Source organism: Equus caballus, chromosome 29 (genome assembly GCF_041296265.1).
Source record: "Equus caballus isolate H_3958 breed thoroughbred chromosome 29, TB-T2T, whole genome shotgun sequence".
In the NCBI taxonomy this organism is placed as follows: Eukaryota; Metazoa; Chordata; class Mammalia; order Perissodactyla; family Equidae; genus Equus; species Equus caballus.
Genome location: NC_091712.1, coordinates 11,266,536 through 11,338,624, shown reverse-complemented (window position 1 = coordinate 11,338,624; position 72,089 = coordinate 11,266,536). Strand labels below are relative to the sequence as shown.

General features: G+C 41.5%; 1 protein-coding gene and 3 pseudogenes across 1 annotated transcript; 1 reads left to right on the top strand and 3 right to left on the bottom strand.

Moving 5' to 3' along the window:
* On the bottom strand, positions 6,017-6,927 carry OR7A223P (olfactory receptor family 7 subfamily A member 223, pseudogene; annotated as a pseudogene).
* OR7A191P (olfactory receptor family 7 subfamily A member 191, pseudogene) lies at positions 19,775-20,818 on the bottom strand (annotated as a pseudogene).
* Positions 38,016-38,905, bottom strand: OR7A227P (olfactory receptor family 7 subfamily A member 227, pseudogene; annotated as a pseudogene).
* LOC138921440 (ral guanine nucleotide dissociation stimulator-like) lies at positions 44,867-52,538 on the top strand. The gene is made up of 12 exons (XM_070255300.1): positions 44,867-45,033; positions 45,634-45,741; positions 46,743-47,119; positions 47,883-48,098; positions 48,444-48,547; positions 49,065-49,134; positions 50,079-50,122; positions 50,415-50,495; positions 51,082-51,114; positions 51,230-51,610; positions 51,816-51,907; positions 52,242-52,538. The coding sequence occupies exons 3-9, from the start codon at positions 47,111-47,113 to the stop codon at positions 51,092-51,094; spliced, it is 537 nt and encodes a 178-aa protein (XP_070111401.1). The 5' UTR covers positions 44,867-45,033; positions 45,634-45,741; positions 46,743-47,110; the 3' UTR covers positions 51,095-51,114; positions 51,230-51,610; positions 51,816-51,907; positions 52,242-52,538.
* Positions 52,539-72,089: the final 19,551 nt, after the last annotated feature.

The window sequence follows — 72,089 nt, the reverse complement described above, 5'->3', positions numbered from 1 at the left end:
TAAAATCATATACCAAGGGCTCTTCACATGTCTGGGGGAAGTAATATCTGTTATAAATTCATCCTATATAAAGATACATGGATTCAAACATTTTGTGGAGATATATGTTATCTTAGACATAGGGTAAAAAAGTCTTCCTAATGATGAATGCCTTCCAAACGCCTAAATAAATGTGAGTTTCAGAAATAGATCTAATCCCAAAATGCCAAAAGGAACAAGAAGGAATAACAGAAATGTGAAAGCAAGTTGGAAATATGTAAAAGAATAATTTATTATCTCTAAGGAGGTAGAAGAACTTTCACGGTCCTTTTCCTTTAAGGCAAAGATTCACAAGTGAAGAATATTGAAATGATAGCTCAAGTATTTCAGTAAGAAAATAAACAAATAATAACAAATGGAACACAAAGAATCTGACTGACAGAATTGACCAAACAAAATTTATGAACTCACATATTCTCCACAAATACACCTACACACACATAGGCTAACTAAATGACACCGCCAGTTGGGGACAAAAACAATTTTTTGTTTGAAAGAATGCAATCAAAATGATGAGTAAAAACACTCTGACCCCACATTAGAAAAGCAAAAAACTCACACAGATAATTTGCAATAGAGAAAGTAACTGGCTAACTAACCCACATTATATATGACCTCACAGGTAATGAAACAATGGTAAAGTAATGCTCATCAGCATACTCCTTTTACCTATTAATTTTTTTATGTGAATACCCAGACTGAGAGAAGATACTGCGAAATGCACGTCTCACTACCACTGCAAGGACATGTCTGCAAGCATTCCATGGTCTGGGTCTTCCTCATCAATTTGGAAACACAGTCAAAGATGCCCCATCTTAAAAATAAAAGATAAGCACTCATTTCACTGTATATCTGCACACAGCTAATACTCTACTTCCCTGCTCCCCTTAATTAAAAAGACCCTTGGACTTATGTTCTACTCTCATTTAAGTGTCAAAAATGACACTTGCTTTGCCAGTTTCAATGTTCACTTCTCTTTTGAGCATCACAAATAAATACCTTAATTTAGTAATCAAGCCAGCAAACACCAAGCAAGCTCTGATTCTCTCTGGCGCTTTCCTGAAATGCATACTGGGCTCTCAGACTCACCGGGAGTCCCTGAGAGGCAGGTCTGTGTGTGGAAGTCTGAATTCCTCCCTGGATGGTTGATGATGGAGACTGAAGCTCTGTCCCCTGACAAGACAGCAGGAAGGAGTCAAGCTTTCTGTGCCCAAGGCAGACCTAGGACTCCAAAAGAAACACTGTCATCCTGTCCAGCCCAAGGTTGCACGCCCTGGGGCACTGCAGCATAGGAGATATTTGTAGCTCCCTATGTCTGTTCATTAGGCACATTTTCCTCCTGTTACTCCCAGCCTCTAAGTACGTGATTTCCCTATGGGACACTGGTCTGGACAGAATGGAAATTTTTCTTGCTGAATCTTTTATCCTAGGAGACTGCGCTACAGGCCAGGTGAATTCAGTTTTTATTACTTATACTCCACAAACTCTGCTGCTCCAGATCTAAACCTCCCAGCACCTCATCACGACTCTGAGTTTTAGTTTTCTCAACAGTATAATACTGAGGAATTTGTCTGCTAGCACTATGGATCTTCAAAGGGTTGACTTCTGATGGGGACACAACCCCTGATATCTATACAAAATTATAATTCTTCTCTTAAGAGGAGCAATGACTTTATTCCTTTAATATAAAAACATAGGCACTAAGCTCTTTCTTTTCATGACAATATTGCCAAAACAATCAGGAACTTCATACTTACGTCACAAATTCACAGATGTCATTAACTCCTCATCATAAAATGCTTATCAATTATAACAGATACATTTAGATTTTATGCACCATAACTTAGCACACTGAAGTGATGACATGACTTGATTTTTATAATAGTTCAGTCTAAGAGGTGGTACTGTTATGACCCCATTCTCCATTATAGAGATGGGGCTCAGAAAGATTTAATGTTCTGCTCAAAGGTATAAACAAAATATGGGGTGGAGTCTTGATGGAAATACTGTCAGGATGCTCCCAGTTCTCAAACTCTGGCGCAGTAGTTCTCAGCCAGAGGTAATTTTGCCCCTGGGGGTATTTGGCATGATCTAAACAGATGCTGCTCATCTCCTGTAACCCACAGGACAGCTCCCGACACAAACAATTATCTAGCCCCAAATATCAACAGTGAGAAGGCTAAATGACATATTTTAGACCAAGATTTCTCCAACTTCATTGTGCCTAACCATGTCTTGTAGTTGAAATGCAAATTCTAATTAATCACGTCCACGGTGGGCCCAGGGACTGTTCCTGTGTTGAGTCATGTGTATGTAGTTTTAGGTCTTATAAATCATCTAAGAATCATCTCTACATATAATTTTGAAAGGAAATTTTTCACTCAGTCTAGAGGCTGTAATAAATTCTGTCTTTGATTCTGTTAAATATAATGGCTCTTGAGTGAATTCAGATAATATATAATTGAGTCACAATATGTAGTAGGCAGAATAAGGGTCTCCAAAAATGTCCACATCCCAACCCAAAGAACTTTGGAAGATGTTAGCTTACAGAGCAACGGATTGATGTACTAGTGGAATAAAGTTACTCTTCACTTACCTTAAGATAAGAAGATTAGTTTGCATTATCAAGGTTGGGCTAATGTAATGACAATGGACCTCTAAATGTGGAAGAGAGAGGATGAAGAATTGAAATCAGTGGGATATTTGAAAATGCACACTGCTGGCTTTGAAGATGGAGGAAGGACCCTGCGCCAGTGATCACAGTTGTCGTCTAGAAACTGAAATAGGAAAAGAAATGCATCCTTCCCTGCAGCTGACAGAAGGAACTCAGCCCTGCATTCATCTTGCTTTTATCCAATAAGATCGTTTCAGGCTTCTGAGTTCCAGAACCTTAAGATACAAAGTTGTTTGTTTTAAGCCACTAGTGTAATTTGTCACAGCAGCAACTGGGATCTAATACAGAAATTTGCCAAATAAAAGTCTGTTCAAGGGAACTGAGTTTAAGCCCCTAACTTCATTCAGTTAGCTTCCCTTAGGTAAAACCATTTTGTGTTGAAATCCCATCTTAAATCCTTAAACAGAAAAAGAAAATTAAAGTCAATTTGGAGATATGGCTCCATCAGCTGGTACAGTGAATTTTCCATTGCCTAAACACAAATATGGTACTGACTTTGAGGCTTTTGGGGCATTAAGATAGAAAAACTAATTCGTTATTAAAATGAGGGTCACCCATTCTACTCTAAATATTTATGTCAAAATTTCTCTTCTTTCAATTTTTCTTAATTCAAATATTCATTCTTTTTCTTTCTATCCTCTCCAGCTTTCAAGTTTCCTTTCAACATGAAACATGAAATTATTAATGAGCCTCTGTTTACATATATGTGTGAATGTGTTTATTTGAAAGAAAATTGTATATGGACACACACACATACATATCCACACACATAGTCCTCAACTGTGAAGGAGTTTTCAAAATCAAGTATTTCCACACATTTCATTTGTTCCTCATAGCATCCATCCGATTCAGGTTTGTTATCCCAGCTTGCCATCAGAAATAAGGAAAATAAGGTTCAAGGAGATTCAGTTTTTTATGATTACATTACAAAGCAATTAAATGTTTATGTACTTTCTTGAATTATATGTAAATGGACCCATGAAGTATTTATACTTAATTTTTGGATGGTTCCTTAAATTCAGCAAATTTTGCATTTTATTTATTTATTTTTTTGGCATTTGTAAAAGTTTAATTGGATAGAAGAAGTCTTATTTAATGTTGATCCTGTAGGTAAAAATTACTTGACTGTATTTATTCCAAATCTATTGTGGGTAAATCATCCCATGTTCCAGGGTCATCCAAGACACTGCTCTACCTTGAGAAGCTGCCAGCTTTTTATTCTTCAATTAATTAATTAGTTATTTTTTGCTGAGGAAGATTCACCCTGAGCTAACATCTGTTGCTGATCTTCCTCTACTTTACATGTGGGTCACCATCACAACATGGTCACTAATGAGAGGTGTAGGTCCATGCCTGGGAGCTGAACCTGGGCCACTGAAGCAGAGTGCACTGAACTTAACCACTAAGCCATGGGGCCAACTTCTAATTTATTTTTTAAAATTTATTTTGCTGAGATCATATTGGCTTATAACATTGTATAAACTTCAGGTATATACAAATTTTACACTTTAATATATGCAGTTTATTGCATGTCATCATACTCCAATAAATTAGTTTGAAAGAAAAAATCTAATGATTCAAGACTCAAGTTAGGATCTAGAGCACAGGGAGCTGAGTCAGTTTAACGGGGGTGGGAGATGCATCTTCTAATTGGACAGAAAGCAACATGTCATATGCGGAATATAAAAACAACAGAGTTAAGGCAGTTCAGATTTGATAAATTCTTTGTTTTGGAAACTATAAGATTAACCTACATAGATAAATAAACTGACATAAATTGGTACAAAACAGAGATGCTGCAGTCTCACAACATCATGGTTGAACTACAGACACACAATGTAGAGACTCACAGCTGATTACAGACTCCTGAGCATCTGAGAAGACCTCAAAATAACTCCCCACCATATTATCCAGTTCAATAATAAAGGCGTTATGCTAATCCACTTGATTTAGGATGGCTAGGCATGCAGCAATAGCTAACTGACACGATAATCAAACAGTAACAAGCGTGATTGTAATAATTTGCTACTTCTGCTTTTCACATATGGTCTGATATTGAAAACTGCATTCATGATTATTCTGGTATTGAAGGCTATTTCAGATAATTGCACTAACAAGTGGCTTTATTGAGGTTGTATTCCACAGAACTTGGAAGAATATGCACATTTGGGCAGAGAAACTGCTGACCCTGAATTGCATCACAGGGCAGGAATTCAAGCTCTCTTGTGAGTCATCCTTTGATCATGATGATTGAAGAGATTCCTGAGCATGAAGGAGATACTAAATGAATGGCCTTGGTGTTGTCCATTCACTGTCCTTTTAGTAGTTATGACTAAATTTAGAAAAGAGGAGATATTTCATAGAGCAATAGGAAGAGGCATATTTGTAGACTGAACTAGAGGTTTTCAGGTAGAAACAGGAAGATATTTAATAACAGAACATGAAATACTCCAACCAGTTCTTCACTTCAGCGAACAACCCCTCGCTGGTGGCCAGCCATCTTCTTACTTCAATGCGTGGATGTAGAGCACACAAAAAAATTAGTGTGGGAATAAAACATGTGGTTTATAATTTTGCTTCCTCATTTTTAATGTCTTTTCTGATACTAAGACCATATTACATCAATCTATGTATGCAAATTTGCCTTTCCATGTAGACTCCACTGGAAGACATACATTGGATAGTCAGTTTTTGCCAGGGACCATCATGGGCATTGTGGACACTGAGCTGAATAAGACAAAAGCCAGGAGGCCAATTATAAAACTGTAGCATGTTAAAGTCTATGTTACCAGTAAGAGCTAAGAAGGGAGTGAAATTCAAAAAAAACATGGACCCAAAGTGAAAACTGCAGTTTCATATTTTGCTGAAATGAATTATATAAATGCCCTTAGCTGTCATGTGTAGTGTTTTTTTTTTTGTATGATTAATACAATTAATGACTATCCATTCAGGAAAACTAAAGAAAAGTTACTTGAGATGATAGGTGACTTGAGAAGAAATTATTATTAAGCAACCCACATTTTCCCAAGAGATAAATGAGAATTTCCAAATATTACTGACCTAAGGTAGGATAGTTTGTGAAAGTAAGAAAATGGTCAAGGGGGAGAACTGCCTATACATCAGAGAGAGCAGAAAGCTTCCAAAAGTGAGTTATACAAATTCTATAAAGGCGGAAACCAAAGAAATGGATATTCCATGAAATAATTAGAATCTGATCAAGGAATAGTAATTTCTGGTTCTGAGGCTTCAAGATCTGCAATCACGGACAATTCTTCATCCCCCAAACAATTTGCTTTTGTATACCTACCATCCGATTGACTCTTTCCAGAGCCCCCGTGTGTCTTTGTTCCTCAGAGTGTAGATGAAGGGGTTCAGCATGGGTGTGACCATCGTGTACATCACCGAGGCTGTTGCACTTGAGTGTGACCTGTGAGCAGAAGCAGAGATAAGGTACACTCCTAGGCTTGAACAATAATATTAGGAGATGATTGAGAGGGGCTAGACAGGTGGAAAATGCTTTATCCTTCCCCTGAGCTGATAAGATTCCACATATGGAAGAAACTATCAGAGTAGCACTAATGGATACCAGTGAAGGGACCACCATCCAGCAGCACTGCTGTAAAATAGAAAATAAAAATGCTTAATTAAGAAAATTGTCAGACCAGGCAAGTCGGGCCACCTGTTTGATTTCCCAAAGATATGGAGGATTTCCACATTGGTGCAGAAGGACAGCCACAAGGCCATTAAGCTTTCTAACAATGAATGCAGGGAACTTATGAACCAGGACACCAGAACCAGCAGCTGAAAGAGCTGGGGGCTCATGATGACCATGAAGTCCAGGTGGTGGCAGATGGGCAAGAAGTGATCACAGGCCATCACCATCACATGAAAATTCTCCAACACTGCAAACAGAATGTAAATATACATCTGGTCGAAGCAGCCTTTATGAGTTACAACTTTGCTCTGTGTCTATATATTCACTAGCCTCTTTGGCATGGGGACGGATGTGAAACAGACGTCTACAAAGGGCACTTTGGAGAGGAAGAAGTACGTGTGTGTGGAGCTGGGAGTCTGAGATGGTGGCCAGGATGATGAGCAGGTTTCCAAACACGGTGATCCAGTATGGAGAGGAAAAGTGAAAATATGAGTGGTACCATTTCTGGTTCTTTTCATAATTCTGAAAGAAAACATTTTGAATTTTGAGTATCATTGCCTGGGACTATGTGATAAAGGTTATGACCAGGAATGAAAAAACAGCATGATTAATTTTCACACAAATGGACATTAGTAATAGTGAAAAATGCTAGTTATATATTACAGTCAAGAAATCAATACATGTTCTTTGTATGGACCTCATACCATTTAAGGGATCTCCCCTGACATGTCTGACTATAAATTCCTGTCCCACTCAGATTTTTCCCCAAGAGGTCAAGTATTACACAATTTTCAGCACGTATTGTTTCATGCCTTGAGGAATACACATTGAGTACTGGCTGTCTTGTAGGCAAAATATAGGATGCTGAGAAACAAAAACCCAAAAACATGATGATTGTGACAGAATATAAGCAAATAAACATCATATGTCATGTCACATGGTTACAGATGCTATGAAGAAAAAACGTAGGTATTAAAAAGAGTCAATTGAGGTGTTTGTTACTGGGAATTTAGGAAAATCTGCATACGAGGAAGACAAATCGGGGAGAAAGTTGTCTGGGGAAGTGTGTGCCCTGCAGCGGATAGAGCCAGAGGAGAGACCCTAAGGAAGATGCTTCTCTCAGATCTTCAAGACTCAGATGAAGCCAGAATGGTGAGGGGAAGGAACAGGAGGATGGGCGATGGGGGATGGTGTCAGAGGATGCTGGGAAATGAGGCAGTCCCCCAGCACAGCTGGAACAGCAAGATGCAAGAAATGACTTATTCACATTGTTCCCTGCACTTCTTAATTTTGTTCCTGAGGAATTCTCTGAGTGGAAATTATCCCCTCATTTTGCTCTGTCAGCTGAGAATCTTGCGTCTGTATTTTCAGGGTCACACTTTGGAATACATGGGCTAGGTGCCACTCCACTGAGAACTGCTCACGCCTCACAAAATATACAGGCATACACACAACAAAAACGCACACAGTGCACTATGACCTCCAGGGGACGTGTTACTACCAGGCTCTTCTCTCTCCAACCACAATAGGTAGGAAATAAATGAAGCAAGGAAGCTGTCAACAGTAGATTATCTTTACCTTAGAGAATGTAAAAATAGTACCCAAATTCCAGTTATAAATCCTCCCATGAACATGTAAGCATGGGGCTCCATAGTCACATGACCATTTTGTTTTCTGTATCTAAGAAAGGATGAAAAGCACTTCACAACCATAGAGAGGAAAGAAATAGACACGATTGGAAAAAGAAGATCTAAAATGCCCAGGTGACCCTGCGAGACTGTGATGTGGAGAAAGCTTCCGTGGTTCTGGCAGCATTCCAGCACACTTATATCCCTTTGTTGGCCAGAACAAACAATACAGCAGAAAAATCAAATAATTCTCAGAAGAAAGGAATGGTGTCTTAAAATGTTAAGACACTTACTGATTGAACATCCCACTCGAAAAAATAGGAAAGGGAGTAAACCCTCCTTTTATAACAAAAAAATACAACATTAAATAGTAGAGGATTTTTTTTCGCAGGATAGATTCATATCCATTGCCAATCTTCCTCATTTATTCTCCACCGCAAAGCCCCAGTGTGTGGTTGTATATCCTATTAGTAAGTCATTCTTGGTCTTCTATGTGGGCTACCACCACAGCATGGCACCGGGCAGATGGGTGGTTCTGCAACCTGGAAGCAAACCCGGGCCGTGGCAGCAGTGAATGCCAAACTTTAACCACTAGGGCATCAGGGCTGGTTCAATAATGGGGAATTTTAAAAGATGAAATGGTAAATGACTTTCTAAATAATATTAAATGCAAAACATTGGAAATGGAAAATGGAGTTCTGAACTTGGATCTACCACATACTAGCTGTTTGTCAAGGAGACCAATCAGACCATTCTGAGTGTTAACGTTCTCACTCTGCTAGTGGGGATGGCAGTGTCCTTTGCCTGGAGATGGTCAGCAGATTTAGTCAATACATGTAACATGCTTGGCATAGTTAACAAATGTTGGTTAGTGAATGATTATCACTGGTGATGAGCTGAAGCCAAATTTTTCCTTTTACCTCTCAGATGTTTCCATTACTCCTCCAGGTGTAGGTAATGAAATACTTTAAAGTAAAGCTCATTAGCATAATTCTTTTTGCATACTAAATATAAATTTTTATGTGAATACCCAACATGCCAGACAATACTGTGAAATGCATGCCAAGACTGCTGTTGCAAAGTAACATCTACCTTCTTGATCTGGGATTCCTAGTAAATACAGAACATGCTCAAATGCATTCCATCTCAAACATTTTTAAAAACTGCAGTCAGTTCACTGCACAGGTCTTAAAACCTAACACTATTTTACAGCTCCTCTTCTGTGTAAAGCTCCTCAGATAGGTTTTAATTTTACTGGAACCACTTTACAGCTCCCATTTCTTTTTCGTTCTCATCCGCCCAGATGTCCTTTCCCATCACTTAATTATAACAATAATCTTTATATTTCTGAGTCCAAAAGACACTTCTCTTTTTATTACACTAAATAAATTAATTGTAAATTAGTCAGTCTACCTAACAAACAAACATGGCAATCTCTCAGTTCTGGGCAAGGCTGCTTTGGCTCTCAGGTAACCTGAGATAAAAGCTCTCCTCTCCCACTGTCTCTGAACCTTTCATGAGGTACCTGCTGAGCTCTCAGAGTCACCTGGATGGAGTCTCGGAGAGGAAGGGGTCCATGTGGAAGTCTGAATTCCTTTCTGGATGGTTGATGATGGAGACTGAAGCTCTGTTCCCAGAGAGGACAGGAGGAAGGAGTGAAACATCAGTTCCCCAGCAAGACTTAGGTCTCCAAAAGCAGCAACCATGTTGTTTCAGCTCAGTGTTGCACATGCTGATGGCCTGCAGCAGAGGAGATGTTTACAGCTCTCTCCGTCTGCTACTAGGCACTGTTTCCAATGTTGCTCCCGTCTCTGAGCACATCATTTTCTGTGGGACACTGATATGGACACAAAGAAAATTATTCCTGCTGACTCTGTGCTCAAGAGACCAGATTAGAAGTCAAGGTATATCTAGTTTTAATTACAACTTCTCCAGGAATTTCCCTGTCTTCTGGAGGTCTAAACCTCCTTGCATCTTATCCCAATCCTGAGTTACTGTTTTTTCCAAATCTGAGATTGATGAATCTGTTTTGACTAGATCCCTTGGGTCTCCAAAGTATTGACTTGTGGCAGGGAACAATTCCCGATATCTCCCAAAAATTTCTCTTCCCCTCTTCAACAAGGGAGGGAGGTGTGTTTTTTTGATATGAAACCATGGGTATTATAACCTTTGGCTTCATGATACTTTTGACAAATCAATCATGAGTTTCATGCCCTTAACACAAATTAAAGCTGTCTTTTAATCCTTTATCTGAAAAAATATTGCTTAATTATAAGATATGTTTAGATCTTTTTATGCACCATGGACAGAGCTTACATTCTGGTGTGAGTTTGCTCATTTAAGTTATACTAATGTCCATTCTCTGTGGTCAGTACAATCATAAATTTGTCTACTTTTGCAGAAACAGAGCTCAGAAGGGTAAAATAATTTTCCCCAAGTTACGACTGAGTAAGGGATGAGATTTCTTGGAATTCCAAATTATTCCCATTCTCATGGTCTAGGTCAGTGGTTCTCTACCAGGGGTGATCATCCCAGCAAGGACACTTGTCATTGTCTGGAGGCATTATTGCTTGCTATAACTGGGGAAGTACTACTGCCACCTAAAGGGTTGAGGCCAGGGATGCTGTTCAACATTCTATAATGCACAGGATATCCCCACCACAAAGAAATTCTCAAGCATAAATGCCAACAGTGAGAAGACTGTGAACACTATTCTAGACAAGAATTTCTCCAACATTAATGGGCATGTGGATCACTTGGGATCTTGTTCAGACGCAGATTTTGATTCAGCATATCTAACGTGAGGCCAGACTTTCTACATTTGTAACTAGTTCCCCATTGATCCTAATACTACACGTTTTGGCCTGTGGTTGACTGTAAGTTTCAATGTTTGGTCCAGTATAGGGTCAGAAGTAGATATTTTGAGGGCTTCTTCACCAAGAAGCCTCCCACACACCTCAGGTCTGACATTGTCTTCAAATGGACTCAATAGTTCAGCTTCTGCATACACACATGTACACACGCCTCTTGATTATTTCCCTCATGGCAGGAAATAAAACTTTAGCCCTCTTTTTTTTTTTTGTCTATAAACTCAGGAAATTCCGTCTACATTATGGAGTGGATGTGAGAAGTAAGCAATGTTTTAGATCTCAGCTAGAAAGATTAAAAATGCAGATATTCTTTAGGTGAGAATTTCTTACTCTCAGTATGATTTGCATCCTGGGACAGATCATCCTCTGTGGTGGGGTCTGTCCTGTGCATTGCAGAGTGTCTAGAACGTCCCTGGCCTCCATCTACACCTCTCCAATGTCACAGCCTAAAATGTCTCTGGACACTGCTCAATGTCCCCTGGGGGACAAAATTGCTCCTGGTTAGAACCACAGTTTAAATTTAACCACTTCAAAATATATTTGCTGATTGGTATAGTATCAATTGTTATAAACAATGTGAAAGACCATCAAAAGTGTAAATAGCACAGCTACATCATGAAATATTATGAGCCCATCAAAGTAATGAATCATCGTTATGGTTGTTGGTTAGAGGAATGTCCATAAGGTAACATTGGGTAAGAAGGAAAGGGAGAGACAAGCTGGAATAAACGATTGTCCTAAGATGTTAAGAGTACTTATCTTCTGCACAGGATCCTATTTATGTATTTAAATTAAAAGTATGTTAATATGTATGGATGTATGTACAGAAAGAAAAGTTCTAAAAGAAAGTAGGAACTTAAGGAAGGAAGAATGACAGTAAGAATGAAATTATGTTAAGTTTAGTGCTTTTAAAACAACTGTAGAAAACAAAATAGATTGAAAATTTCAAACTAATTTTATTTACATATAAACTATTAATACTTGAATGGTGTCAACATAGGTCACTAATTCATGATTAAATTGCAAAAGACTTGGAAATAAAAGAATATAATATAAAGCCTTTTAAAAATGCAGAGAGGAAGCAGTGTCTAAAGTTATAATTTCTTCTTATATAAAGATTAAAATATGCTTATTGAAGATACAGATAATGGTCAAATGGTGAAGAAGAATGCCTCCAGATGGTGGCTAAAGGGGATGCAACTTTGAGGAATAAATCTAATCACAAAACACCAAAGTAAAAAATAAAGACTAATAGAGATGTGAAGCACGTTGCAAATATATATGAAGGGTGATTTATTAGCACAAAGTATGCAGAAGAAACTTCACTTTGGTTTTTGTTTAAAGCAAGGACTTGCATGTGAAGAATATTAAAGTGACAGGTCATTTCTTTCAGTAAAAAGAGTAAAGGAGGAACACAATACGAGCAAGTGATGCATGGGACCACAGACAGTTTTGTTCTTTTTGATGAAATTGTAAATGTGATCTTTTTTTAAAATTTCTCATTCTGAGAGTTTGTTGTTAGTGTGTAGAAACATGATAGATTTTTGTATATTTATTTTTTATCTTGCAACTTTATTGAATTTGTTTTATTAGTTCTAATGGTGGTTTGGTGGAGTCTGTATAGTTTTCTCTATATAAAATCATGCCATCTGCAAATATTGACAATTTTACTTCTTTCTTTCCAATTTGGGTACATTTTATTTCTTCCCATTTTTTTGCCAAAATGCCCTAGCTAGGAATTCCAATAGTGTGTTGAACAAAAGTGACAAGATTGGGCATCCTTGCCTTGTCCCTGATCTTAGCAGAAAAGCTTTAGCCTTTTCACTGTTGAGTAGGATGTTAGCTGTGGGCTTGTCATTTATAGCCTGTCTGTTGAGGTGCATTCCCTCAATACACAGCTTGTTGAGGGTTTTTATTATAAATGGAAGCTGCATTTTGTCAAGTGCCTTTTTTTTTTTTTTTGCATCTATTGGGATGATCATATGATTTTTCTCCTTCATTTAGTTAATATGGTGTATCGTGTTGATCAATTTACAAATGTTAAACCACACTTCCATCCTGGGAACAACTCCTACTTTGATCACAATACATGATCCATTTAATGTATTGTTGAATTTGGTTTGCTAATAGTTCATTGAGGATCTTTGCACCTATGTTCATTATGGATATTGGCCGGTAATTTTCTTTTCTTGTGGTATCCTTGCCTGGTTTTGGTATTGGGGTAATGTTGAAATTGTAAAATGACTTTGGATGTATTCTCTCCTCTTCATGTTCTTGGAAGAGTTTGAGAAGGATTGGTATAATTCTATTTTTAATAAGTGGTCTTTAACATTTTTGTTGGTTTTTGATTACCATATCAATCTTCTTACTAGTAATTGGTTTATTGAGAGTTTCTATTTCTTCATGCTGCAGTCTTGGAATGCTGTATGTTTCTAAGAATTTAACTATTTCTTCTAGGTAGTCCAATTCCTGGTGTATAATCGTTCATGTAGTATCTCACAACACTGCATTTCTGTGGTATCAGTTGTGATGTCTCCTCTTTCATTTCAGACTTCATTCGGCCAAGTCCTGTCTTTGTTTGTTGCTGTGGAGCCTGGCTAAAGGTTTATAAACTGTGCTTGTCTTTTCAAAGACCTACCTTTTAGTTATATTGATCTTTGTTGTCTCTATTTCATTTATTTCCCTCTCAGATCTTTATTTCCTTCCTTCTACTACGTTTGGGCTTCGTTTGTTCTTCTTTTTCCACTTCCCTGAAATGTCAAGTTAGATTGTTTATTTGAGATTTTTCTTCTGTCTCGAGGTATGTCTGTATCACTGTGAACTTCCCTTTTAGAAATGCTTTGCAGACTACCATAAATTTTGGTATGTGATATTTTCATTGCTTTTGGGTGGAATGTTCTATATATATTGATTAAGTGCATATGGCCTAATGTGATATTTAAGGCTGAATTTTCCTTCTTGTCTTGATGATTTATCCATTAATGTAAATGGGGTATTAAAGTCCTCTACAATTATTGTATTGCTGTCAACTTCTGCCTTTAATATTTGCTTTTTATATTTAGGTGCTTTTACGTTGGCTGCATAAGTATTTATAAATGGTAGCTCTTGTTGTTGCATTGACCCCTTTATCATTATGTAATGCCTTCTTTGTATATTACTGCAGTCTTTGTATTAAAACCTATTTTGTATGAAATTAAGCAGACTTCCCTCAGCTTTCCTTTGGTTTTAATTGGACCACAACATCTTTTTTCCATCTTTTAACTTTCAGTTTGTGTATATTCTTACATCTGAATTGAGTCTCTTGTGGGCATCATATAGATGGGTCTTGTTTTTGTATCCATTCAGCCACTGTGTGTTGCTTTACTGGATAATTTTGTACATTTGCATTCAAAGTAATCATTGACAAGTATGTGTTTATTGCTGTTTTTAAAATTATTTTCTGGCTGTTTCAGTAGTTACTCTCTCTTACTTTCTTCTTCTCTTGGTCTCTTCTTTTATGGTTTGATGACTTTCTTCACTGTTATGCTTAGATTCCTTTCCCATTATCTTTGTTTATCTACTATAGGTTTTTGCTTTGTTGTCACCATGAAGCTTACATAAAACAACCTATATTTATAACAGTCTACTTTATATTGATAATAACAAGTTTGAGCACATTATAAAACTGCATTTTTGCTCTCTCCTCGTGTTTCATGTTGTTGATGTCACATTTAACATCATTTTATTACGTGAATCCCTTAACCTATTATTCTAGTTATAGTTATTTTTAACTCCTTTTGTCTTTATCTTCATACCAGCTTTATATGTGATCAATTCACTACTTTTGGTGTATATTTACCTTCACAGTGAGATTTATAATTTCATATGTTTTGTTGTTGCTAATTAGTGCCTTTTTTCAGCTTAAAGGTGTCCCTTTAACATTCCTTGTAAGGCTGGTTTAGTGGTGATGAACACTTTTAGCTTCTGCTTGTCCTGAAAATTATTTATTTCTTGCTCAATTCTAAATGAAAACTTTCCTAGGTAAAGTATTCTTGGTGGAAACAGTTGTTTTTTTTTGTTTTTGTTTTTGTTTTTTTTTTATCAGCACTTTGAATAAATTGTGCCTTTCCTTTCTGGCTGCAAAAGTTTTGCTTAAAAATCTGCTGATAGTCATATGTTGGTTCCCTTGCATGTAACAAGTTGGTTTTGTCATGCTGCTTTTACGATTTTCTCTTTATCTGTAATTTTTGACATTTTAATTATACTGCATCTGAGTGTGGATCTCATTGGGTTCATGTTATTTGGAATTCTCAGAATTTCCTGGATCTGGATGTTTGTTTCCATCCCTGGGTTAGGAAAGTTTTCAGTCATTATTTCTTCAAATATAAATTTTTTGTCCCTTTCTCTCCCTCTTCTCCTTCTGGTACCCCTGTAATGTGGATGTTATTCTGTTTGATGTTGTCTTAAGTTATGGTTACATTTTGTAATATTTTTTTTTTCTTTTTGCTGCTCTGTTTGGGTATGTATCACTGTCCTGTCCTTGTGATCACTGATCCTTTCTTCTGCTTCATCTACTCAGCTGTTGAACTCCTGGAGTGTATTTTTCAGTTCAGTTATTGTATTCTTCAGCGCTGTGTATTCTGTTTGGTACTTTCTTATATTTTATACCTCTTTGTTGAAATTCTCAATGTGTTCATCTTTTCTTCCTGAGTTTGATGAGCACCTTTAGGACCATTATTTTGATATTTTTATCAGGTAAATTACTCATCTCTGTTTTATCAACTTTTTTTCTGAGGTTTTAACTTGTTTTTCTGTTCTTAACATATTCTTTTTTGTCCCCATTTTGCTTGATTATTTGTGTCTTTTCTATGCATTAGGTGAAACAGTTACTTTTCTCCATCTTGAAAGAGTGGCCTCATGTGGAAGATGAAACTTATTCTTCATCCTTGCCATAATTCTTGGTTTTGTCTCAAATCTTTATGATGTCCAATCATCCTGTTTTATTTTTCATAGCTTCCATTTGTTGTGGGTGTGCCAAGAGGTGTCAGTTTTCCAAATGGCAGAATCTCAGTCAGCATCTAATTTCAGGTCAATTGAAATAGGACCTCAGAGAGCAGGTTTTAAAATATGCAAGTGTATAGAGTCCTGTGGGACCACCATCATAAACCTTGCCGGCTTCCAGGCTAGGTGATCTGGAAGTGTCTTTTGTTCAACAGTTGGGGAAACTAGGACTCCAGATGCCACGTGTATAAACTCCTTTCTGGGAGGTACCAGTGAGCTGTGGTAAGACAGAGAGAGTTCAAAGAAGGCTCCTCCAGTGGACACTGTCTGAGAGCCGGTCAACCAAGGAGAGTCCCTTGTTGAGCAGCAACAGAAGCTGAGGTACTAGAGGTACTGGGGCATCAGACACGAGGAAACCCCTCCCAGAAACACTGGTGGACCAGATGCAGTAGAGAGAGTGTTAGATAGGGCCCATCTTCTGAGACCTCTGGGTAGGTTGTGGTGAGCCCTTAGATGTGTGTTAGAGTAGAAGCCTGCCTCTCAGGCAGCAGCTGCAGTGATAAGCTGTAAGCCTCTTTCACAGAGAGACTGAGCTTCTGGGCCTCTTACTCCTTACTGTGCCATGAGGGCAGTTGCTGTTTAATGACACTTTTTCTGTTTTTTATATTCTTGAGGGTCCAGTCTACATAAGCTCTGATGGACTCCAGAGCCAGGTGATATAGAGATGTCCCCTGGCAGCAGCGGCAAAAAAATGGGGCACCAGACAAGGTTATAAACTCCTTTCTGGGAGATAGCAGAAGGCTGGAGCAGTCCAGATGGAGAGCCCAAAGACTGCATCCATGGCCTCTGTTCCCTAGGAACTCCTCCCCTTGCCTTTATGAATATGGCAGAAGAGAATTTGTCAGGCCAAAGCTCCTGGACAAGTAAATAGGGCTCTTTTTCTGGAAAAATAAGTGCTATGTTTCAGTCTGCCATCAGTGAAGTGTCCTGGGGTGGCTGCCAGCCAAGAACTGTCTCTCTGATGGTTACAATCCATGGGACCCAAGAGCTCAAGCCCTCCTGGCCTCATGAGCCAGCTTTGCAATTCATGTCCCTTAGGCTGCTACCATAAAAACTGGGGCTCTGTATGTAAAATATAAAAAGCATGGGCACCAGGTATATGTACAATCTCCCCTCCACAAGACACTGGCACTGTGCAGTGTGGCAGAAGGAGAGCTCATGAACTGCACCTGCAGGCATTAGCTAGGCAGTGGGGGTGGCAGGGATGGCACACAGTGGTTTTAGCAAGGCAGAGGGGGAAGATGAGGGGTGCCTGACACTTTAGCGAGGCAGATGGGAGATCATTGAGGCAATTTAAGCAAAGCAAAGGGAGAGCACAAAAATGGTACCCACCAGTTCCTCTTTCCTCAGAAAGAACCTTGACAGAGCACTCCCCCTCTGGTGGATGCATTAAGGTTGGCAAATTATTCCCCTTCACATATGGTCTGGGCACTTTTCAAACTGCTGCTTCTGCCTTGGACACTGAAGCAAGTGAGTACTTGCACAAACGCCTTAAGAGCAGTTTCTCCATTTCCTATATACATTTGGGCTCGTGGTCATAATCCCCGATTGTTTTCAAAGTCACATGTTTTGGAGCCTTGTCTTGCAAATACAGATCTTCAGAGTTGAGGTGCTTCAATTGGGGTGTGAGTCCCTCATTCCTTGGGGAGAAGCTCCAGGTTTGTGAGGTCCCCCTGTTTGTGGGTTGCTGCCCCAGGGGTGGGGACTTGGGCAAGACTAAGTCTCAGCCAATTTTAACAACTACCTTAAAAGGTCATTAAAGTTTATTGTGAAGTTTCTTAAATTTTACACAAATGGAAATGTAGTGTGTGTACCATAATTTTTGTATGCCTCTTTTAATTCATCAAGTTATACATTTAAAATATGTGCACTTTGTAGTATGTAATTATTCTTCAACAGATTACTTATGAAGAGAAAATTCTAGAGGTGCCGGGATCAGAACAGGATCCGGAGCACAAGCAGCTGCTTCACACTGAGCAGCGGTAGGAGACATCTCTTCTACCTGGGCGGAAAAATAGTGTCATCAATGGATACAGGGACAGTAGAAGTAAATTAAACAATTTACACTTGATCCACTTTTTTTGGGTAAAACTGCTTCAGTGGCCTGGGGTTCACTGATTTGGATCCTGGGTGCAGACATGGCACCACTTGTCAAGCCAGCTGTGGGAGGTGTCCCACATATAAAGTAGAGGAAGATGGGCATGGATGTGAGCTCAGGGCCAGTCTTCCTCACCAAGAGGAGGATTTGTGGGGGATGTTAACTCAGGGCTAATCTTACTCAAAATATATATATAGATATATATAGAAACAGAGTTAACTGATCATATATTGGTTCAAGTGAGAAGAGCAACATGGCCTCACACAATATCATGGATGAGCCTTAGAGACACAATGTGGAGACTCACAGCTTGCAGACCCACGATGAGATCAGCAGAGCTCAGAACAACTCCCCACCATGCAATCCCTTTTGGTAATAAAGGTAATATATTAAATATTTTCTTTCAGGATGGCTTGTTATGAAGCAACAGGTAACTGATTCAATAATCAAATTGAACAGAAGAGAGGACAATTATAATAATCTGCTCCTGATTATTCTTGGCATTTTTTCTTGTCTTTGAATACAAAGCATTTGTAGTTACTCTGTTATTTCATTTTATTTTAGACAACTGTATTTTAAACCTCTCGTAAGGGTTCATTTCCAGGTAACCAGGAAAGACTGAAAGGACATGCATGTTTGTTCAGGAAAACTGGGACCCAGATTCACATGGCTGGACAGGAAGTCAAGCTCTCTTTTGAGTGATCCTTTAATCATAAAAGATAGATATCCTGAGCATAATGGATGATAATGATAATGATCATTCAAACTCCCTTTCATGGTGATGACAATACCTAGAAGGGGGAAAACATTTTTTATTTATAGCAATGAAAGCATTTGTGCTATAAATAACACTGGAAGTTTGCAAGCAGAAACAAAAGGTAATCCAATAAAAAGTAGAAAAACATCAATTAATCCTTCTTCAAAAATATAAAACCATTTAGGTATGGCTACCAATCCTCCATACTCCAATCAGTAGATGTACAGAGTGAAAAATAAATATTCTGCACAGAATACATGGTGTTATTGTAAATTTTGCTTCATAAAATTGAAAGTCCTCTGTGATTCTAAGGTCATATTGAATCACTCTGTTTATTGAAACCTGTCCTTCAATGAAAAGTCCTCTGGGAGAAATGTGCTTGATGGTCATTTTGCCAGTGACTAGGGTGGGCCTTGTGGACACCAGGCTGAAAGAACATAAGATCCTAATGAGAAGAATAAAACCCAGTAACCAATTACACATCACCACAGTGTGTTACACTCTACATTATCTGGAGGAGCAGTTGAGACAGTGACATACAAAGGAATGCCTGGCATAAAGTGAAAATTGTGCGCTGAGACTTCCTCTATTATAAAATTATACAAACTGCCTTGGTCAGCAAGTGTAGTTTTTTTTCCCATACAAGTGATATAATTCATGGCAATTCTTTTAGTAAAACAAAAGAAAAATTATTTGTTATGATATATGCCATTTGAGAAAAATTATTCTAAAAAAAGTTCCATGCTGTTTATTAAGCTAATGGGTATTTACAAATATTATGATCCATGACTGGAATAAATTTTGAAAAGTAAGAAAACAACAAAGGGAAAAAATGTTAGTTATCAAAGGGAGCAGAAGCTTAATAAAGGGAGTTACTTGAATAGAGAAGTTGAGGTGAAAGAAGTAGAAATGCCAGGAAATAAATAGAAAGAACAATATCACTTCAAACGTCTTATCAAATGATCATATCTTCTGTCTCTGAGGTTTTGACCTCTGCAATCATGGGCACTTCTTCAGTGCTGGGACAATTTTGTAGTTTCCTTCACAAAGAATGATTTGAGAGCTTTCTTTATGTCTTTGTTCCTCAGGCTGTAGATGAAGGGGTTCAGCATGGGTGTGACCACAGTGTACATCACTGAGGCTATTGCACTTGAGTGTGAGCTGTGGGTGGCAGCAGAGCTGAGGTACACTCCTAAGACTGTACAATAAAATAAGGAGACAACAGAGAGGTGAGACACACAGGTGGAAAATGCTTTGTACTTCCCCTGAGCTGATGAGATTCCAAGTATGCAGGAAACTATCTTGGAGTAAGAGTAAAGGATACCAGCAAAGGGACCCCCACCCAGCAGGACGGCTGCAAAATACATCACCATGTTGTTAAGAAAGGTGTCAGAACAGGCAAGTTGGACCATCTGATTAAGTTCACAAAAAAAGTGGGGGATTTCCAAGTTGGTACAGAAGGAAAGCCTCAATGCTGTTAAGCTTTGTAATAAGGAATTCAAGATACACATGATCCAGGACCCCAGAATCATCAGTCCACAGAGCCGGTGGTTCATGATGACTGTGTAGTGCAGGGGGTGGCAGATGGCCACAAACCGGTCATAGGCCATCACTGTTAGGAGAAAGATGTCCAACACTGCAAAGAGTATGAAAAAATAAATCTGTGTGATGCAACCCTCATAGGTTATGACTTTGCTTTGTGTCTGGATGTTCCGCAGCATCTTCAGGATGGTGGTGGAGGTGAAACAGATATCTACGAAGGACAGGTTGCAGAGGAAGAAGTACATGGGTGTGTGGAGGAGGGAGTCTGAACTGACAGCCAAGATGATGAGCAGATTTCCACACACAGTAATCAGGTACATCGTGAGGAAAAGCCCAAATATGAGGAGCTGCAATTCTGGTTTCTCTGAAAATCCCAGAAGAAGAAATCCTGAAATTTGTGTATTATTGCCTGGTTCCATGTGGTGGAAGTGACTTCTAGGAAAGAAGGAAATAAAATGACTAATTTTCACACAAGCTCGCATTACTATCATACTTGAAATGCTACAATTTATCATTTGTAGTAAAAAATTAATGTTAATATTATTTCTATGGATATGGCCCCCTTTGGGGATCCCTCATGTTACATCTGATATGGAATTTTTGCCCTAATCAACTTTTTTTCTTAAGGATCATGTATTCTACAGTTTTAATGACAGATTCTTCATGTACTTCGGGAATATAAATTGGGTGTTGACCATGTTTTAGGCACTGTCTTGCCCATGCACATAAGATGCTGAAAACAAAAGTCCCTACAACTCAATGATGGAGATGAAGATGCAGTGTAGGGAAATGATAAAATTACGTAACATTTCAGATGGTGCAGGTGGCTGAGGAAAAGGAAAGCAGGTGTAAAGGAGAGAGCGAAGAGGGTGATCTATTTTTCATGTGTATTTAGTCAAGGCCTGAAAACAAGGCAACACATGAACAGAGACCTCAAGTAGGACAAAGAGGGAGATGCAAGTTTACGTGGGGAAGTATGTGTCTGGCAGAGGGAATGGTCAGTGCAAAGGCCCCATGGAAGGTGCTTCTTTCAAATGCTCAAGTCAAAAAAAGTGAAGTTAATGTTGCAAGGTGCATGAGGCTGAGAAAGTGATGAGAGATCGTCTCAGAAGTGTTATGGAGTGAGGTGGCCTCTCTGCTAGAGCTGAAACCTCATCCACTCTACCTCTTGAACGTTTTTAATCTTCTGAATCGAAACAGATCCCTGTCTTAGTACTTTCTCTGGATTGAATACTGGCCCATCTATTGTAAGAGTCACCTTAGAATATGTGAGTCCTGCTACCCCTGTTCTAAGGACTTTGCACACTCCACAGGTGACACAGACACACGCACCTGTGGCAGACCACGGCCTCCTGGGTTGTGTTTGTTATTCCCATGTCTTTCTCAGGTCCATGCATACTGAAAATACCAGGAATGAACACAACCCAAGTTGGCCAGATCAATGATCTCTTCTTCTGTGTAATATGGACATGGTTCCCAGAAACTTCACTTCTTAAGCCCAAATAAACTTGGGCTCCATATTGGAGTGACAATTTTCTGCCATCCATTAATATAAACATTAAAAAATCTACTCAATAAACAGAGAGAGAGAGAATAAAATGGATGAGGAGGAAAAGAGATCTCATAAGCTCAGGTGTCAGCTGAAATTTCAAGACACAGAGAGCCCCACATTCAAATGCTCTTTATTAATTTTGTTTCCAAGAAATCCTGAGGGTAGAAATGATCCTGTTATTTCCATCTATTAGTTAACATTCTGGCATCTGTATTTTAAGGGTCATGTTTTGGAGTACATGGGCTAGGTACTACTGCCCCGAGAACTGTGTTAGTCCTGCAAAATACACAGGCACACATGCACAACCAGCACACACACACACACACACACACACACACACTGTTCTGTGACTTCCTGGGGCCGTGCTACTACCAGGCACTTCTCACCCCAGCCACAATAATTAGGAAAGAAATGACACAAGGGAAGATGTCAACATCAGATTATCTTTACACTAAAGCACGTAAGTATACCGAAATTCCAGCTTGTAAGCCTCCCATGAACATGTAAACATGGGACTCCATATTCATATAAACATTGGGTCCCATATTTAAGAAAACATAAACAGCACTTCAAATACTGAGAGAAGAAAGATACAGATGAAGCGGAAAAAAAAAAAAAATCAAATAAGCTCAGCTGGTTCCTAGCAATTGTGGTGAAGAGAAAACTTCCTTGGTTCTGGCAGCATTCCAACTCCAGTTCAATCCCTTCATGCTCAGAATAACTAACAAAGCAGCACAAAAACTCACAGTTTATCCTCAAGAGAAGATAACATAATCTCACAATAATGAGACATATTGCCAATCGAACGTCTGATGAGAAAAATGAGCATAGGGAATGCTCATTTTAAATGCTCGATTTATAACAGAAAATACACAACATGCAAGTATTGTGAGGGGTTTTTAAAAATGAAATGGTAAAAGACTTTTTAAATAGTAATAAATGCAAAAGTTCTGCAATCAGGAAACTGAGTTTTGAATCTTGGAACTACCACATATTAACTGTTTATCTATGGAGAGCCAAAGGACCATTCTAAATGTTCATATCCTCACCCAAATAGTCTGTAGGTGGTCGACAGATTTAGTCAGTATGTGAAAAATGCTTAAAATATCTTCTTCCTGTTAGTAAATGAATGACTATCACTGGTTATAAATTGAGACCAATTTTTTTCTGCTACCTCTCGAGTGTTTCCACTGCTTCTCCACTCTAGGGGATGACACAATTGTAAAATAAAACTCTGTAACATACCTTTTTTGCATAATAAATACATTTTTTCATTGACTATCCAACATGGAGACAATACTGTAAAATGTATGTCTCAAGAACTGTTGTTACAAGGTAATACCTACCTCCATGGTCTGGAATTTCTAATAAATACAGAACATGCTCAAATACACCCCTCTTAAATATTTAAAAAATGTCTTTAGTTTACTATAAATACTTCCAAACATAATACTATATTTTACAACTCCTTTGAACTGCAAAACTCAGATATGTTCTAATTTTACTGGAAACACTTTACACCTCCCATTCCTTCTTCATTCTTATCCATCTGGACTTCTTGTCCCATCATTTAATTGTAACAACAACCTTTGTATTTCTGAGTTCAAAAGATGCTTCTCACTTTTAACATATTAAATAAATTAATTATAAATTAGTTAATCTACTCAGCAAAAAAATGGCAATATTTCAGCTTTGGCTAGACTGGTTTGGCTCCCAGGTGACCTCAGGTAAAAGTTCTCTTCTTCCACTCTCTCTGAACCTTTTATGAAGTACCCAGTGAGCTCTCAGACTCACCTGGATGGGGCCTCTGAGACAAAGGTCTTCACATGGAAGTCTGAATTCCTTCCTGGATGATTGTTGTTGGAGATTGAAGCTGTGTTCCCAGACACTACAGCAGGAAGCAGTCAAACATCAGTTCCCAAACCAAACTTAAGATTCCAAGAGCAGTAACCATCCCCTGTCCAGCTCAAAGTTTGTGCATGTGGATAGACTGTCACAGAGGAGATGTTTACAGCTCCCTATGTCTGCTCACTAGGCACTGTTTGCATTGTTACTCCCACCTATGAGCACATCATTTCCCTGTGAGACACTGGTCTGGACACAATGGAAACTATTCCTGTTGATTCTCTTTTCCCAAGAGACCAGATTAGAAGTCAAGTGAATTTATTTTTTATTACTCCTTCTACAGGCACTCATTTGACTTCAAGAAGTCTAACCTCCCTTGCATTTATCTCAATCTTGATTTAGTGTTTTCTCCAAATCTAGATGGGATAATCTGACTTGATTAAGTTACTTGGGCCTCCAAATTATTGACTTGTGGGGGGGAGCAGCTCTTGATAGCTATAGAAAATTGGTATTACTCTCTTCAACAAGGAAGAAAAGTGTGTTCCTTTGATATAAAACCATACTTACTATAACCATTGGCTTCATCACACTTTTGACAACTCTATTAGGAGCCTCATTCTTTTAAGACAAATTAAGAGCTAACATTTAGACCTTCATTTGTAAATGTTAGTTAATTATAACACATATTTAGATGCTTTTATGCACCATAAACCTAGTTTAGGTTCTTATATGGCTTATCTCATTTAAGTTTTTAAAAGTCCATTCTATGTAGTCAGTCCTATTATGAACCTCACCTTACATTTTCAGAAATGGGGCTGAGAAGGGTAAAGTGACTTCTCCAAGTTATGACTGAGTAAGTAATGAGTTCTTGTTGAAACTCCAAGTTGTTTTTGGTTCTCGCGCTCTATGCCAGGAGTCCTCAACCAGGGGTGACTTTGCCTGCAAGGACACTTGGTACTGTCTGCAGATACTTTTGATTCTTACAACTGTGGAAGTACTACTTTCACCTAATGGGTTGAGGCCAGGGGTACTGCTCAGCATCCTACAATGCACAGAATTCCCCCCCAAAAAGAACTGTGCAGCACAAATGTCAACAGTGGGAAGATTGAGAAATACTATTCTAAACCAGAGCGTCTCCACCATCAAATTGCATACAAATCACTTGTGGACCTTGTTCAAATTCAGATTCTGATTCAGCGCAAGTAAGGCTGGTCCAGAGATTCTGCATTTGTGACTGCTCCCAGTTGATGTTGATGCTGCAGGTTTGATTCGTGGACCACTCTGAGTGTCCACACTGTGGTCCAGTGTTACAGACACATGTAGGTATTTTGAGGCCTCCTCCACTAGGAACGCTCTCACACAGCTTAGGCCTGACATTGTCATCAAAAGTTGGCCTCAGTAGTTCAGCTTCTGCATACACAAGTTTACACATCCCTCTCATGTATTTCCCTCATGACAGGAAACTGAACTTTTAGGCCTTGGGTTCTTTGTCTATAATCTCATGATATTCCATCTCTGTTATGCAATGGATGTGAGAAGTAAGCAATATTTTAGAGCTCAGCTCTAAATATTAAAAACAGAGATTTTCTTTAATTCAGAATTTCTCAGTCTCAGCACGATTTGCATTCTGGGGCAGATCATCATCTGAGGTGGGGTCTGTTCTGTGCATTGCAGGCCTCCACCCACCCCTCCCCAATGTCACAGCCCAAAGCATCTCTGGATGCTGCTAATGCCCCTTTGAAACAAAATTGCCCCGGTAAGAGCCACAGTTTTCATTAACCATCTCAAAATGCTTTTGTTGTATAGGTATATCAGCAATTTTGATAAAGAATATAAAAGAAAAACAAAAGTGTAAATGGCACAGCCACATCATGAGAAATTTGGGGACCATCAAAATAATGAATCAGCATTTCGCTGGTTTATTAGAGTGATGTCCATAAGGTACCATTGAGTAAGAAAGAAAGGGAGAGACAAGATGGAATAAAAAATTTTCCTAAAACATGAAGATCACTTCTCATGTGCACAGGAGTCTGCTCATGCATTTGAACTTAAGGTGTGTGAATATGTATGGGTGCATACATAAAAATAAAAGTTTTTTTCTTTAAACTAGCAACTTAGGGAGGGAAGAATCACAGTGAGGATGCTATTGACTGAATGTAGTACTTTCAAAACAACTGTAGGAAACCAAAGAGATTGAAAATCAGAAATCAACTTCATACAAATATAAAATATTAAAATTTAATGACATTCATGAGTGGCTATTCATGATTAAATTGCTGAAGACTTGGAAAAAGGGAATATAACAAAAAGGTTTTTTTGAAATTCAGAGAGGAAGCAGTCTCTAAAGTTATAATTTTATTTCATATGAAGAAATAGGAGTTTAAATATGCTTATTGTAGATACAGATAATCTTTAGTCAAATGTAAAGGAGATTGGCTTCCAGATTATGGGCAAAAATGATACACCTTTTAGAAATAGATGTAATCACAAAACACAAAAAGGGAAAAAACAAGGATTAACAGAGATGTTAAAACAAGTTGGAAAAATGTATAACGAGTGATTTATTAGCACAATATGCAGAAGAACCTTCATTTTGATTTTTGTTTAAAGGAAAGATTCTCAAGTGAAGAATAAAAATGACAGCTCATCTTTCAGTTACAAAAAAACCAAAGGAGGAACACAAGATAAATGACTGATAGAATCGACCACAGAATTTATAAACTCTTACACATTCTCCTCAGTGGATCTATACATGAACCAGTGAACCAAAAGGAAAACAACTAGTTTGTGAAAAAAAATCCCTTTACTTTTTGAAGTAATAAATACAGAAAGAGGAATAGAAACACTGTGACCTCATCATAGAAAAGCTAAGGACTCCCATGGACAATTCACAGCAGAGAACCAAGAGCTACAAACCCAAAAACACAGTCAGGTTCACAGGTAATGAAATAGCTGGAAAGTAAAGCTCATCAGCATACCTCTTTTCACACATAACACAATTTTCTATCATGCGAATACCCAGAGTGAGAAGATAGCATGATAGATATGTCTCATGACCTGCTGATGTAAGATAATATTTTCAAGCATTTCTTAGTCTGGATCTTTCTCATCTTTAGGGAAATAAAGTCAAATATGCTTCACTTCAAAAATAAAGAAAGAAAGGCTGTCACTTCACGGTACTTCCCTTCTCAGTTGATAGGCTATTTTTCTACACTTGTAAAGTGAGAAGATCCCTAGACTTCTGTTCTACTTTTGTTGGGAGAACTTTACACCTCTCATTCCCTTTTCTAACTGAGCATCCATTACTCTAATTTAACTGTCAACACTTGACCCGTGTATTGCTGAATTCAACGTTCACTTTTAGTTTTGACATTACAAATGAATACATTAATTACTTGATAAAGCAAACAAACAAACACAGTGAGCTCTGCAATCTGGGTTAGGCAGTATTGGCTCTCAGGTCACTCAGATAAACCTTGGATTTCCTGCCCTTGAACCTTTCCCATGGTGTCTATAGGGCTCTTGGAATGACCTGGATGTTGTCTCTGAGGGGAGGGTCTCTGAGTAGAAATATGATTTCTGCTTGGATGGTAGAGGAGGGAGACTGAAGGTCTATCACCAGACAAGAGAGCAAGAAGGAGTCAAACCTCAGTTATGAACAAGACTTAGGACTCCAAAAGCAGCAACCATGTCCCACCCAGTCCAAGGTGGCACATGCTGAGGGACTACAGCAGAAGGGACATTTACAGATGCCTATATCTGCTCATTAGGTACATTTCCTCTGGTTATTCCAACCCCTGAGCGCATAATTTCCCTGAGAGACACTGGTCTGTTCAAGAGGGAGATTTTTCTACTGATTCTCTGTTTCTTGGAGATCCAGTTAGAAGTCAGTGGGAGCCAGTTTTGCTTCCTCCTTTTCATTTAACCCTCCTGACTTCCAGAGGTCTAACTTCCCAGTACAATATCACATCCCTGAGTTTAAGTTCTGTCTAATAGGTAAGATGGAGAAACTTGTGGATTAGGCCTCTTGTATCTTCAAAGTATTAATTTTTGATGGGGACACAGGCCCTGACATCTCCAGAAAATTGCTTTTCCATTCTTCAACAAGGGTTGTGAGAGAAGTGTTGCATTCGGGAGTAGCCACCTTTTCATTAAGACAAAAAGGTGAACGTGATTATTTCAAGAGAACAACTGTATTCGTGCAAGACTTTTGTTCTTTTGACGGACTTAAACCAGATTTGGAGACCATTCATTTCCTATCTTTCTGTTTACACGTCCTCTGTGCTCTTCTAGTAATCCTCAATTGCTTTGACTTTTCTGACGGCAACAGTCTGTGTCTGACATTGTCCCAGGATGGCTTTTCCACATTTGAACTTCATCCTGGGCATCCCTTGTCATGAAATCTGCACTGAGTCTCCACTATTTTCATAAATAAGCATCAACTCTGTAGCCAAAATATGTGCATTTCTGTTTTCTGAATGCTGCCTACCTGCCAAGGATCATGGTTCAATTTTCGTCCTTTGCCCCTGACTTTTGGTCAAAATAATAAACTCTTTGAAATATCTTGTGTACACCTTGCAATTCAATTATGACCCACATTTATCCTGTGATCTCTCTTCCTGGAGACATTTTACCCTCATATTCACCTTCAAGGCTCAGTAGTATTATAAACATGGCTGTGTGGCCTTCACTAACCTCCCCTGGAAGAGTTGACTATGTTTGTATCTTCTTCGCCAGATTTCAGTGCCACCTCAGGTTATTGCATTCATTTATTTTATGTCTCTTATCCTGTGAACTCCTTAGGAGAAGGAACAATTTATTACAATTTTCTTCACCCTTGGGACATAGTTTAGTGCCTACCCTATATTAATTGCTGCATAATAATTTGCAAAATGCCCCTAAAAGCAAATGGTTAAGTGACATTAAGCAGATATTGTCTACAATGAAAGAGACAAGAGAAGCAGGGAAAAAGGAGAAATGCTCTTGAGTGGGGGAGGTTCCATGATTGTGAACCATTTGGAGAAGGCAGATATTAAGGTATTCAGAATGTCTCTTACAAATCAGGGATTGGACAATTATTATGAGATATTCTGATATTAACACTGAAAACACCTAAAGAGAGGTGACCTCCTCCTGGGACACAGAAGTTTAATAGAAGAGGCAATCACAGAACACCAAAGCTGTTGCCCAAGATGGAAGTTGGGACAAATTGGCATCCTGTTTTTTGTCTCCTGGCTCCGGAGAACTAAGTCTCCTAAGGGGAAGAGAGACAAAGAATATTTCATTAATGAAATCCATGGGAATTGAGCCCCTAAAGCCATAGAAACCATAAATGCTTCTGCTATACCCACTACAATCTATTCTCCCAATCTCAGGTGATAAGAAAACATCATTGTGTTCTGGAAACTTCATGAGTGGGGCCATCTGCCTTTCAGGTAGGTGTAACTTCCAACATTATTAATCATCCATGGAGGAAAGTGGATCAGTGCTCTCAGGCTGTTCTGTGATGACATCTAGGTGAGCACAGCATTTTCACAAGTTCTCAGGGACTGTGTGATGGTTTGAAGGAGCCTTTTTATTGGTAGTTACTTTGGGGGCATCAGTAGGGAAAGTAAGTTATGCAGAATGTAGTAACAGCAAGTCCTGCCAATACAGACTCTGATTCTGGAAGGAAACTCGGGAATCAAACATCTTTCTCTGATCTATCTTTTCCAGTGTTTGTGCTTAATCATGGGGCCTTCATTCCTCAATAATATTCCCTTGTCTTTCACGGTTTATTCTTTTTCTCCCATTTTGGGAATGTCTGCTTACGCTTCTTCAATAATTTGTTTACCCAGTCATTAAAAAAATCTTTTTTTTCCAGCAGTTAATATACGGTAGGCACTAAATTTTATTCTGGATATTAAGTAATGGTTAAGACACTGTTTATTCTCACAAGGTATTCATTGTCTAAACATGATGAGAGATGTAGAAAAACTATAATATCCTGAGGTGATGTTGAACTCTGGTGAAGTATATCCAAAGTTGACTCTTCAGTGAGAGTCTAGTGAAAGCTTCACAGACAAGCTTGTGACTGTGCTCAACCTTGAACACGGTGTTGGAATTCTTCCAGGTAGTCGAGAGGTGGGAGCACTCCAGGATGAGCCAGGAGAGGAGGACATTTAGGGTGTAATTAGACTGCAAGGTGTGTTTGTAAAATGACAATATTATATTGTAATTGTAATGCAGATTATTACTATCTGACCGATACTCAGTAGCAGAGGGTGGGAAATGAAACCACATGAGCCTGGTCAGAGAGAACACAGTCAGATGAAGAAAGAGCCTTATATTTTGGCCACAGGATTGTAGTTTGATTCTGAAATTAGTGGACAGTAAGTGCAGGTTTCATGCAACGGGACAGCTGTGATCAGGTCTGCTCTCTGTAAAAGTCACCCAGGTCAATGTGAGGAACAGACTGTTGCTGCATTCAAAGTGTGAGAGAGACTGAGGGATGGAAAGAGCACAGAAACCCTGGGAGTGGAAGGAGAGGAGCGGGTCTCTGAGGGGTGAAAATTAATGTATCCAAAAATTCCAACTAATTTTTCCATTAACAAGTGAATTTTTACTAGAAACAATGCCAGAAATGTTATATTTATTATTTAAATCTCCCAGAAACTATGAATTTGGTATCATTATCCTATTTCATTAAGAATGTGACTGACTGTAGTGACAGTGCTTGTGCAGGGCACATAATGGAGTCTGGAGACATATTCATAACTCATCATTTCCAGGTATTTTGCATTTCTCTAGTAGTCTGGTTTTTAATTAACTTTATTTTTTGAACAGCTGTACACTTACAAAAACTCACTGTGATAGTACAGAGAGTTTCCCTCAGATTCATTCCCAGTTTCTGCTCTTATGAACACATCCTGTCTGTTATCCTACACTACATTTAGTCTTTTCTGCCTAGCCTCCCCTGGCTGTGACAGTTTCTTGGCTTTCATTGTTTTTGAAGAACTTGGTAGTTTTAGGGAGTAATGGTCAGGTTTTTCGTAAAGTGTTCTTCCACAGAATTTGTCTGTTTTATTCTCATGATTAGATTGGGATTATGGATTTGGGGCAAGAAGATCAGAGAGGTAAATAGCCATTTTCATCTCATCATTTCAAGGGTCCATGCTCTCCCTGTGACTCCCCCCCATTGATGTTGATGTTGGTCACCTGGCTGAGGCTGCGTTTATCAGATGTCTCCCCTGTGCAGTTACCCTGTCCCCTCTGTCCACACCATCCCCTTTGTAGGGACTTTTGTCTGTGTAGCCCCCAATTAAGGAGTGGAGAGTTAGCCTCGACCTCCTTTAGAGCAGAATGTCTGTGTAAATCATTGGTGTTCTTCTGCACAGAAGATTTGTGTCTTTTCATTTCCTTATTATTCAGTTATTTACATTGGTGCAGTCCTTGATATTCATACATTCTTCGGGTTATAATCCAACAACTTTATTTCATTGCTCACATTGTTCCAGCTTTGGCGATTGAAAGCCCCTTCAGTTCGCTGATGTGTCCCTTTGGCGTACCCCCAGCATTCTTGGCTTTTTTTTTTTGAGTAGCATTTCATTGCTTTCTTATGTTGAATGGCACTTTAGTCTCATTTTCTTACATTTCCTTCCCGGATCCTAGAATCCGTTATTTCTACAAGGAGCACTGTTTCCTTTTGTTGGAACGTGATATTAGAATTAAGATCTGGGTACCAGGTGTGTTTGCTGCTGTCAGGACATTAGATCTTTTCAGTGGACATAGCAAGGAAATATATCTGTGTGTAGTGGCCTGTGTGTATTCAAACACCTATAAATATATCTATACTCAGCCTTCTGTGTCTGTGTTCAGCTAAAGTAAGTTCACACTGATGTCTCCAACTCTGTCTCCACATGGATCATTCTAGACTCTTCCCCTTGCTTATCTGTAAACTCCTACTCCAAATAATAACCTTGTCCCCACTGTTCACTATCCATTTACTTATCTGCTCATTTTCAGTGCACATGTATAGAAGTATCAGCTTTGCTAACAGTACCCCCTGGGTCACAACTTTATCAGCTACAGTACAGTACTTCTTCACAGTTTCTTTCATCTTCAGTTTCACAGACTCAATTCACTTCCCAAATTACATGTTTCTGCACCATTTCACCCACTCCCTTCATTCAGACTGTTTCATACATTTGTAATACAGTTAGATTTTTTCACATTTTTCATTCACTTCTGGGATTTTCTTGGACACCTACATGGCTTTTTGTTTGCACACATTTTTTTCACTCTTTGTGCTGTAAAATTCAAGGTTTTGATAACTATCAAATGTTTTGTCCATATTTACAGTATTATGCAGAATAATTTCACTGCACTAAAAAATCCCTTGTGCTTTATCCATTCGACTCTCCTTCCTCTTCCATGAAGACCATGCTACCACTGACATTTTATTGTCTCTATATATTTGCCATTCCTAGAATGACATAAAATTGGTGTTATACAATAACCTCTTCAGATCGCTTCTTTCACTTAGAAATATGCGTTAAAATTAATTCATGTATTTTTGTCACTTCATGTTTTGTTTCCTTTTATCACTCAATAATAATAATGCATTTTATAGCCGTACCACAGTTCTTTCTCCACTCACCTATTGAAGAACATCTTGCTCATTTCCAGTGCTTAGAAAGTATAAATAAAGCTACTATCTCGATTAGCCCACAGGTATTTTGTAAACCTATTTTCAAATTACTTGGATAAATACCTAAGAATGAAGTTGCTAGATTGTGTGGTAAAACTATGCTCAACTTTGTAAGAAACTGCCAAACTGTCTTCTGATATGGCTGTACCATTTTGCTTTCCAGATCGCAGTCATTGAGAGTTTGTTTTGCCCCACATCCTCACGTGCAGTTGGTATTGTCAGTTTCCTGAATTTATCAGTTCTAACAGGTGTGTAGAAGTGTCTCATTGAGGTTTTATTTGAAATTCCCGAATGACCTATGGCAGTGGTCATCTGTCCTCAGGTTCATTTGCCATCTGTATGTCTTCTTTGGTGAGGGATATATTCAGGTCTTTTGCCCAGTTTTCAATAAGGTTGTTTATTTTTTGTTATGGTTCACTTTTAAGAATTCTTTACATATATCTTGGACATATTTTCTTTATCATATATCTGTTTTGCAAATATTGTCTGCCAGTCTGTAATTTGTCTTTTGACTCATCGATTTTGCCTTCCACAAAGCAGGAGTTTTTAATTTAATAAAGTATAACTTGGGACCAGCCCGCTGACGCAGTGGTGAAGTTCACCCACTCCACTTCGGCAGCCTGGGGTTCACAGGTCTGGATCCTGGGTGTAGACCTACACACAGCTTGTCAAGCCATGCTGTGACAGCATCCCACAGGCCAAATAGAGGAAAATTGGCACAGATGTTAGCTCATGGTCAATCTTCCTTACCAAAATAATAAATAAAGTCTACCATCAGTTTTTCCTTTCATAGAGTATATTTTCAGTTTGTATCTTAATAACATAATTCCAGATTCGAGTCCACTTAGGGTTTGTTGCATAATCTTTTTAGAAGTTTTATTGTGTTGCATTACATTTAGGTCTCTGTTCCATTTTCTAAAAGTTTGTGAAAGTGTAAATTCTGTATCTAAGTTCATTTTTGTAAGAGCTTTAATGAGGTGCAATTGATAGAGAAAGAACCTCACATACCTAATATGTACTATCTAATGACGCCCCCCCCGATACCAATTGACATATTTGTATAAATTTCTCCTTTAACCTGTGACATGGTGGATCACATTGATTGGATTTTGGAATGCTGATGCAACCTTGCATACCTGAAAAAATTTCCTCTTTGTCCTGGTGTATGATTGTTTTACATTGTTGGCTTCAGTTTTCTAATATTTCATAGAAGACAGTAACTGCTCATTTACAAGAATTGTTGTTCTCAAGTTTTCCCTACTTTTAAACTCTAGTTTTGCTTTTAGGGTACTGCTGGCCTCATAAGATGAGTTGGAAAGTGTTGTCTTTGGTTATATTTTCTGGAACATATTGTTCGGAATTAGTATGACTTCTTTCTTAAATGTTTGGAAGAATTCACTAGCAGTTTTTGTTGTAAATGAATAGTTTTTATTATAGCCACATATATGCAACACAAAATTTACCATTTTGACAATTTTAAGTGTAAAACTCACTGGAATAAAGTACATTCACATTTTTGTGAAGCTTTCACCACTGTCGTTCTCCAGAAGTTTTTATTATTTTTTAATTATCCCAAACTCAAACTTTATGCCCTGTAAAGAGTTACTCCTCTTCATCCTCCCTGTACCCCCTGGTAATCTCTGTTCTACTTTCTTTTTCTTTGAATATAACTTTACCAATGTGCCATATGTTTAGAGTCATGCAATATTTGTGTGTGTGTGTGTGAGTGCGCGTGTGTATGGCGTATTTCACTTAGCACAGTGTCTTCAAGGATCATCCATGTGGTGATCTGTATCAGTATTTCATTCATTTTTGTGAGTAATATTTCCCTGCATGCATACATCACATTTTGTTACTCTATTAGTCCACTGGTAGGATTGCGACATTTTGGCTGTTGTGAAGAATGCTCTTATGACTACTGGTGTACAAATATCTGACTGAATCCCTGCTTTCAATCCTTTTGTGGATGTACCTAGGGTTGGAAATGCTGGTCATATGATAAGTCAGTGTATACATTTTCTGGAAGAGCCACACTGATTTTCACAGGGGCTGCACCCTTTTTATTCTCAGCAGCAGTGTGCAGGGGTTCCAGTCTCTCCACATCCTAGCCAACACTTGTTACTTTTTCTTCAATAATATCCATTTCCTTGGTGTTAAGTGGTAGAGCATTATGGTGTTGATTTTCATTTCCCTAATGACTAACTATGTTGAATATCTTTTTCATGTCCTTATTGGCTATTTGTATATCTTCTTTAGAGAAATGTCTATTCAATTCCTTCAGCCATTTATTTATGTATTTATTGCTGAGTAAGATTCACCCTGAGCTAACATCGGTAGCCAATCTTCCTCTTTTTGCTTGAGGAAGAATTACCCTGAGCTAATATCTTCCTCTGTTTTGTACGTAGGTCACCACCACAGCAGGTCTGCACCCAGGAACAGGACCCACGCCACCAAAGCAGAGCACGCCAAACTTAACCATTAACTTTGCTCATATTTTAATCCATTTGTTTGTTTTTGGTTGTTAAGTTGTAAAAGCTTTCTATATATTCTAGATTTTAGTCCCTTATAAGATAGAAGATTTGTAGATGTCCTCCCTTTCTATGGGTTTTCTTTTCATGCTGTTGATTGCATATTTGATGCATAAAAAGTTTGATTTTCTTGGAGTATAGTTTATTGATTTCGTTGTGTTAGCTGTGTTTTTGGTGTCATTGAGAAAGAAACCATTGCTAAATTCAACACCACAAAGATGGCCTCCAATGTTTTCTTCGAAAAGTAATATATTTTTACCTCATATTTAGTTCTGTAATCCATTCTGAGTAATTTCTTTGTATATAGTGTGAAGAAAGAGTCCAAACAACTTGAAAACACAAATTCATAAAGATACATGCACCCCTATGTTCATTGCAGCATTATTCACAATAGCCAAGTTTTGGAATCAACCTAGGTACCCATCCAGGGACGAATGCATAAAGAAGATGTGGTATATATACACAATGGAATACTAATCAGCCATAAGAAATGATGAAATATGGCCATTTGTGACAACATGGCTGGCCCTTGAGGGTATTATGCAAAGTGAAATAAGTCAGAGGGAGAAAGTCAAATACCATATGATCTCCCTCATAAGTGGAAGATAAGAGCAACGACAAACAAACACATAGCAATGGAGATTGGATTGGTGGTTACCATAGGGGAAGGGGGGAGAGGGGCAGACAAAGTGGGTATTAGGCTCACACGTGAGGTGATGGGCTATAATTAGTTTTTGGGTGGCCAACATGATGGAGTCTACATAGAATTCGACATATATTACGATGTACATCTGAAAGCCATATAATGTTATAATCCAATGTTACTGCAATAAAATAAGTTTAAAAAGGGTCCATTTTCTTTCTTTTCCATGTGTATCCAATTTTTCTAGCACCATTTATTGAAGACTGTCATTTCTATAATGAATATTGTTGGCATCCTTGCCAAAAATCACTTTTACATATATACATAAATATATGTTCATTTCTGGGCTCTCTGTTATATTCTACTGGTTTATATTTCCGTCTTTATGACAGTATCAAGCTGTTTTTATTACTGCAATTTTGTAATAAGTTTTGAGATCAGGAATTGTGATTCATCCAACTTTGTTCTTTTTTAACATTGTTTTGGCTATTGGGGTCCACTGCAATTCCATGTGAATTTTTAAATGGGATTTTCTAATTCATTAAAATGGTTGGCATTTTGATAGAAATTGCATTGAATCTATGGATCACTTTGCATAGTATTCTCATCTTAACAATTTACACTTTTCCAGACTGTGAACATGGGATATGGTTCTTCTTATTTACATCTTCTTTGTATTGTGTTGTAGTTTGTATTTGTTTTGTAGTTTCATGTGCACAAATATTTTGTCTCCTGGATATTCTTAACTATTTATTCTCTGTGATGCTATTGTAAATGGAATCATTTTCTTACTTTTCTTTTTGAATTGTTCAGTAATAGCATGTGGAAAAGCAAATGAGTTTTGTGATTGATGTTGTATTGTGCAGCTTTCCTGAATGTATTAGCTTAACAGTTTTTCTTTTTTTGTGAAGATTTATGCTTTTGAAAAAAATAAGATAATGTCCTCTCTGAACAGAAGTCATTTTACTTCTCCCTTTTTAATTTTGTACCTTTATTTCTTTTTCTTGCCTACCTGCTCTGTTTACAACTTGCAATAAAATGTTGAATAGAAGTTGTGAAAGAAGATATGCTTTTCTTGTTTCTGATCTCGGGGCACGTTTTCAGCCTTTCACCATTGAATATGATGTCACTTGTGGGTTTTCATTAGCTTAAGGAAGTTCCTTCCATTTCTAGTTTGTTGAATGTTTTTATTATGAAAATATGCTGAAGTTTCTGATTATTTTTTGGCATCAATTGAGATGATCATGTGCTTTTTTTCCTTTAATCTGTCAATATGATGTATTACAGGAATGATTTTCACAAATTAAACCATCTTTATATCCCAAGAATGAATTCCACTTGGTCACGGTGTAAATTTTATATAGCATGAATAAAAGCCTGCCAAATTCAGTTTACTAGTATTTGGTCAAAGATTTTTGCATCTATATTCCTAAGGAGTGTTGGTCTGTACTTTTCTTTTCTTGCAATGCCTCTATCTGGCTTTGCTGTCAGTGCAATGCTGGCTTTATGAAATTAATTAGAAAGTATTTCCTCCTATTGAATTTTTCGAAGAGTTGGGGAAGGATTGGTGTTAATTCCTCCAACTCCGACAGGTGTTTTTGATCCTTAAGCCATGATGACTCCATTGGAATGCCTGGATTACAAAACTCAACTCTCCTAGGAGAGAGAGCTCTTTGGCTCATCTACTAGCCTCTTCTCTACTGCCTAAATCAGTGATGATTTAGGAGAAGGGTACACGATACTACAATCATGGATCTATCTCTTTCGTCCTCTTTGTGTGTGTGTGTGCATAAGGAGTACAGAAGTTATCAGTGAAGTATGAACAGGTAAAGCAAGTTGAAGATGTGTTATGCAATAAAAAATGCAGAATGTAGACCAACTGGAAACTGAGAGAAAGAGAAAATTATGGAGGGATGACATATCCAATTTGTATACATTACACGAAATGTATTCTGTTCAGATATCACATATAATTATGTACATGTAACCATCACTTGAAATATCATTTACTGATATACTAATATTCTATTGTCAAGTGGAACACACACACATCCTGGAACAAATCTCTTCAAGCTCAAGCTTATGTAAAGTTAATATCACTGCTTTCCCCAAAGTGTTCAGCAATAGTTGGCACAAAAAAATAGGTTACAATATTTGTTAAAATAAACAAAAAAAAGCCTCAGGGAATTTATGTAGGAAAACATTGCCTTGGAAATGTTTCGATTAAGAGCGAGGATGGATAATCAGTTTCATCTGCGTGGAAGGCATGGCACATACGGGATTCCTTGACATTATCAACTACATGTACTAGATCCGTAGATAATGTATAAAAATTAACTAATTAAAGGTGTTTAAAACAGTCATCACAGCATTGCTCTTAATTTTTGATCACTGCTTTTGGCTAAATTTGCAATGCTCTTGTCTCTACTCCAGGCGTTTCATCAGTTACATATAGCAAAGAAATGAAATCCGCATTTCTGACTTTATCCTCCTGGGACTCTCAGAAGAAGCAGAGTTACAGCCACTGCTCTTTTGGCCGTTCCTGTCAATGTGTCTAGTCATGTTCCTTGGGAACTCTGCTGATTTTGGCTACTATCACTGATTCCCTCCCTACCCTTCGATGTATGTCTTTCTCGCCAATGTGCCCTCTGCAGATACCTGCTCCACCTCCACCACCATAACAAATATGTTGCTGAACATCCAAAGTCATAATCTATGAAGGCTGCCTCACCCAGGTGTGTTTTTGCTTCCTTTTTGGAGGATTAGATAACTTCCTCTTTCATTGACAGCCTGTGATCAGTGTGTAGCCGTCTGTCACCCATTGCACAACACGGTCATAATGAATCCCAAGCTGTATGGTATCCTGCTCTGGCATCCTAGTTTTTGAGAGTTCTGCAGTCTTTATTACAGGGCTTAATCATTTTGCGACTTTCTTTTTGTATAGAGTCAGAAATCCCTTATTTTTTCTGTGAACTCAATCAGGTGATCCTCCTTGCCTGTTCTGACACCTCCCTCAATGTGCTAGTGATGAATTTTGTAGTTGGACTTCTGAGTCTTAATTCACTCACTGATCCTCTTTTCCCTTGCTCTAACATTGTAACCTCTTTTGTGAAAATTTCATGAGCTGGGGGCGTGTATAAGGCATTTTCCACTTGCGAGTCTCACGTCTCAGTGGTCTCTTTGTTCTATTGCACAGTCCTTGGAAAGCATCTTCGTTCTGTGCCGTACAAAACTCCAGCACGAGTGCAACAGCCTCAGTGATGTAGACTATGATGACACCCCTGCTAAAACCTTTTATGTACAGTCTGAAACAGGGACATAAAGCAGGCCCTAAAAACCTCTTCAGCTAAGAAATTTTCTCTATACAGGACACTTTGCCTCATGATTGGAGAGTTTGCCTAGAATAACAAGGCTCAAACCATGGAAGACCTAAATCGTGATACTTTTATTAGTTTATTGAAAAGTAATCTACAGTTTACCTTATTTATCTAGTTCAATCTTTTAATTTTTCACATTGTAAATGTCTCTTCTTCGTTAATATCTGTAAATTATTTTTACGTTTCTTATTGTGTTCTTTGGGTTCAGTATAGACAACAGAAGGCATGTATGAATTTTCCGCAGGGAAATCTTTAATCCAGGGAATTGGGTACTTATAAAATTACAGGAAGAACAAGAAGAGTGATGCTGTATTACAGTCCTTGCCAAATGAAAGCAACTGCCTCTTGGCTTATATCCCTGTGGATGAAAATTATTTGTCTTTTCAAAGACTGTCTAACAGGCGCATGAGTTTATGTTAACAATGCCAGAAAAATGTCATGTGTGAAACTGGAGTCACCATATAGTTAAGTTTATAATAGCCTTCTTCTGGTCTCCAATATCTAATTTTCTTCTGCACAGTACAGAAAACTTAAGTGGGGGTGTAATAGAAATTATGATCTCTGATCTTTCAAACATTTATGTTGTCACTAATCTCTCTGATTACCCACAGGTGTGTTACTGATTTTCTTTTAATATTTTGATAGCGCCACTGTCAGGCCAGATTCCTTGGCAGTTCTTACCTTAGTACTCCTCATTCACAGCTCATAGAAGCAATGTACATGTTATGTCAACTGCCAAGTACGTGTCTTTCAGTTGTGCATCCAGATGTTGGGATGTGCTTTAAAATCCTCTGTAATCTTTGTGAGAGAGTAAGGCAAGTGATTCTTTCATTACCTGACCTCGAAGCTACCACTTAGATTTCTAAGCGACGGGTGCATATTGTTGCACTTTGTTGTTTGATTTGTAAGCCACGGGGGCATAAGTGCGTTCTCTCAAAGCCAGTTTCCACTTTTCAAAAAATTGATCTACATTTTACCATCTCACACTTTTAAAATAGATTTTATTGAGGTCATAACAGTTTATAAGATAGTGAAATGTCAGTTGTACATTATTGTGACTCACCATGTACATGTGCCCTTTGACCCTTATGCCTGCCCCACAATCCCCTTTCCCTCTGGTAACCACTAATCTGTTCTCTTTAACCATGTGTTTGTTTATCTTCCACAGATGAGTGGAATCATGCAGTGTTTGTCTTTGTCTGGCTTATTTTCACTTAACATTACACCCTCACGGTCCATCCATTTTGTTTCAAATGCAACAATTTTGTCCTTTTTAATGGCACAGTAATATTCCATTGTATATATACACCACATCTTCTTTATCCAGTCATCAGTTGAAGGACACTTGGGTTGCTTCCACATCTTGGCTATCGTGAATAAGGCTGCAATGAACATATGGGTGCATAATTCTCTTTGAATTGTTGATTTCAAGTTCTTGGGATAACTATCCAGGAGTGGAATAACTGGATCATATGGTATATCTATTTTTAATTTTTTGAGAAATCTCCATAGTTTTCCATAGTGGCTGCACCAGTTTGCATTCCCACCAGCAGTGTATGAGGGTTTCCTTTTTCTCCACAACCTCTCCAACATTTGTTGATTTTTGTCTTGGTAATTATAGCCATTCTGACGGGGTAAGGTGACATCTCATTGTAGTTTTGATTTGCATTTCCCTCATAATTAGTGATGTTGAAAATGTTTTCCATGTGGCTGTTGGCCATCTGTATATATTCTTTGGAAAAAAGTCTGTTCATATCCTCTCAACATTTTTTGATCAGGTTGGCTTTTGTTGTTGTTGAGTTCTATGAGTTGTTTCTACATTTTGGAAATTAACCCTTTGTCAGATATATGATTTGCAAATATTTTCTCCAAGTTGGTGGGTTGTCTTTTTGTTTTGTGCATAGTTTCCTTTGCCTTGCGGAAACATTTTACTTTAATGTAGTCCCATTTGTTTACTTTTTCTTTTGTTTCCCTTGCCTGAATAGACATGATATTCAAAACGATGATGCTGAGACCAATGTCAAAAAGCGTACTGGTTATATTTTCTTCTGGGAGTTTTACAGTTTCAGGTCTTACATTCAGATCTTTAATCTATTTTGAAGTAATTTCTGTGTCTGGTGTTAGAAAATAGGCTACTTCCATTCTTTTGCTTATGGCTGTCCCGTTTCCCATCATTCATTGAAAGAACTTTCCTCTCTCCTTTGTGTGTTCTTGGCTCCATTGTCAAAGATTAGCTATCTGTAGGTGTCTGTTTTATTTTATTTTTTTAAGGATTGTCACCTGGGCTAACAACTGTTGCCAATCGTTTTTTTCTGCTTTATCTCCCCAAACCCCCCCTGTACACAGTTGTATATCTTAGTTGCATATCCTTCTAGTTGTGGGATGTGGGACGCCACCTCAAGGTGGCCTGACGAGCGGTGCCATGTCCGTGCCCAGGATCTGAACCCTGGGCTGCTGCAGCGGAGCACCCGAACTTAACCACTCGGCCACGGAGCTGGCCCCAGGTGTTTGGTTTTATTTCTGAACTTTCAATTCTGTTCCACTGATCTGTGTGTGTGTGTGTTTGTGTGTGTCTGTGTTGTGCCAGCACTATGCTGTCTTGATTCCCATAGCTTTGTAGTATATTTTGAAGTCAGGGATTGTGATATCTCCAGCTGTGTTCTTTTTTTTCAGGATTGTTGTGGCTATTTGGGGTCTTCTGTTGTTCCCTATAAATTTGGGGATTCTTTGTTCTATTTCGGTGAAGAAAGTCACTGGGATTCTGTTTGGGATTGCATTGAATCTGTAGATTCCTTTAGGTAATATGGCCATTTGAACTATCTTTATTCTTCCAATATGTGAGCATGGAATATCTTTCCATTTTTTTTATATCTTCTTCAACTTCTTTCAATACTGTCTTATAGTTTTAAGTGTAAAGGTCTTTCACCTCTTTGGTTAAATTTATTCTTTTACTTTATTCTTTTTGGGGGGTACTAAATGGAATTGTATTCTTGACTTCTCTTTCTACAGGTTCATTGTTAGTGTATAGAAATGTAACTGATATTTGTAAGCTGATTTTTTATCCTGCAACTTTGCTGTAGTTGTTGATTATTTCTTATAGTTTTTGGATGAATTCTTTAGGGTTTTCTATAGATAGAATCATGTCATTGGCAAACAGCGATAGTTTCACTTCTTCCTTTCCAATTTGGATGCCTTTCATTTCATTTTCTTACTGAATTACTCTGGCTAAAATCTCCAGTACTATGTTGAATAGCAGTGGTGAGAGTGGGCACCCTTGTCTAGTTCCTGTATTCAAGGAATGGTTTTCAATTTTTCACCATTAAGTATGATATTGGTTGTGGGTTTGTGGTATATGGCCTTTATTATGTTGAGGTACTTTCCTTCTATACCAATTTTATTCACAGTTTTTTTTTTTTTTTTTTTTTTTGCAGGAAGATTAGCCCTGAGCTAACATCTGCCACTCCTCCTCTTTTTGCTGAGGAAGCCTGGCCCTAAGCTCACATCCATGCCCATATTCCTCTACTTTATAAATGGGATGCCTACCACAGCATGATTTGCCAAGTGCTGCATGACTGCACCCGGGATCCAAACTCGCAAACCCGGGCTGCCAAAGCAGAACGTATGCACTTAACCACTGCACCACTGGGCAGGCCCCAAAAGTTTTTATCATAAATAGATGTGTGGTCTTGTCAAATTCTTTCTCTATTGAGATGCTCATGTGATTTTTCTTCCTCATTTGGTCAATGTCATGTATCACATCGATTGACTTGTGGATGTTGAACCATCCTTTAGTCCCTGGTATAAGTACTACTTGATCACGGTGTATGATCTGTTTAATGTATTGCTGGCTTTGATTTGTGAATATTTTTTGAGGATTTTTGCATTTATGTTCATCAGCAAAATCGGCTTTTAATTTTTCTTCTTTGTGTTGTCCTTGTCTAGTTTTGGTACCAGGGTAATGTTGGCCTTGTAGAGTTAGGTGACCTCAGGGGTTACCGTTGAATTGCAAAATGGATGGGAGGCCTCAGCAGGAACTGACTTCAGGATCTGGTGGAGTTTGAAGATGGGCGCTAATTTTCTGGCTGTGGGTGTAGGGGCTGGTGCCACATTCCAGGGAGAAGGGATGGCTCCCTGTGTTCTTGGGGGAAACCAGACCCAGGAAAGGGAAGAAATGACAGTTTCCTTTCACAATGGACTTGGGAGGGGAAACATTTAGCCCAGAAGAGACAGTCATGTTCCTGAGGTCACTGGAAGAAGCTGCCTCTGCATCCGCCAAGCAGAAATCCCTCCTTCATGGACTCACTTTATCCAAATGATACCAAGAAGGAGGAAACCATGAGATGCCCTTCCAGGTGGGAGATCTGTGACAGTGGAGACTGTGCCTAGGAGGCTCTGAAAGGCCTCACGGAGGTGACATTTGCTGTGTGCAGAGTGACAGATGAGAGGGACGCCTGCCTGTGTCTGGGAACAGTTTGAGTGTCAGGGAGAAGGCACCACTGGTGCAGAGACTCACAGGAAGAAGTGGGTCTGACCAGACAAGGTCAGAGAGGTGGCGGTGTGGCTGCAAGGAGCCTGAGAAGAGAGAGGATGGCAGATGGGGGCACGGCAGGGCCGGGTGGCAGGGACTGGCAGACTGTGCTTTTTTCTGTTGCTCTCTGATGACATCGCTCTAAGACATTGCACCTAGAAAGTACAAATCCTTAAGATCTCACAAAGTCTGTGTGCCGGGAATGGGGCACGGCTTAGCTGGGTGCCTCAAGGTTTCTGTGAAGCAGGGTCTGTGGCTCTATTGCAGCTCGACTCGGGGAGGGTTTGCTCCCAAGTTCACTCACATGCATGTTGACGGGGTTTGTTTGGACTGAAAGTCTGAGTTCCTGCCTGCCTGTTGGCCGATCATTCCTTCCCTTCTCTCCTATGGAGTCTCTTCATAGGGCAACTGAAAACATGTGCACTTACTCCCCCAAGATCCAGAGATATAAGAGGGAGAGAGAGAGAGAGAGATGGAAACAGGAGGAGGGAAAGAGGGAGGGGGCTGAAGCATGTGAGTAAGAAGGAAGGGCCAGGCTTTTTGTTCTTAACCCTGGGTTGTGAGCCATCCCATCACCTTGGCTGCATTCTATTGAGAAGTCACTTCTGAATGACTGTGAGCTTCCACAAGGATGTGCACAGCAGGAGACAGTGAGCACCAGGAGCCCTGGTGGCGGCTGCCCTCCACATAGGCCGACATGAGGCACTTGGTTCTGACTCTAAAGGAAAGAGGAGACCTTGGACGCTTTCATGCCAGCGATTCACAATGTCTGAATTTCCTCTAATTTCAACCCGTTAAAGGTGCAGACATGGAAATGAGGCCCAGAGGGGCAGGGACTTGCTCAAGGTCCAAGAGCTGTGACACAGGCCTGTTTTGAGGGGTACTCCACACCATAGCCCACCACTTCTTGTCATTCTTTCATCTCTAAGTGTGTGCATCAGACACATGTGAAACCACACCCCAGGTGTTGTCACTACTGTCTCTTCTACAGCTGAGGACATCCAGAGGGAGCTATTTCTGGCCTCCTCCCCATCGTGCAGGTTGAGGGATTGAGGAGGCCCTGGGAGGCACAATGGCGTTTCCAGGACACAGAGCTGCTAGGGAAAAAGAGGCCTGAACTCAGCTGAACTCAGCTTCCTCAAGCTGGAAGCCTGGTTCCATCTCAAGGTCCTGTGTGGGGCTCTGTGTTGGCTATTTGTGTGCAGTTCTGGAGATGACATGGGCAAGGAGGGTGAGCAGCCAAGATCCCAGAGGGGTTTTGGGTTGGTGTAATTGAAGGAAGAGGCCCGGGTAATGGAAGCTTGAGGAAGTGACCTCACTTCCTTGGTGACAGATCCTAACAGAACTTAGCACACTGGTCTCCAGGAGCCCACATTCTAGACATAGCCTCCTATTGAGCTCACTTGAGTGGAGACACTCAAGAGAGCAGGATGCTCTGCTGTTGTCTCCCGACTTGTCGAGGCTGTGGCTTCAGGAAAGCCAAGAAACAGAGCCTTTTCAGTCACTACACACATTGGCTTGGCCCTCACCTGCACCACCTCTGGCCATTTGGCAGGAGAAGCCCTCAGGTAACACAGGGGAGGCCAACCTTGTTAGGCCACAATCGGATCCCAGCCCCACACCCCTCTGAGCCTCCTTGTGTGTCGGAGGGGAGTGGCGTGAGGGATGGCGGGGCTGAGCAGGGACCCATCCTGGGCAGGAGCCCTTTGCTCTGTGTTGGAAACCTGGCAGTGCTTCATGTTCCTAGCCTAGGTGTTGGCTAGCAGGATGAGAGTGCCGTGGGCCATGCTGTGGTTGCTGGTGGTGATTATTTCTCTGTCCCCCATGAAAAGTAGTCTTCCTCTCTCTTCACTGGCTTGTGGATTTTTGAGTTTGGAAAAGCACCTGGAGAGCACCCTGTCAAGGAGTTTGAGATGCCATCCGGCTGGTCCTGGTGCTTGTCCTTGGTGTAGCCACTTAGGGATCTCTAGGGCCCCAGAGGGGCCCCAGGCCCACTCAGACACCTGGGGTGGTTCTGGTTGGAGGTCATTCAACAATGTCTGTGAAAGACCTACTCTGAGCAGGACTTCAGGACACACTAAGTGTCACTCAGTGAATGAAGCAGACAGCCTCCCTGGGCCTCCCCTCTAGTCTGAGAGTCAGGCAGTCACACTTGACATCATTCACAGGTGCCATCTACCCTACATCCCAGGTGATGCCCTCATCCCCTTTGGGACACATGGAGGCAGCTTGGCCCATTGCGTGCGGGATGCTGGAGGACAGGACCATCTCCCAAAGTGAGTAGTCTTTGGGTCCAGACAGAGGGCCTCCTGTCTCTAGCAAACTCGATGGGGGGAGAGGATGGAGGCTGTGGCTGGGGCAGCCCTGGGAGAACCCTGCATCTCACCCATCTTGTGATTCCCATGGGAGGGCTGAGTTCTGGTGGCTTCCACTCCAGCAGGACTGGACTCAAAGAGAGCTGTGCATGGGTCCCAAGCCCCTTGAGAATTGGAAGGGAGGCTGGGCTGAGTTGTCCCCTAGAGACCCACTCCCAGCAGAGTCCCGGCTCCTTCCGCCTCCCTTTCTCCACATCCACCCCTTGTGAACACCACCGCCAGGTCCATAGTAGGAGGTGAGTGAGTAAGCTGCTCCCAAATCTGCTGGAGTCTTCATTCCAGTGGCCCACATGCATGGAGGCCTTGGGTGGGCTGTGTCAAGACCCTTGGGGAGGAGAGTGTCAGTGGGAACAAGAGACTCTCACAGACTCTGTGTTCAGCCTGCTGGATGAGCAGGCCTGGCCCTGCCAGCACAGCCAGCTGGGGCTCAGGGCTGGGATTGGGCCCTCCTCTGGAGGGGGAGGGGCTGGCACAGGGGCGCAGATGCTAACAAGAGTGCCTTGGGAGGGCGGTGTTTAAGGAAAGGCCGGGCCACTGACTCTCTGGCCCATCTGCCTCCCCCCAGTGCTATCTATTTCCTGCTGGGAACCTGGCTGGGCCAAGGGCAGGATTGCAGGGAGCCCCTGCGGTTTCCCTGTTGGACCCTGCAGCTGGACACTCTGCATGTCAGCTTTGGTGGTTCACACGTGGAGGGCCATGCCTACCTTCTACCAGGCCACCTGGAGCATCTCAAGGCCATTGAGGCTGAACAGAAACGTGAGGGGACTGGAGTCTGGGAAGACTGTCTGTGTTGAGGCTCATGGGCTAGAGTTCCCTTAAAGGCAGTGGAGTCCTTCCTATCTTTCGAAAGGCATAGAAACTGTCAGGTGTGTGAGTGAAACTTTCTCTTTATCCTGCTCCAGAGCCAGCTCCAAAGCTCCTGCCACTACCAGAGCCAGAGCCAGTGCCAGCACCCGGGCTAGAGCCAGCTGCACCTCCAGTCTCACCCCCTGTGATAGAGCTGAAGCCAGCATCCCCTGCTTAGGCCCCTCCACAGCTGGAGGAAGGGCCACCATTAAAGGCAGCTCCAGAGCCAGCTCCTGAACTGGAGCCCACTTGATGCTGCCCTCTACGGAGCCTTCCAGTTCCATCTGCACCAGTCACGAGCCCGCAGGATCCAGCCCCAGAGCCCACCTGCCCCTGGGCTGTGACCACTGAGGACCAGCTGCAGGAGGAGAAGCCAAACCTCTTGGACTTCCCTCCCCAGCCGGTGGCAGAGCAGCTGACAAGGATGGCTGCAGTGAGTAGTGGGGCTCACAGGGCGGGTGGCCCCTGCCATCCTGGTGCCATGAGCTGCCCCACAGCTGGCATTCCCTGCTCAGGATGCTGATGATCTGTGTCCAAATCCCTGCTCCCTCCCTTACCAACACTGTGACTTGGGCAGCTTTCTTTCCCCCCAAGCCTTTGCTGTGCCCTAGCGAACAGGGGACAGTAGAGATGGACACGCAGAGCACCTGTGCACAGGGTGGCTGTGCCAATGAATGAGGTGGGAGAGAGTGGAAGTTGGGCACAGTCTGGCCCTTTGGTAGGGGATGGGCACTCACTGAAGTGCTGCCAGGTCCTTGGGTGGATCGCCCATCTGCGCAGGTGGCCCGGACAGCCTCAGCACTTATCAGGCAGGTGATGTGTATTGACTCCAGTGGAGACAAACAAAGCTGGTTGTTGTCCCTGCCATGTGGGAATGTGCAAGGGAATGGGGACTGGGATGGGTGGATGATGGCCCTTCTGGTGGGTATGTGTGGGCTGCCTTCTGGAGCTTGGAGGAAGTGAGACAGGGCTGGGAGCAAATGTCCCCTCCCTCCCCCACAGTACTGTGTCCGGGTTCATCCTGGACTGGGTGCATTCAGTGGACACAGCCAAACCCAGGGACTCCCACAAGCCTCAGGCCACATGCTCTGCTTCCTGAGCTCCAGCTCTGATCTCACCCTGCCTGGGCCTATGGAGGACTGTGGACACTGAGCTGGGGTGCAGCAGGGCTGGGTGACACTCCGAATCTTCTTCAGGAGCTGTTCAAGATGTTGGTGCCCGCCCACTGCCTCGGCTCCATCTGGTCCGAGCGCGACAACAGGGAACGCGAGTACCTGCCACCCACCGTCCGTGACACTGTGAGACACGACAACACCGTGGCCAATAGCATCCTCGTCACCTGCCTTGGGGACCGGAGCATGACAGCGCAGGACAGGGCCAGGGTGGTTGAGCAGTGGATCAGGGTGTCTGAGGTAAGCCTTGGCAGGCCCTGTCTGGAGGTGGGGGAATTGCCACTTGTTTCTCAGCTCTCAGGATTGAAGTCTGTGGTCTTAGTCCCTGCACTGTCCCTTGACTCCCATGCCAGGGCCACATTGACCTTGACTTGAGGTCCCATTGGGGACAAGCTCACTTCCTTCCTTGTGTTGAGCTACAAATCCTTGTGCTTGGCAGTGTTACTCACCGGGTGGCAGGTGTCCCCTCCCTGGCTTCCCTGGGCATCTGTCTCCTCCAGGACAGGAGAAGTCCATGAGGGGACAGAAGCCAGAGGCAGAAGAGCTGCAGCTCCCCCTCACAGCGCCATCTCTTCCCTTCCCCAGGAGTACCGAGGCCTCGGAAACTTCTCTTCCCTCCACACAATCCTTTCTGCCCTGCAGAGCCCTGCCATTTCCCATCTCCAAGACACCTGTGGACAAGTTTCCAGGTGGGTAGGCTGCTCTCCAGCCAAGCACCATCAGAGTGAGGTGGCCCAGGCAGCCGGCTTTGGGCCGGCATGTCCCCCAAAGTCAGCTGAGACAACCTGTGAGACAGCGAACGCCGGGCACAGGAACTGACCTGGGTGCTGGGTCTCTGAGTCTCTCAGTGTCCTTCAGCCAGCAGTTCTGCCCCAGGGATTCATTTCCTTCCAGACCAGAGCCTGGCTTGTGTCCAGGTGGACATTGTCAAGTGTTTCCTTTGCAGCAACAGAAGTCTCTATGCAGCTGAAACCAACACTGTTCCAAAGAGATCTGTTTGGGACATCTGGGAATGGAGGCCCAAGGGGACAAGTGGAGAGGCCCCCCCCTCCCCATCCCATGGGGACCTTAGAGCTCAGAGCACCCCAGTGAAATCCCTCATCCAGGCCCCAGGCAGTTTGGATCTGCTGGGTTCTCAAATAAATGGGATATGCCCTTCAAGCATCCCACACATTTTCTTGCTTTTTTTCTTTCCCCACTCCGCAGGGAGAGTTCTCCAACCTGGAAGAACTGGTGCAGGAGAGAAAAACGCATGAGCAGGGAGCTGCTAGTGCAGGTAACCTGGAGGATGGAGATCTAGAAGGAGGCCAGAAGGAGAAGGGAGGGGAACATCCTGAGGGGAGTCTAGGAGGTGAGGCTATGGCAAGGCTCGGCCCAGGCTGGTGGTCAGAGAGCCCTGTGAGGGTGGGGCAGGCCGGTGCCACTCAGCCAGGTCCCCCAAGACACCCTGCCCTCCCCATCCCTGTCTGTTTAGCTGGGGTCTGGACACACCCCAGGAGTCCAGAGGTCAGGGCATTGGTCAGATTTGGAGCCAGGGGTGGGGTGAAGGCAGCGGGGACAGGGCCTGTAGCTGGAAAGGGGAGAAGCCTCTCCCAGTGGGTCCTTGATCCAGTCACTGCCCCTCTGGGGTCCTCCGTCGCCCCCTCTGAGAAGTGGAGGGAAATGATCGGTGGTGCAGGCCTCCCAGCTGGGTGATACCATCCAAGGGAGGACAGGAATGGGAGGAGATTTGTGCTGGCTCCTCCTCGAGAGGTGAGGGGAGAGCAGTGATGACACGCAGATGACCCTGTGTCCTCAGGAGACTCCTGGAAGCAGGTGACGTTTTCCTCACACTTTTCAGATGAGGAAAGAGGGCCAGGGAGGCCTGGGCAGGCCCAAGGTCACACAGGAGTGAGTCCTGGAGCCAGGACTGTTCTAGAATCAGAGCACCCTGGAGGTGGGGGCAGCAGATGCAGCAGGGGATTGGAGCCGATGGCCAGGGTCTGAGATCAGGGGACTTGGGGGACACGTGGAGGGGAGTATGGGCGCCCTGACCATGTCCTCGGCCCCGACAGGAGGCAACCTCCGTGTTAGTGACTGCAGAGAGAGCCCACCAGGGATCCCAGGAGAGGCAGCCACAACAGATGAGGGTGACAGTGGGGAGGGGCCTAGGAGTCAGAGGAGAGCGGGATCACCCTCCCATCTGGAGACCTCCCTCAGGAGAGGGGCCTTCCTCCTTAGGCGCATCTGCTGTGGCTGCCAAGCATGATGTGCCTGCATTGGCAGTGAGCAGGAGGAAGCCTGGAAGGGCTGGCAGAAGGGAAGATTTGGGGTAGGGAAGGGCAGGGGCCACTGCACCTGGGAGGGGCCAACAGCCAGCCTGCGACTTGACTGATGGAGTTTGGTGTTCCTGGAGGGGAGGGGAGGAGGGAATTGTGGGTGTTTGGGTGTCCTGAGGATCCTAGGCTCCTCTGTGTGGGAGCATGGGGTGGGCAGGAGGCTGGGGTGAGGGGTTTCAGGGGAGGGTCCATGGGGGCAACTGAGAGTGGGAGCTCACCACCATGCCCACCCTGATAGCAGCACAGGGTGTCGTCCCCTCGCTGGTGACATTATTCAGTTCCCTGGAGCTGCTGGATGCTATGATAGGATTATGTGGAGGTGAGTGAGCCTGGAGGTGGGTCCGGGGGCTCAGGCTCCTGAGGGTGTGGAGGAGAGAGTCCTGCCCTGAGCCCTGAGCTCTCTGCATTTGGCAAAGTTCCTCTCAGCAGGGCCTGCAGCCTCATGTGGGAGTTGGGGTGTCAGGCCCATCTCCCCAATGATTGATGTAGGCTCTGCATAAGCCAACGTCCTGGTTCCCTGGGCTGCTGAGGCTCAGAGCTGCCTGACTGTGTCGCCACAGGAGGTGGTGTCTGAGCTGGACTCAGCCTCTCCCTCTGGCCCTGCCAATGAGGGAAGAGAAGTCGGGCCCATCCCAGTCAGGAAGCACATCACTGGCTGAGCTGTCCCTTCCTGCCTGAGGCCTCAGTCTCCCCATGCGTCATCAGAGAGGGTTGGGTTACAACGTCTCTTGCTTCAGTTGCTCTGTGGCCCCTGCTCTGGAGCCCAGAGACTGGCCCAGGTGTAAGTCATGTCTCTGGAAGGGCCTGCCCACTGGCAACAGTGCAACATCGGAAGAGGTGTGGACCGGGCTTAGTGCTGGCCCAAGGGGGCTGTTTCTGATGGACTGTGGCTGTCTCCTTTCCAGGGGTATGTGCTGAACTGTCAGAAATGGAATGAGGTAAGCAGCTGCAGCCTCATGGTGAGGAGGGTGGGGGTTTGGAAATCAGAGAGCCCCCCGCCCGTGGGCAGGACCCCATCTGGCCCAATCCCCAGGGTCGGACATTTATTTGCAGAGTTCGATATACAGAGCTGGGGATTCTATGGCATTGGTGGATGGGGGAAGGGCTGCAATCAAAGACACCATCCTGGAGGAGGAGCTATTTCAGGCCAAGTGTGAGAGCAGGCAAGTCCTGACTGGAATTGCAGGGAGGCAGGGCTCCCAAGTGGGCAAAAGCCCCAGACTGGCTCCTTGACCCCTCCTCACCTCCTCCAAGAGCCGTGCAGGGTCCCCCACTCAGGCCCTGGGGGCATCCTGTGCTTGCTCTGTCCTAGCAATTCAAACTGATCGAGGAGATCGAGCTGCTCCAGGAGGCTGCAAATCTGTACACCGTGCAGCCCGATGAGCACTTTGGGGCCTGCTTCCAGGCCGTGGAGCCCCTGAGGGAGGAGGAGAGGTGAGGCGGGTCAGGAGTTGGGCGAAGGCAGGGCAGACTCTCTCTGCTGACCAGCTCCAGAGCCCATGACCATGGCTCCCTGGTCAGCCTCAGATCTGATTGCATGGCGACCCCTGGGGCCCTTGGACTCCAGCTGCTGGCAGTCTACAGGATGCACATGTGATGTGTGGCTCCTGAGAGCTCACAGCTCTACTCTGTCCTGTAGCTACAGCCTGTCCTGCCAGCTGGAGCCCCAAAACCACTGGGCCAGAAAGATTTGACTCTTCTTCAAAGACAAGAAGATCCACCCAGGGCAGAGTGAGTGTCTGCACTGGCAGTGGCTGAATCCACGGGCTCAGGAAACATTCAGGCTGAGCGTGGGCCTGCGGAGGCAGACTGCTGGCCCTGGGTCCTAGCTCCACTGCTGAGCAGTCCTGTCCCGGGTGATTGCACTCACATTTCTGGGACTGGTTTCCTCCTCTGTGAAATGGGTGATGCTAAATATCAGCCCCTGTGTCAGGGACAGATGGGATGTTGTTGTCTGTCAGAGCACTCAGGACATGGCTGGAGCACAGAGCACAGTGGGGGCAGGGAGGGGATGTGCCCTGTGATTCCAGGGCAGGCCCCTCAAGAAATGCCTTGCTTTCTCCAGACACCAGACCCCTAACCAAGGGGCCAGTGGTGGTCGATGACCCTCCTGAGACCAGCTGAGCTACAGCAGGGACACAGCAGGGACACTCAGGGTACACAGGGCCACCTCCTCTGATTCTGAGGAGAACTTTGTGATCTGTTTCCTGGGGTCCCCTGGAGGCCATGACGGAAGGCACCAACCCCTCTTCTCCCACCCCCTTTTCCCCAGCACCTATTTCCATATTTGGAGGGACCATATTTTGTTGTCAATGGTAAATGCTCCGTTTGGGTATTATATTAAATTGTTGCTTCTTTCTAACCCTGGGAGTGGAGGTGTGCATCTTTCACTCACCGTGCTCATAGAAACGGGATCCAGAAACTCACATTCCTCCTCGAATTTAGAAACCTCGCAGCATCATCAGCTCAGTTTATGTAGAGAAGGGAGAAAGGCCAGCCCCCTCCCTGGCTACTGAAGGACATGCCCAAGTCCCCCTCCCTCAGAGGACAGGATCATTGCAGTGTGGTTCACCCTGTCCAGGAGCAGAGATGGCCCCTCCAACCTTGGGACTAAGAGTTTGGAGGCACTTTCTCAGGCAGAGCGACAACCACTGAGCTGGGGGTGTCTTTCAAACTAGCACTTGCCTCTCCCTAGCACATGTCCTACCCAGCAGAGTGGCTGTCTTTCTACACTCTACTGGAAGAGGGAAGATTTTCCCGGTTTCCCTTGCACACAGATTAGGACCTTGTTTTCTGATTTAGTCTCCGGAATGGCTTCTGCTCTAAGTGGGGAATATACTGTCAAAAGCTCAAAACGTGCACGTGGAGAGGACGAGGCCAGAGGAATGTCCTGTGCAGATGGACCATGGGCAGGCATGACTCTGCCTTCTTGTGCCCACTGAGGAGCTCCCTGTTCACGCTTGACCTAGACTTGCTCCTCCTGGTCTTCTACTCCCTTACTCCGGATACCATTTCCTGCTTGTTGTCTCTCCAAGGAGAAAGCTGTGGGATGCAGCTTTGAGGGCCTCAGCCAGGTCTCCCTCCATAAACCTAGTGCTCTCTGTGAGCTAGGATTTTCAGTGTCTCTGCACTTCTGCATACAATTGTATCTTAGGGCAGAAATTCCCTAGATGCCCCCAGCCTTTCTGCCAGGTCCATCGTGGCCACTCCTCCCAGACTGGGCCTGATGGATCCCAGGTGAGCTCTGCTTTCCCAGGAGGATAGATGATCGTCCTGACGAGGAATGACCCCACAGTCTCCCTGTTGCCGAGGGTGACTTCTGGGCCTGTGTGCTTCTCAGGCCCGTGGTGTTGGACAGTCCCAAGTTTACACAATCTGGAGTATTTATAGTGAATTTTCCTAAAGTCGTTGCAGTGCCTGAGCCCGGCAAGTGTGCAGCCCCTCAGCTGGCTGTGTTCTTGTCCACAGTCTTGTGCTGTGTTTCTGTCATGGGGATATGTGCCTTTCCTGTTGGGAGCTTTGAAAGAGGAGACCTAAGAAGGGTGTGAGTGGGGGTCTAGCGGGGAATGCTAGCAACCTGATGATCTGTGGATGTGGGTGGACACAGCCTTACCGAGAGAAATGCTGAAATGCTTCCCATCTGGGTGCTAAACAGACACTGCTCTAAGCTCAACTGGAGCACTGGCTCCAGAGCCAGGAGGGAAAGCCTGACCACCCAGCCTTTGCAATCTCATCCCTTGGAAAGAGCCTGAAAGACAAGGTCCGAGTGAATCGCTTGGCACTTCTGACTCATCCTCTCCTTCCTGGTGGCTACAAGTGTCACTCAGACACAGGGCAGACTGGGCTCTGTCAGGGAGGCCATCTCAGCACAGCTAGAAGCTAAGGATAAACCCTGGTTGCCGGCAGCCCAGGCCCTTGCTGATGTGGCACAGACACCCAGGAAAGAGACTTGCCAGAGGAAGGTGGGGAAGGCTGTGCTGTCCCTCAGAGGAGAAAGATTTGTGGCAGGTCCCAGGGCTAGTCCAGGGCCTGGATGAAGGCATGGGTGTCCCAAGAGAGTCTCCTCCAGGACTGGGGTGCTCTGAGAGCCGAACCGACAGGTAACAACATTAGTAAGTCTTGTAGTTAAGCTGTGGCAGAGGAGGGGCCGTTTAGTGCATGTTTGGGCTTCCACTGGCCAAAAGTGCAGCTAATCACCCAAAAGAGACCCATATTTGCAGCGAGGGTCACATGTCAATCTTTTGATTTTTACACTCTCATCCGCAAAATTGTTTTTTTCTTATGTTTCTATGTTTCCTGTCTTTGAACTTTTCCTTTGTTCTTATCCTTTTTTCCTCATTCCATTGAGTTGTTTAGCTCTCTGTGCTGCTTTCAAATGATTATTTTGATCCTTTCTTCTACAGCACACCAAGGACGTTCCATTTTATCTTGTGGTCTCCACATTTTGCTCCATGTTAGAGCCAGTCAACTGAACAGACTGTTAGAGCTCTTTGTACCCCCTCGAGACACAACGTTGAATAGAGAACCTCTGCTGAGTGGGGCCAAATCAATTCATTCCACCAAATCAAATGCATGTTCTTTCCTCCATTATCCCAACCCCCAGTAGCCCACTTCTTCACAGTTGTCCTAGGTTACCATCTGTGTGTACTAGGAAAAGGATGCAGTAATTTTGGAGTGTAGCACAATTCCTCATGGGTCCCCTTGTGTATCTCATGCTTTGGGACCTGCTAGGAGTCAAGTTCACCTCGACTGAGTCTTGCTCTAGAAGCACCAAGGCTGGTGGGTATAGGTCTTGAGGAGGATCATCAGTGTCTTGCCAGGCAATGACCTCAGGGGATATGATGACAGGATCCTCAGGAGAAGCAGAGTTAACCTTCTCAGACAGGAGGAGGAGGGCTGCTTCCACTGACAAGGCCAACTCTGTGCCATGTGGGAGTTAGTTAAATGTTCCAGCTTAATCAGGAACTGACTTACGTCCTCATTCCAGTTTTCAGGACCCAATTACTACTAAATCTCTGCCATCACTTTCACCACTGTGCAGATGGGGATTCGACCTGAGTTGTAATTCAGCCACTTGCAGGAAGAGACTCCAGGTTAGGTTTTCAGAAATATCAGGTCTGATGCTACAGGAAGTAAGAGTTTGTTTCAGGGAAGGTACAGACACTTCAGGTCAGTTATGGTGGTTGAGATGAGCTGGGAATTTGACACCCTGTGCTCATCATTTTCTTTTCTCATTTAATCAAGTGCAATTAGGAACAGTTAGCTGATTTCATTACATTTGTTAATTTGTCAAGAATGATTAACGTGATGCTGAGTAGGCGGAGCAAAATTGTGGGGTGAGCTGACCCGGGATTCTCTCCCCTCCAAAATACAACAAAAGATTGGATGAACTGAATTTCAGAGAATAAACATAATGCCAGCTCCTTAGAGACCTACAATACCAAGAAGGCGGAGATCATAAAACCTTGCTTTACACCTTCGGAGGTGCTGGAACGGTAGGAGAGAACATCGATCCCTCCCCTAGAGTCTGCGATTGCTGCAGCACAGGTCGGGAGGGAGCGGGGGAGGGGCCGCACGACCGGGGGATCATCCAGGACTCCTGCCACTGATTCAGTGGAGACCCGCTGACGGGGGGAAAGCTTCCGTCCGCAGGGACCCCATAAACCAAGGGCCTTGAGAGACCAGAGAACAGAACTGATCTGAACCCAGACCGGCGAGTGTGAGTAACAGCCCCTACCCCCCCAGCAAAGCCAGTGGGCGCAGCCATCTTGCCCCAAGGCGGAGAGCTAACACGCCGCTCTCGACCCCCATCTAGTGGCGACAGGCTGTAACTGCAACTGAATTCTACCACCATGAGAAAAAACCGCTCCTCTACCATCCAGCAATTTATAAAAGCCCCAGACCAGAAGGAAAACAATAAAAACACAGAATTAAGTCCTGAGGACTTGGAATTAGGGAAACTAAGTGATAATAAATTCAGAGCAGCTATAATCAAAAAACTCAATGAGGTAGAGAGAAAGATAGAGAAACAAGCCGAGTTCTGGAGTTACTTCAGAAAAAGAGATTGAAATCATAAAGAAGAATCAAACAGAATTACTTGAGATGAAAAACACAATGGACCAGATAAAACAGAATACGGATTCCCTGAATGCCCGTGTAGACAACCTAGAGGAGCAAATCAGCATAATCGAGGACAGACAGGCTGAATGGCGCCAGACAGAGGAAGAAAGAGAAGTAAGAATTTTAAAAAATGAGGAAAATCTCTGAGAGATAATGGAGTCAATGAGGAGTAAGAAAATAAGGATTATAGGAATTCCCGAGAATATGGAAAAGGAAAATGGAGCAGGAAGTGTGCTTAACGAAATTAATGAAGAGAACTTCCCAAATCTAGGGATCAATGGAGAAACGTGTGTAGAGGAGGGTTTTAGATCTCCTAGATTTGTCAATGTAAAAAGACCTATGGCAAGGCACATAGTAGTAAAGTTGGCAAATAGGAATGATAAGGAGAGAATACTCAGGGAAGTAAGGAAAAAAAAGAGAATAACCTATAAAGGAGCCCCTATCAGACTGTCAGCAGATTTCTCTACAGAAACCCTACAAGCTTGGAGAGAATGGAGTGATATATTCAAAGCTTTAAAGGATAGAAACCTTCAGCCAAGAATACTCTATCCAGCAAGAATTTCCTTCAGATATGAGGGAGAAATTAAATCTTTTCCAGACAAACAAAAGTTAAGGGAATTTGTAAGTAAAAGCCCTCCATTACAAGAAATCCTCAAGAAGGCTCTCATACTTGAAAAAAGAAAAAAGGGTGAAAGGGGACACAATCCACAGACTAGGGAGACCGATGGATAGAACCAGAACAGGATAGCAAATATTCAATTATAGCATTAGGGTAAAAGTAAGGAAACTACCAAAACAAGGACGATCTTAGCACTCTAACTACAAATTAATAAGACGAGTTGGAATAAAAAATGAAAATAATTATTTAGGAGGGGACGAGCAAAGGGTCTAAATCAGTATTGGTCAAGTAGGTAAGAGACCACCAGAGAATAGACTATATTATACACGAGATTCTAAATACAAACTTCAAGGTAGACACTAAAATAAAGTACAGAACAGAGTCACAAATCATAGATAAGGAAAAATCTAAGAAACCCAGCATAAGAAATTGCAGTATTAAATGGGTAGTCTAAAGCACACAGGAAAAGAAACACAGGAAAACAAGATAATGAGTGAAAGATTGACAGCATTAAGTCCACATGCATCAATAATCACTCTCAACGTGAACGGATTGAACTCTCCAATAAAAAGACACAGAGTGGCAAAATGGATTAAAGAACACGATCCAACAATTTGTTGCCTCCAGGAAACACACCTCAGCCCCAAGGACAAACACAGACTCAGGGTGAAGGGGTGGAGGACAAAAATTCAAGCAAATAGCAAGAAAAAAAGGCAGGTGTTGCAATTCTCATATCAGACCAAGTGGATTTCAAAGTAAGACAGGTAAAGAGAGACACAGAGGGACAAAATATAATGATCAAAGGGACAATTCATCAAGAAGAAATAACGCTTATAAATATCTATGCACCCAACACAGCACCAAGATTCATAAAGCAACTATTAACAGACCTAAAGGAAGATGTTAAAAACAACACAATAAGAGTAGGGGACCTCAACACCCCACTCACATCAATGGACAGATCATCCAGACAGAACATCAACAAGGAAATAGTGGAGCTGAATTAAAAAGTAAAACAATTGGACTTAATAGACATATATAGATCACTCCACCCTGAAAGAGCTGAATACACATTCTTCTCAAGTGCACATGGAACATTCTCTAGGATTGACCATATGTTGGGAAACAAGGCAAGCCTCTACAAATTTAAAAAAATTGAAATAATAACAAGCATCTTCTCAGATCATAGTGCTACAAGGCTAGAAATTAATTACAAGAAAAAAGCTCAGAAAGGCACAAAGATGTGGAGACTAAACAACACACTACTGAACAAGCAATGGATCATTGAAGAAATAAAAAAATACCTGGAAACAAATGAAAATGATAGCATTACATCCCAACTCATATGGGATACAGCAAAAGCTGTATTAAGAGGAAAATTCATCGCAATACAGGCACATCTTAACAAACAAGAAAAATCCCAAATAAGCAACCTTAAAGCACACCTAACTGAACTAGAGAAAAAAGAACAAATGAAGCCCAAAGTCAGCAGAAGGAGAGAAATAATAAAAATCAGAGCAGAAATAAATACTACTGAAACAAAAAAGGCAGTAGAAAGGATCAATGAGACAAAGAGCTGGTTTTTTGAGAAGATAAATAAAATTGACAAACCACTAGCCAGACTTACAAAGAAAAAAAGGGAGAAAGCTCAAATAAACAAAATCAGAAATGAGCGAGGAGAAATAACAACAGACTCTGCAGAAATACAACCAATTATAAGAGAATACTACAAAAAACTATATGCCAACAGAATGGATAACCTAGAGGAAATGGATAAATTCTTGGACTCCTACAATCTCCCAAAGCTCACTCAAGAAGAGGCAGACAATTTGAACAGACCAATCACAAGGAAAGAGATTGAAACAGCAATCAAAAACATCCCAACGAATAAAACCCCAGGACCAGATGGCTTTCCTGGGGAATTCTACCAAACTTTCAGAGGGGATTTAATACCTATCCTTTTCAAGCTATTCCAAAAAATTAGGGAGGATGGAACACTTCCTAACACATTCTATGAGGCCAACATCACGCCGATACCAAAACCTGACAAGCACACCACGAAAAAAGAGAACTACAGGCCAAGATCACTGATCAACATAGATGCAAAAATTCTAAACAAAATTTTGGCAACCAGAATTCAACAATTCATCTTAAGAATCATACATCAGGATCAGGTGTGATTCATACCAGGGACACAGGGATGGTTCAACATCAGCAAATCAATCAACGTGATACACCACATCAACAAACTGAGGAATAAAAACCACATGATCATCACAATAGATGCAGAGAAGGCATTTGACAAGATCCAACAGCCATTTATGATAAAATCTCTGAACAAAATGGGCATAGAAGGAAACTACCTCAACATAATAAAGGCCATATATGACAAACCCATAGCCAACATCATACTCAATGGGCAAAAACTGAATCCCATCCCCCTGAAAACAGGAATGAGACAAGGATGCCCTCTATCACCACTCTTATTTAACACAGTACTGGAGGTCCTGGCCAGAGCAATCAGACAAGAAAAAGGAATAAAAGGAATCCAAATAGGGAGGGAAGAAGTGAAACTCTCGCTGTTTGCAGACGACATGATCTTATATATAGAAAACCCCAATTGGCTAACTACTGCCAATTCTCCTTTTTTTTCTGAGGAAGACTGGCCCTAGGCTAACATCCATGCCCATTTTCCTCTACTTTATATGTGGGACGCCTACAACAGCATGGCGTGGCCAAGCAGTGCCATGTCTGCTCCTAGGATCTGAACAGGTGAACCCTAGGGCACCGAGAAGCAGATTGTGCACACTTAACCGCTGCGCCACTGGGCCAACTCCTAATGCAGGCTTTTAAACTGCAATCTGAGGCATAATTTCTTCTTCACCAGGAAACCTCAATTTTTCCTCTTATGGGTTTTAACTGAGTATCTGAGACGCGCTCACATTTTCAAGGCTAACATTTTCCAAAGTCAGCTGATTTTAGATGTGCTTGATTAAATAACTGCGTACTGTAACCTAGCCAAATTGACACAGAAGACTAAACATCACAAGTTGTAAGAGTTCTTTCCATATTCTGAATATTCCACTCTTAGCAGATATGTGATTTGAAAACATTGTCTCCCTTTCCACGGTGTAGTGGACTCCCTAACATTTCTTTCTTTCTTTCTTCCTTCCTTCCTTCCTTCCTCCCTCCCTCCCTCTCTCTCTCCCTCCCTCTTTCTTTCTTTCTTTCTTTCTTTCTTTTTTAATGCAAGTGCCTGGCTTAAGCTTTGATTGTGGAGGCATCCATTTCAAAGAGGTGTCCACTTCAAAGATGGCCATCCCCAATAAACACAGTGTCAGCACCAGGGCCAGGTAAAGAGCCAGGCCCCTCTGCTCCACTGAGGTTTTTTTGTTTTAGAGAAGCTGGTTGATTTAGATAACTGGCCATTTGGACCACTTGTTTTTTTCTTTCTTTCTTTTTCTCTCGTCTCACACTTTATATTCCCACTCTTATATTTTAAATTTGCCAATAAAGAGTGAGTCCTTGAAGCCCTAGGCTCCCACTCTCTGCCCCAGTAAAAGCAGAACCCCAGGCCAATGCCCTCTTTCTCTCTCTGCCTGCAACCTTGCTGTGTGGCCCAAGGCCTGTGAGTAATATACCTTTATTTTTTCAAGGTTTCCTGAGAGTTATTGCTGAAGGGCATCTTGCAAATAAGAACCCCATGGGCCAGTCCACCCACAACACTGGTGATTGATAGGCTGAGACAGGCACAAAACAGCTAATTGTTAAGTTTTAGGAGCTCTGTACATACTCTAAGTACAAGGTCTTTATCAGAGAGAGGATTTGCAAATCTTTTCCCCAGGTTTTGATGTGTCTTTTCATTGTCTATATAATATCTTTCAAAGAGCAGAAGTTTTTAATATTGATAAATTCTAATTTATTAATTCCTTCTTTTGTGGATCGTGCTTATGGTGTCATATCTAGGACCTAATCCAAAATCATAAGGAATTTCTCCTTTGTTTTCTTGTAGAAGTTTTAGAGTTTAAATCTAGACCTATGGTCCATTTTGAGTTCACTTTGTTATATAGTTCAAGGCATGGATTGAAGTCCATGTTTTTGCACATGGATGTCTAATGGTTCCGGCACCATTTGGTCAAACTGTCTTTTCTCCATTGAATTGCCTTTGCACTGTTTTTGAAAACCGATGTTCTGTATATGTCTGGCCTATTTCTCTCTATATGTGATGTAAATATTGCACTGTCCTGAAAATTGTCTTTATAATAATTTCAAATCTAGCGCTGTTAGTCCTCCAACTTTGTTCTTCTTCAAAGTTGTGATGGCTGTTTTAGATGCTTTGCATTTTAACATAAATTATGAACAGGTTTTTCAGTTTCTATCAGAAAAAGCCTGCCATAATTTTGATTGGGGGTTCCTGGAATCTGTAGATCAATTTGTGGAGAAATGACATGTTAAAAATATTCAGCCTTCCAACCCGTGAGCAAGACTATATATATATATGTATTTATTTATTTAAATTTTGGGTGTAGTGTTTGGCATTTTTCCATATACAAGTTTTTCTTAGAGTCATCCTTAAGCATTTCATACTTTTTGATATATTTTAAAGGATATCTTTATTTCATTTTTTGATTGCTCATTGCTGGTATATAGAAATAGGACATGTTTAGAACCTTCAGATTAAAGGAAAGTCATTTTGGGAGAGAGTATAAAGCATGAACTTGGTGGCAGCTTTCATAAAAATCTATTTTTAGAGTTACATGGAGCTAACAGAGAACAAGTCTGTGTTTGACCCATAAACTGCATTAACAACATTAAAAATCCATGGCTCCATCTTCAAAGTATCAGTGAAAATAATCCATGACCAATCTATTAGTGAAAACTAGAGTGACTTTATTATGAGCTATATCTGAGGACTAGTTTAGCCCAGGGTCTTCTTTCCCCAAAGAAGGAAGGGAACCAAAGAAGTGGGGTGTGCAGAGTGGTTACATACTGTCAAAGAGCATGTATCACATTTGACTGAAATGTCTCTTTTACAATAGTCACGAGATTGCTCTGCCAGCACAGTGATTAATAATGGACAGAGCAGCTAGCAGGTCTGCTGTCTTGGTGGACACAGCAGGTAGCCCATTTGTTGTCTCGAGCTGGGTGGTCACAGGTGGGCGCAGCAATCAGTTCCTAGCCTAGAGAGAGTTGCTAATTCTTAAGGAAATGCCAATATGGGGGAAGTTGCATCTTTATCTTAAGGCCATTTGTTCTTGTCTTTGGGGCATAGCAAATGCTTAAAGCAGATATACAATGCAAGCCACATCAGACCCTTCTGGAAAACAAGGTCAGGCTGAATTAGGGGTACACCAAATGGCTTCCTCACATGCTCCCATATATCCTACTGTTTGCCATTTGTTTATCAGAAGTATTTTTCTAGAGCAAGAAGATTGTGCAAGCAAAAATGGGCAATTTGTCAAAGTGGAGGAAGAGCTCTAGACACAAAATAGGAAGACAATGCATGTACTCGAAGTCAGCTTGCTGCACTCTGCCAACGCCCAGAAACCAGCCCTGCCTGGTGGGTTTGTGCCGCTCCCAATGCACCTTCAGGCCTTGCTGTGCCTTTTTCTTAGTTAAGCAGACACATACACCTACACACATGCATACACAAGTGCACACACACACACACGTACACACACAGAGGGAAAATAATGTTCATGGAGCCGTGCCTGCAGAACTCCCCCAGAGGAGCAAGATCGATGTTTCTTCCCTTTAGTTCTTACTTTTGAGAAGTCAAGACTCCTCTCTTCCAGCAAAAAGATAAAGTGAACCCAAGTGCCTGCCAGTCTCTACTTTCTGTCCTGTTTCTTAGAAAATGACCAAATAAAATGAGGAAATTTGGAAACCACTTTTGTAAATGTATGAGGCACTTTGTCTAGAGTCTGATTTTCTAGTAAACTCTCCCCACTTGTGTAGGTGATGTGGCGGTGTAGCCAGACATCCACTTGCACCACCGACAGACCTCAGTTGATGGAGGGTGTTGAAGCTGGAAGAGACCTAGATAGTCATCTACTCCGGAAGTCAAAAGCCAAATTTGGCTTCAGAGACTTTTTTTTTTTAAATTGTCATAATAGTTTATAACATTCTGAAATTTCAGTTGTACATTATTATTTGTCAGACACCATATAAATGTTCCCCTTCACCGTTTGTGCCCATCCTCCAAACCCCTTCCCCCTGGTAACCACTGAACTGTTCTCTTTGTCTGTGTGTTTGTTTATCTTCCACATATGAGGGAACTCATGCAGTGTTTGTCTTTCTCTGTGCGGCTTATGTCGTTTAACCTAATACTCTCAAGGTCCATCCATGTGGTTACGAATGGGACAATTTTGTTTTTTTTTTAATGGCTGAGAAGTATTCCATTGTATATATATATATGCCATTTCTTCTTTATCTAATCATCAGTCGATGGGCACTTGAGTTGCTTGCACCTCGTCACTATTGTGAATAATGCTGCAATGAACAGAGGGGTGCATAAATCTCTTTGAATGATTGCTCTCAAGTTCTTTGAATAAATACCCAGTAATGGGATAGCTGGGTTATATGGTATTTCTATTTTCAGGGTTTTGAGAAACCTACATACTGTTTTCCATAGTGGCTGCACCAGTTTGTATTCCCACCAGGAGTGTATGAGGGTTCCTTTTTCTCCACATCCTCTCCAACATTTCCTGTTTTTTTGTCTTGGTGATTATAGCCATTCTAATGAGCGTAAGATGATATCTAAGTGTAGTTTCCATTTGCATTCTCTGATGATTAGTGATGTTAAACATCTTTTCATGTGCCTATTGGCCATCTGTATGTCTTCATTGGAAAAACGTCTGTTCATATCTTCTGTCATTTTTTGATTGGGTTTGGGTTTTTTTTTTTTTTTTTCGTAGTTAGGTTGTGTGAGTTCTTTATATATTATGGAGATTAACCTCTTGTCAGATATATGGTTTGCAAATATCTTCTCCCAGTTGGTGGGTTGTTTTTCCATTTTGATCTTGGTTTCCTTTGCCTTCCAGAAGCTGTTTAGTCTGCTGAAGTCCCACTTGTTTATTTTTTCTTTTATTTCCCTTGTCCAAATAGACATGGTATTCAAAAAGATCCTTTTAAGACAGATGTCAAAGAGTGTACTGGCTATAGTTTCTTCCAGAACTTTTATGGTTTCAGGTCTTACCTTCAAGTCTTTGGTCCATTTTGATTCTCTTTTTGTGCATGGGGAAAGATAATGGTCTACTTTCATTCTTTTGCATGTGGGTGTCTAGTTTTCCCAGCACCATTTATTCAAGAGACTTTCCTTTCTCCGTTGGATGTCCTTAGCTCCTTTGTTGAAGATTATCTGGCCTCAGGTGCGTGGTTTTATTTCTGGGCTTTCAATTCTGTTCTATTGATCTGCGTGTCTGTTTTTGTACCAGTACCATGCTGTTTTGATTACCATAACTTTGTAATATATCTTTAAGTCACGGATTGTGATGCTACCAGCTTTGTTCTTGTTTCTCAGTATTTCTCTGGCTATTTGGGGTCTTTTGTTGCCCCATATGAATTTTAAGATTCTTTGTCCCATTTCTATGAAAAATGCCATTGGGCACTGAATCTGTAGCTAGCTTTAGGTAGTATGGACATTGTAACTATGTTTATTTTTCCAATCCATGTGCATGGAATATTTTTCCATTTCTGTATGTCATTATAGATTTATTTCAGTAATGTTTTCTAGTTTTCTTTGTATAGGTCTTTCACCTCCTTGGTTAAATTTATTCCTATTTTATTCTTTTTGTTGTGATTGCAAATGGGATTGTATTCTTAGGTTCTTGTTCTATTCATTATTGGAGTTTAGAAATGCCACTGATTTTTGTAAGGAGATGTTGTACCCTGCAACTTTGCTGTAGTTGTTGATTATTTCTAATAGTTTTCTGGTGGATTCTTTAGGATTTTCTATACATAAAATCATGTCATGTGCAAACAGCAAGAGTTTCACTTCTTCATTCCCTATTTGGATTCCTTTGATTTATTTTTCTTGTCTAATTGCTCTGGCCAAAACCTCCAATACCATGTTGAATAAGAGTGGTGAGAGTGGGGACCCTTGTCTTTTCTTGTTCTCAGAGGGATGGCTTTCAGCTTTTCTCCATTGAGTACGATGTTGGCTGGGTTTGTCATATATGGCCTTTATCATGTTGATGTATTTTCCGTCTATATCCATTTTATTGAATGTTTTTAACATGAATAGATATTGGATCTTGTCAAATGCTTTCTCTTTGTCTATTGAGATTATCATGTGGTTTTTTCCCCTCATTTTGTTAATGTGGTACACATTATTGATCAATAATGTTGATTGATTTGTGGATATTGAGCCATTCCTGTGTCCCTGGTATGCATCCCACTTGATCATAGTGTATGATCTTATTAATGTACTGCCATATTTGGTTTGCCAATATTTTGTTGAAAATTTTTGTATCTATGTTCATCAGAAATATTGGCCTGTGATTTTCCTTCTTTGTGTTGTCCTTGTCTGACTTTGGTATCAGATCGATTTTGGCCTTGTAGAATGTGGTAGGAAGTGTTCTGTCTTCCTCAATTTTTTGGAATAGATTGAAGATAGGTAATAAATTTTCTTTGAATGTTTGGTAGAATTCTCCAGGGGAGCAATCTGGTTCTGGGCTTTTACTTTTTGGGAGGTTTTTGATTACTTTTTCAATCTCTTTATTTGTGATTGGTCTATTCAGATTCTCTCTTTCTTCTTGATTGAGTTTTGGGGGTTGTAAGAGTCTAAGAATTTATCCATTTCTTCTAGATTGTCCAGTTTGCCGGCATACAGTTTTTCATAATATTCTCTTATAATATATTGTATTTCCATGGTATCCATTTTAATTTCTCCTCTTTCATTTCTAATCTTATTTATTTGAGCCTTCTCTCTTTTTTTTCCTAGTGAGTCTGGCTGAGGGTTTTCAATTTTGTTTATGTTCTCAAAGAACCAGCTCCTTGTTTCATTGATCCTTTCTACATTCTTTTTTGGTTCAGTTTCATTGTTTTCTGCTCTAATTTTTATTATTTCCCTCCTTCTGCCGAGTTGGGGCTTTGTTGGTTCTTTTTCTAATTTTGTTGGGTGCAGTTTAAGTTGGCTTATTTGAGCTTTTCTTGTTTGTTAACATGGGCCTGTGTTGCTATAAAATTCTGTCTTAGGACTGATTTTACTGCATCCCATATGAGTTGGTATGCTGTGTTTCTGTTCTCATTTTCTCCAGACGTTTTTTTATTTCTCCTTTTATTTATTTGATATCAACTTGTTATTCAGTAGCATCTTGTTTAGTCTCTGCATTTTTGTTCCTTTCTCAGCTTTTTTCTTGTAGTTGATTTCTAGTTTCATAGCATTACGGTTAGAAAAGATACTAGATATGATTTCTATGTGCTTAAATTTATTGAGGTTTGCCTTTTTGTCTCAATATATGGTCTATCCTTGAGGATGTCCCATGAGCACTTGGGAAGAATATATATTCTGCTGTTTTTTGATGGATTGTTTTGTATATATCTATTAAGTCTATCTGGTCTAGTTTTTCATTGAATTCCACTATTTCCTTGTTGACCTTTTGTCTTTATGATCTATCTATTGATGTAAGTGGATTGTTGAGATCCCCTACTATTACTCTGTTGTCATTAATAGGTCCCCTACTATTACTGTGTTGTCATTAATATCTTCTTTTAGGTTTGTTAATAGTTGCTTTATGTATTTTGGTGCTCCTGTGTTGGGTGCCTATGTGTTTATAAGTGTTATGTCTTCTTGGTGGAGAGTAGCTTTTATTATTATATACTGCCCCTCTTTGTTTCTCTTTACTTGTTTTATCTTGAAGTCTACTTTGTCTGATATAAGTATGGCAACACCCTCTTTCTTTTGTTTTCCATTAGCTTGGAATATCATCTTCCATCCCTTCACTCTAAGCCTGTGTTTGTCTTTGGAGCTGAAATATGTTTCTGTAGACAACATATTGTTGGGTCTTGCTCTTTAACCCATCCTGCCATTCTGTCTTTTGATTGAAGAATTTGATCTTTTACATTTAGAGTGATTATTGACGTATGAGCATTTAATACTGCCATCTTATCACTCGTTTTCCAGTTCGTCTGCATTTCCTTTTGTTTTTCTCTTCCCATGTATTTCACACTACAAATTTGATTAGGTAGTTTTCTAGGCTGGTTTTCTTCATTTTATCTTTCTTTATCATTTATGTCTCTGTTCTAGTTATTTGTTTAGTGGTTACCTTTAGGTTTGTATAAAAAATCTCGTAGATGAGATAGTCTATTTTCTGATAGACTCACTTCCTTAGACTACGGCAATTCCGTCTGTTTCCTCTTCCCCTTCTAAGTTCCTATTCACCTTCTAAGTTATTGTTGTCGTATCTTATTCCATCTTCTGTTGTGAGTTTGTGGTTAAAATGATGAGATTATTTTCATTTTGGTGTTTTCTTTCTTTTTATCTTTAATGTTAAAGTTAAGTGTTTTCTAACTTGATCTGCTAGAGAGCTGCCATTTTCTGATTATTGCCTGTCTATTCACCTCCTTACTTAAGGCTTAGTAGCACTTTCCCTGTTGTTTGTTCAGGTATAAGGGCCTTCTTGAGGGTTTCTGGTAGGGGACTGGGTCTTGTGGTGATGAACTCCCTTTGTTTTTGTTTATCTGGGAAAGTTTTTATTTCTCTATCATATCTGAAGGATATTTTTGCCAGATAGAGTATTCTTGGCTAAAAGGTTTTGTCTTTCAGATTTTGAGTATATCATTCACTCCCTCTTAGCCTTTAAGGTTTCTGTTGAGAAATCTGCTGAAAGCCTGAAATGGGTTCCTTTGTAAGTCATTTTCTTCTGCCTTTCTGCCCTTCATATTTTCTCTTGGTCATTGACTTTTGCCAGCTTTACTACTGTATGCTTTGCAATAGGCATTTTTACATGGAGGTAATTAGGAGATCTATTGACTTTGTTCACTTGTATTTCCAACTCTTTCCTCAAGTTTGGGAAGTTCTCAGGTATTATTTCTTTGAACAAGTTTTCTGTTCCATTCTCTTCCTCCTCTTGAAAACCTTTAATCCTTACATTGCATTTCCTAGTTGAGTCAGATACTTCTCTGAGAACATCTTCATTTCTTTTTAGTCTTAGTTCTCTCTTCTCCTCCATCTGAAGCTTTTCTATGTTACTGTCCTCTAAGTTGCTAATTCAGTCTTTCATAACGTCCACTCTGTTGTTTAGGGACTCCAGATATTTTTGTCTCATCCATTGTGTTTTCCGTCTCCAATAATTCTATTTGGTTCTTCTTTATCGTTTCAGTCTCTTTTGTGAAGAAGCTCCTGAATTCATTAATTTGTATTTCTGTGTTTTCTTGTAACTCATTGAGTTTTCTTTATGATAGCTCTTTTAACTCTTTGTCATTTAGGTTATGAATTTCTGTGTCTTCATGTTGGCTTCTGGGTACTTGTCACTTGCCTTCTGGTTTGGAGATTTAATATACTGTTTCATATTGCTTGATGGTGTGGATTTTTGCCTCCAGATAGTGTTATTATCTGGTCACAGCTTCTGCCTCCCGCCACTGGGTGGGTATCAGGCACTGTGTATTCTGGGCCCAGCATGGTCTGGGGCTCCCCAGCTACAGCCACTGACTCTTTTTCTCTTTGTGCAATGCTCTGACCAATGGCAGATCTGGAGTGCTGGGATGGGGAGGGGTGCTTTCTTTCACCTGTGCTGCATTTCTCTCTGTGTGATGCTCTGGCTATCACAGGAATGGAGGGCCTTCATGCCTCCCCCAGCCACTGCCTCTCTTTCTGCATGGTGCTCAGGGTGATCACAGGGCTGGAGCTCCAGCTGAGGCAATGGGCACCTTCATATACCTGTGCACCTCTCCAAGCCACTGCCTATCTCTCCACATTGTGCTCTTGGTGACCACACAGCTGGAGTGTTCCTTCCACTTCCTCTGGAGGATCCAGTCCCACCACCTTCAGACATATGGCTGCATATGTCTCTCAGATATCTTTTGTGATGTGTGTATGTCCTCTTTTGGTGTATGAATGTCCTTTTGGTTGTACTTTATAGAGGAGAGTTCAAGGGAAGAGCTCACTCTGCCTTGATGCTGACATCACTCCTCTCCAGAGATGACTTGATCAGCCATTGCAATATTGGAAGAAGGAGGAGGAAGAGGAAGATTTCACTGACTTTTGGTGGAGCAAGCATTCTTCATTTTATCACAGACAATATCCCTAATCCTTTACACCAGTTTTCTGCAGATCACATAGTTACCATCTTTCATGATCCTAAAAGCCTTTGAGGTTGTTACACCCCAGCCCTCCTTGGTTTATAAACGAAGTTTTATTTTCAGAGAGGTAAAGTGATTGGGAATGAACTCCTGATAAGTAGGGATTGAATTCAGTGTTCCAGGGGCACTTGCACAGGACCTGGCAGCTCTGATTGTACATTAGAGTCACCTGAAGACTCTTCTAAAAATTCCTGTACCTGACATTTAAAGTCAGCCATTCTGAGTCAATTGATATGGGATGGGGCCTAGGAATTGCTGAGCCACTATGCAACCAGGGTGGAAAACCATTGGCACAGCATAGTACCAGACTGTCCCAGAGGAGATTTCTATTCCAGGATGAAGATCAGGAGAGGGTTGCTTCTCATGAGGAAAGTTAATTCCTTTATGGGAGCACGCATGGTATGTATAAAATTCACCTTTGCAAAACTCATTAAAAGAGCCCATTTTTTACCAAAAAAGGAATTCCTTTTATATATTTTGTACTGAAAAACTAAAAGCAAATGAACATTGAACAACAGGGTGATGGGTTTAAAAAACAAAAAGACATGGAGTCGGGATTTTAAAATAAAGCTTTCTTGCGTATAATCTATGTATAGCAGGAAGGAAAGAGGGCCATGTTCACCAGCTTGAAACTGGGAATGACTGTCCCAGGTTCCTTAATAAATTAAAAATACAAACTTTTGTTTATGCACAAATGCAAAGATGACCTATAAGGATTGCTTTATGGCCTGAAGTGAAGGGAGGGATGTGGCACCTCAGAAAGGAGATGTGATACTAATAAGATTCAACAGGGCAGAGGGGAGTGAACTCTAACATCATAAGTTAACAAACTTCAAGTCCAGTTTTGAAATGAGTCCTGGTAACATAGATTTCATATTATTTATCCAGGAGATAGTTCAGGGTGCATAAGGGGGTCTACTCTTGTGGCAGAATGTATTTTCCAAAGATGGCCATACCAATATATTTATCCCATTCCACATGCACTTCTTACAATTTAATTGACACAACTTCTTCTGATGGTGGTGTGTCTATGTTCCCTCCCCCTTGGAATCTGCCCCATTGAAGAATCTAAATGATGCTAAATGGCTTCTTCTGAGACTAGGTCATAAAGCATGATACAGATTTAGTTGGCCTGCCATAGTGGGATACTGCTCCTGTGCAGAGAAGAAGCCTAGCATCACCCATGAGGAAACAGCATGTGGAAGAGCTGAGAGGAAAGGAAATGAAGCCCACTCCCCAGGCAACTGTCAGAATCAACCTCCAGACATGGGAGTGAACTTAGCCTCACATGGCTCGAACCCACAGCCTTTGAGTCTTCCTGCCAAGGTCCAGAATTTATGGAGCAGAGGCAAGCCATCTGCTCCATGCCCTGTCCACATTCTTGACCCACAGAATCTGTGAACATAAGAAATGTTGTAGTTCTGAGATCCTAAGTTTTAGCGAGGTTGTGATGCAGCCACAGATAATTACTACAACTCTGTTTACCCAAGGCAGTCAAGTATTAAGAAGCCCTTTGTCAGCTTTGGTAGATATGAACATGGTGTAATTATCGATGGGATAACTTCTTCATCAACATTTGCACCCTTGGAATGCACAGCTGATATTACAGTGTAGTATTTGTTGACACAATGACGCACACGTGTGTGCACACACACACACAGTTCTTGCTTTGTAGGATGGTGCAGAACTGTAAAATGATCGTGAAAGCTGAAACTGAAAAAGCAATCTTATTAATCAATGGGAAAAATACAATTGTTCCAGAACATTCAAAGATCTTTGTCAAAACATTAGAAACTCTCTTACTCTCAATTAAAAATGTATAGAGAAATTTAAAGATAACAAAATTAATATTGATTCGATATACTGTAATTAAAAACATTGATAATTAAAGAGTATAGTTTCTTTTTAAAAAATCTTCTGAATATGAGGTTTGTCTTCTTTGTGTTGTATCTTTTCTCCACCTTGCTGATTCTCATATTCCTTCTAGTTTGGATCAGCTTCCAACATCTTATACTTTGCACTTTCAATGTCATCAAAAGTCTCTCAGAGTTCTAAAGGAACTGTTAATTCATTAATTCCTTTAATGCGAAGGCTTTCACAAGCGTCCATCTCCTGGCTCTCTTCAGCTCACCCTCCTTTATGTCAATAAGTTCCCAGCACTCAGTTGCTCTAGTCCCACATCTACAATCTCTCACACATTGGCAGTGTCATCATATCTGTGCTCACCTGTGTTCTAATCACAACCACACAGGCATGTGAGACCTGGATAACAGGCACACACCAAGCACTTACTTGCAGGTTCTGAGAGAAGACTGGTCACTAATCATGACACACGTTTGTCATTTATGTAGTGACTGCAGACCGAACAGCAGCAGTGAACTTGGTCTTTGACACACAGTCGATAAAACTGTGGTACCTGAACCTTGAACCACATTTCTGGGGTGCTGGTGTTATTTAACTAAATGATAGTGACTGAAATTCATGCATACTGGAAACCCACAAAGTGAGGATTCTTTCGCTCTCTCTCTCTCTTTCTATAACAACATCTGGTGGAAGATGTTTTTGAGCTAACATTGTAATGAAGAATTGCTTGCCAAGGCCTCAGATAGAAAAGAAATCCAGAGACTTGCACCTGACATTTTGTAACTTCATCTGCCTGATGTCCACATCCAAATCTAGACGAGGCCAAGGAGAGGCCAACCTCCAATTCCAGGAGAGGGACAAGGCTAAAGTGACAAATGGTTGAGGCCAGAGCCCACTGACACTGGCATTTTGGTAATGCCCTTCACAGTAATTTGGAGTGGGACCCTGAACAGCCACATTTTAGGAATATAGGTGAACCAGAAATAAATAAGCCCTCACAAGGCCTGC

Coding starts and splice junctions, on each gene's coding strand:
- LOC138921440 (XM_070255300.1), top strand. Junction 48,099..48,443: donor AGTGGATCAGGGTGTCTGAG/GTAAGCCTTGGC, acceptor TCCCTTCCCCAG/GAGTACCGAGGCCTCGGAAA. Junction 50,123..50,414: donor ATGATGTGCCTGCATTGGCA/GTGAGCAGGAGG, acceptor CCACCCTGATAG/CAGCACAGGGTGTCGTCCCC.